Raw genomic sequence first — 72,089 nt, forward strand, 5'->3', positions numbered from 1 at the left:
CAAATTTTTTTGCCATGTGAAATGGGACAGATTTGCTCATCACTATTAGCTGATAGTTATGTGTGAGTTGCCAAAAATTCGACCTAACCCACCTGCTCCCAACCCCAACCTGGCCAGCACCTCCATTTATAGATCTGTGCCTGACCCTCCCATCTCTGATGTCATCAAAGGGGATGGGGCAGGTATTTGCCTATAAATAGTGGCTACCAGAGCCAAAAGCCATCAGAGACATGTGACGTGTGGGAGGGAGCATCAGAAGAACTCAACCCAAACCCAAAAGACACAAAAATAAATCCACAGGTCCCATAGGTAAATCCACGAGTCTCATAGGTAAATATGAGTTTTGGAAGTTTACAGCCAGTCCGCACATCATTGCTAAGTGATATCTGTGCGAATGCCTTTCAATACCTGTGTCAACACCTAACCATTACCAGTTACACCTAACCAAAACCAGTGATACCTAGCTTATACCTTGCCTGTATCAATGCCAAACTGATACCTGTAGTCAAATACAAGAGTCCTCTGCACTCAACCCATTATCAATATATTTAAGACATTTTGTGCATACTGCTACTAAAAAATGCCTTACCCTTTAAACAAAACAGGGATTGTTTGTCCATATATTGCAATATATTTAAGATGGCCAACTACGTCAAAGTCATCCCATATCTGGCCAGTCCTATGCTCAATTTTATCTGATTCATTAAGAATTCTATTGCTTCATTATACATTTTACAAAGGGAATAGGTTTTACCTGCAACTTACTAGCTGCTTTCAAAGCAAACTGATACCTGTACCAGTCATACCAAAGGGATAAACAAACTGCAACATATGATACTGTATGTATGCATTGATATCGGCTTGGGTATCGGTTAATCGGCATTGGTATTGGTTAATCGGTTATACAGTTATCAGCTCAGACATTCATATCAGCTTAGGTATCGGCACATATATTGGTTAATGTATTTATATTTGTTCAGCTATTAGCACAGTGTTGATATTGGTTACTTTTAGTACTACAACCCGTATGACATTTCACTTAATAGACAAATTACAAGAGTCCTCTGCACTCAACCCATTATCAATATATTTAAGACAGAGACATTTTGTGCATACTGCTACTGAAAAATGCAGTATCCAGTAAAATGTATAATGAAGCAATAGAATTCTTAATGAATCAGATGAAAATTAAGCATAAGACTGGCCAGGTATGGGATGACTTTGAAGTAGTTGGCCAGCTTAAATATATTGCAATATATGGACAAACAATCCCTGTTTTGTTTAAAGGGTAAGGCATTTTTCAGTAGCAGTATGCACAAAATGTCTCTGTCTTAAATATATTGATAATGGGTTGAGTGCAGAGGACTCTTGTTTTGTCTATATGTATTTTGTGGTCACAGCCTCATTGCATCCCGGCCTAATGGTTTTAAAAAATAGTGGGGAGCACAACTTTCCCTTGTTTGTTATAGTTATACAGGAGCAGTGACCAGCTCCATGTTGTAGCTCCCACCCTTCCCAACTATAGTCAGGTGATCCCACTGGTGTCTAATAAAAGGGCAGCCAAGTTTGGGAGTTTTACTTTGAAAGCAGCTAGTGAGTTGCATGTAAAACTTAGTCCCTTTGTAAAATGTATAATGAAGCAATAGAATTCTTAATGAATCGAATGAAAATTGAGCATAGGACTGGCCAGATATGGGATGACTTTGACGTCGTTGGCCAGCTTAAATATATTGCAATATATTTACAAACAATCCCTATTTTGTTTAAAGAGTAAGGCATTTTTCAGTAGCAGTATGCAAAAAATGTCTCTGTCTTAAATATATTAATAATGGGTTGAGTGCAGAGGACTCTTGTATTTGTCTATATGTATTTTGTGGTCACAGCCTCATTGCACCCCCGCCTAATGGTTTTAAAAGATAGTGGTGAGCACAACTTTCCCTTGTTTGTTATATTTCACTTAATATCCACATCAATTATATTTAGGGATGCACCAGGGATGCTGTCTTTTTCAGCAGGATTTGGATTCGGCCGAATCCATGTGTATGGCCGAACCGAATCCTAATTTGCATATGTAAATTAGGTGTGGGAAGGAAAATCACATGACTTTTTGTCACAAAACAAGGAAGTAAAAACCTTTTTCCCACCTTTCCTTTCCCGCCCCTAATTTGCATATTCAAATTAGGATTCGGATTCGGTTTGGTATTCGGCCGAATCCCAAAAAGTGGATTCAGTGCATCCCTGATTATATTACAAATTAATTTTATGGATATATAAATATAATTCCTTAAATTTCATTAACAATTTAATGTCCTTATAACCACGGTTATAATATTAATAAGTAAACCCACAAAAACTTCATAATTCCAAATTTTTGTGGGCTTACTTATTAATTACTATACACACACATTTTCCAACACTAAAGTTTAAAAGCAAATCATATGTTAAAGTGTTTAACTTGAATATTATTGCACCATCATTTGGCCACTGGATAGCATCCATTATTGAATAAGTATCGGAACATATATTGGTACAGTTATCAGTTAGGTATCACAGGTATTGGACAGGTATCGTCACAGGTATCAGCACAGGATAATCATCCTCACTGGTATTGGTTAAGTATCACAGGTATCGGGTACCGTAAGGTACCAGTATAAGTATCAAATTATCTGTTAGGTACCGGTACAGGTATCGGTTAGGTACTGGCAGAGGTATTGGATAGATATTGCACAGGAATCCCAATGGTATTGCATAGGTGTTGCAGGTTATTGGATAATTATTGCACAGGTATTTATTATTGTTTTTTATTAACATGTATTTATATAGCGCTTACATATCAGATATATGGCACAGATATCAGATATGTATATCAAATATGTATCGGCACAGACATCATATAGGTATTGCGCAATTATCGGATAGATATTGGCAGAGCTATAGGTATTGGATAGATGTCAAACAGTAATCAGCATAGGCATTGACACAGGTATTGTATAGGCATCGGTAAGGTATGGGCACTGGTATTGGCACTAGTATCGGTATAGGTTTCAGTTAGGTATTTAAAATAATATCGGTTAGGTATCGCACAGGTATCGTTTCGATATCAGCATAGGTATCGGCACATGTATCGCATAGATATAAGCACAGGTATCGGATAGGCATTGCAATATATCAAAGCACAGGTATTAGAAAGGTATCATTAATTATTGCACAGGTATTGGATAGCTGGCACAGGTATTGAATAGGTATTGGAAGATATATTGGTATCGGTTAGGTATCACAGGTATCAGATAGGTATCTGCACAGGTATTCGATGATTATTAGCACAGGTATTGGATGGGTATCAGTTAGGTATAGCACACATATCAGATATGTATTGGTGCATGTATTGGATACATATCAGCACAGGTATCAGATTGGTATTAACACAGGTATGGAATAGGTATGAGCAGATGCATAAATTAGGTATTGGGCAAGTATTGGACAGGTATCAGATACCCTATATTGTTGCACACCTGAGACTGTAAGTGCTTGCATTGTTCACCAGTTCACACTTTATACAGACTGTAGGAGCGGCATTGGCTCACTGTACATAGTACTATTTATTATAAGGTGGCCATGATCTGCCTGTGTGTACCATATTTTGCTTGCCCTATGCTGCCTGTATGTGTCATACTCTGCCTGCACCATGCTGCCTGTGTGCTCCATACTCTGCCTGTCCTATGCTGCCTGTGCGTGTGGTATTCTGCTTGCTCTGCCTGTGTGTGCCTTACCTTGCCTGCCCTACGCTGCCTGTGTGTGCCATGCTGGAGTGGAAATGGACCTTGGAGTCCTTGTAGATAATAAAATTGGTTGTAACAAGCAATGCCAGTCAAGGGCAAACAAGGTCTTGAGCTGTATTAAAGGGGGCATAGATTAGCTGGAGGAGGGGGTTATTCTTCCACTATAAAGAGTGTTTGTAAGGTCCCATCTAGAATATGCCCTGCAGTTTTGGTCTCTAGTGCTCAAACAGGACATTATGGAATTAGAGATGGTCCAGAGAAGTCCAACTAAGATGGTAAAAGGTATGGAAAATCTAAGCTATGAGGAAAGACTGACCAAGATTGTACAATAACCTCTCTAATGCTTTATTTACCAGTAGGCCCTTACAGCTGACAAGGGGGCACCCATTTTGTTTAGAAGAAAGGAGTTTCTGTCTAAATATTTGTAAGGGGTTTTACAGTGAGATCTGTGAAAATGTGGAATTCTCTCAGTGAATCTGTTGTACTGGCTGATACATTAGATAGCTTTAAGAAGGGGATGTATTACTTTTTAGCAAGTAAGGAAATACAGGGTTATGAAAGATAGATCTTAGTACAAGGGACTGGTCTGATTGCCATTTTGGAGTCCGGAAGGTATTGATACAGGCATCAGCTTGGTACCGCACAGGTATCTGCTATTAAGTATTTCAGTATTTGTTGTTGCACAGCGTGACCATGAACCAGCTGGTTCCACACCCAGCAGTCTCACTAGATAATTGAATGGAACATTTAGCATTTTTAGGTCTGGGGGTCAGGGACTGGATTGTTTTTGGGAGACACATTTGTGTTTGTTTTAAATAGTTTTATTCAAGTCCTTAAATATTGATTCTTGAATATAAAAAATATGGAGTTTCTACTATATATAAATTGTAATGTGCATGTGTCCAGGGTCTTTACATCATCTGCATAATCTCAGTGCGGGTTGCTAGTAATTTAATATAAATAAAAATTGAATTGGTATTTATTTTTCTATTATTATTTTTATATTTGTATTTTTTTTATAATTGTAATTTTTATAATGGCTCCATAAGGAATGGCTCTTTCCTACTGGCTGAGCAGCAATATGCAGGGTCAACAGCACTTTAACTCTCTATACCTGTGCTGTCCAACTTAAATGGTACCGAGGGACAGAATTTTTCTGGCCTACATGGTGAAAGGTTGATAATGAAAGCCAGTATTGACCACTCCCATTTCTTAAATCACACCTACTTTAAAACCACATCCATGTATCTCAAGCACTTTTAAAGGAACAGTATGGTGTAAAAATAAAAACTGGGTAAATAGATAGCCTGTGCAAAATAAAAAAATATTTCTAATATTTTAAGTTAGCCGTAACGTATAAAGATTGGAGTGACTGGATGTCTAACATAATAGCCAGAACATTACTTCCTGCTTTGCAGCTCTCTCTTTATTTGCACAAATTTCCATCATTGGGACTGGAGAAATGGAGATTGGTGCATGGAAAATTAAAAAAATTATTTTACCTCTTGTGCATCCCTAGTGTTTCTTAACCAATTTGGGTGTGGTTGGGCTTCATGCCGCCCCCTAAAATCCTAGGCCTGGGTGGCCTCTCCACAAATCTGGGCCTGGACATCATGCTGTTAGGTCTGGCACTAGACCTAAATGCAGCATTTCATGGGTGCAGTTTAACCCTGTTCTCCCCAGGGAAAATTTTCACTTGTTAGAATCCAGAGAAGCCCAGAGCACTGTACAGGTCCGGACTGGCAATCTGTATATTCTGCCAAATAGCAAAAGGGTTGCTGTAAGTCACCATTTATTGAGCCTCTGCGTACCTGTAAGGCCAGGTCCTATTTTGAATCTAGTGCTACAAACTGATGGTATGAGGGGAGACTGTGGTGGGATAGTAGCTCCTCAGACCTCATGTAAATTAATGTTTGCCTTTGGCCAGTCTATAAGAATTTAATCTCAGCAGCATTGATGCAATCATGCAAATGTACACTATATGAGGAATTCATGGCTTTTATTTCATTTATTACTTTGGTATTTTTGTCCATGGCTTTATTCCTCTCTTAAATAAATTAGTATAGCGATAATCTAGAGCAATGGTAAGAGTAACCAGCGTGTACGTCCATCTGTTGCCGCTGCGTTTTTAAACATAACGCTTCCCACCCCAAACTTGTTGTTTTCACGGGTGCCATAGCGGATAGAGGCGCGGTCACATGTCATTCTCCTTCAGTCTCATTGGCTTATAATTTTGACGTTTCACCTACCCAGCTGTGCATAGGCAGCCGCGGATGCTCCGTTATTTTACGCTTCGAACGTAACATCTGTGCATTCACGCTTTCTACGTAGCTTGTAAAGCCGTGTTCGATTACGACAGAGGTTACGTAGCAATACAGAGGTAGCGGAGCAACAGTAGGTGACAGGCTCTATTACGCAGTCCGCTGCTTCGGCACAGCAACGTTACATAGTTACGCTTCTAGCGCAGCTGACAGGAGATGGTGGACATGGCGGCCCCGGTGTGAAGCGGATGGGCCGGAGTACAGTCTGGCAGCGGAGAGTCAGGTAATTTACTGTAAATATGATCGCTGAAAACACCTCCTGATCGCATTACGTGTGATTATTATTTTACATGCTGGCCCTGTTCTGTCTACCTTTTATTGTATGACGGCGCTGAAGATGGTTCATGTTGCTGAGCCTGTGGCCTAACATTTGTGTCATTAAAACTGCCTTTTGTCACATTCCTTGTTGGCTGAATACACTTCTCAGTGCTTGCCCTCTCTCTTAATGTCTCCTGGCAGGCCTGTTAATTGTACCTGCCTCAAAGCCAGGGTGTGTTTCTTCTGCAAAAAAACAATTCTTTAGTTAATATTTCAGGATTCATTGAGGTCTGGTTTTGTGCTGAAAAATTGGCAATAGCTAATGTGGTGCTGCCAAAAAAGGATCCCGTTCTAAGACTGTAAATTATAGGTCCGTTAGTCTGACATCAGTGGAAGCTTTTGGAAGGAGTAGTTTAAAGGATAAGATACTTGACTACATTACTAATCACAATATGTTTTTGCTTGCATGGTTTTATTTGTAACAGATCTTGCCAGGCTAATGTAATCAGGCCAGGGCTGGCAATCTGTGGGTTCTGGTAAATGCCATAGGGGCTGCTATAAGGTGCCATAGAAAGTCAGTATTTAGTGGGCTGGCGGGGGTGTTTGGGTCTCTGTGTACCTGAAATTACAGGGCCTATTTTGACTCTCAGTCCAGACCTGATTTTAATTGCCTTTTATGAGGAGGTGAGCAAGAACCTCAACTCTGGGATGGCAGTGGGCAGGATCTTAAACTTTTCTAAAGAATTTACAGTAACAGTTACACCAAAAATGAAGGTGTTTTTAAGTAAATACGTTTCTGAGGGATATGCAGGATATTGCCACAAGCGATTTGACTAAGTTGGAAAACTGGGCAGCTTCCTGGAAAATGAGATTCAATGTTGATAAATGCAAGGTTATGCACTTTCGTAGTTGTAAACGAAACGGTAGGGTGTTGGGGGTATTCTTAATTGGGAAGGATCTGTCTAATTTATTACGCTTTTGATGGACTGTGACTAGACAAATATTTAAATTAGTCCAGTATGGAATACAGATCTATACCTTATTTCATGCAAATTAAGTTCTTTAATAATAGATTGCTTCTAAGGCCTCCACTTTCCAGGCCGTCTGGACTGGGATTCAAAATAGGCCCTGGTATATCAAGTACACAGAGGTCCAAACAGTTCCCCACCAGCCCAATAACGAATGATTGTGTATGACATCTTACAGCAGCCTCTCTGGCATTTCTAGCAGGTGCTGCTCCTGCCATAAGGCTAGGGGGGAACCTTGCCTCAGGCAGCAGCGAGCAGCCAGTTACAAGGGGCGGCAAAAAGCTGCATCTTGTAACTTTAAGAGCCGAATTTCCGGGGTTTAACCCGGAAATCAAGCTCCGCTAGTGCATAGAGCTGCTGCGCTTATTGCACTAGAGATGCTGTCCCCCTTTGACCCGCTCCAACACGTATTTTTAAGTACAGAGGGGGGGGGGGGGTCATCTGGGCTGCTGCCTCAGGCAACAGCAGCCCCAGAATAGCCGCTGGTTCCCAGGAACACATAGCCTTTACTCTGGTTCCCTAGCATAATGCTTGATTCTCCTCAAAAATATATATATCAGTACCCACTGTGCTGACTAGATCAAATCTTAAGCTAGGACTTTGATTAAAGGAAGGCTGGAACCCACAACCACAGCAGCATTATAACAGAAAAATGTAGCCAATCAAGTGCCATTTAACTTATTGCCCTGAATTTTCATTGGTTGCTGATTGGTCACCTGCAGCAACATACTGAAATCTGAATACCCAACATCATAATTGCTATAAAATGTGCCAATACATTCCCACAGACGTTTGCTATATACAGTCATATAAAAAAGTGCGGGAACCCTTCTTAATTCTTCTGACTTTTGTTTATCATTGGCTCAGCTTTCAAAGTAGCAACTTCCTTTTAATATATAACCTGCCTTATGAAAACAGCAGTATTTCACGGTGACATAAAGTTTATTGGATTAACAGAAAATATGCAATTAGACAGGTGCATAAATTTGGGCACCCCAATATAGATATTACATCAATACTTAGTTGAGCCTCCTTTTGCAAATGTAACAGACTCTAGATGCCTCCTATAGCCTTTGATGAGTGTCTGGATTCTGGATGGCGTTATTTATGACCATTCGTCCATACAAAATATCTCCAGTTCAGTTAAATTTGATGGCTGCCGAGCATGGACAGCCTGCTTCAAATCATCCCATAGATTTGAAATGATATTTAAATCGGGAGACTGTGACGGCCATTCCAGAATATTGTACTTCTTAGCGATGTGCGGGTTGGGTAAAATTCGACCCACACCCGACTCTAACCTGCCCTCCCTCTGCTTGCACCCACTCACGCCCGAATTCTGAGTTCCTTTTATAGACATGCCCGGCCGATGACGTCACAAAAGGTGGGGGGGTGTGAACAGGCGCGCATCTATAAAAAAGGAAGCCGAAAGTCAAAAGCCACCCCCGCAAATGGGGGTGCGAAGTCAGTCCGAACCCGTCCGACCTGCGGGTATCGGGCCGGCCCGCACATCACTAGTTCTACTCCCTCTGCATAAATGTCTTTGTAGATTTCAAAGTGTGTTTAGGGTTATTGTCTTGTTGGAATATCCAACCCCTGCCTAACTTCAACTTTGTGACTGATGCTTGAACATTATGCTGAAAAATTTGTTGATATTGGGTCGAATTCATCCGACCCTTGACTGTGGCTTGTCTAAATGAGCTTTTGCATACAACAAGCAACTCTGTGGCGTGAGTGCAGAAAGGGCTTCTTTCTCATCACCCTGCCATACAGATGTTCTTTGTGCAAATTGCGCTGAATTGTAGAATGATGTACAGATACACCATCTGCAGTAAGGTATTCTTGCAGGTCTTTGGAGATGATCTTTGATGTCTGTAACCATTCTCACAATCCTCCGCATATGCTCCTCCTGTATTTATCTTGGCCTGCCAGACCTGGGGTTTACAGCAACTGTGCCTGTGGCCTTCCATTTTCTGATTACATTCCTTACAGTTGAAACTGACCGTTTAAAACTCTGAGATAGCTTTTTGTAGCCTTCCCCTAAACCACGATACTGAACAATCTTTGTTTTCAGATATTTTGAGAGTCGCATTGAGGATCCCATTCTGTCACTCTTCAGAGGAGAGTCAAACAGAAGCACAACTTGCAATTGGCCACCTTAAATACCTTTTCTCATGATTGGACACACCTGCCTATGAAGTTCAAGGCTTAACAAGCTAATCCAACCAATTTGGTGTTGCCAGTAATCAATATTGAGCAGTTACATGCATTCAAATCAGCAAAATTACATGGGTACCCACATTTTTGCGCAGCCAGTCTTTCAAATTTGATTTAATTTCATACTGAATACTGCTTCACTAAAAATCTTTGTTCAGAAAACATCCCAGTACTCCAATGTTCCTGGGAAATGAAAGTCATACCACTGTTTTTTGTTGAAAGTGGAGTAAATTATTATGCAGGCTGAAAGGGGTTCCCAAATGTATTCATATGACTGTATGCTTGCATATCTGTAAATGGTTATTTCATTGAAACATCTTCTTGAGAGTACCCATATAACATTTAATACAAGTGTTTTTATTGGCTGTTTTCTTTATGAGATTTATGGTGCAGGCAGTGCATTTGAAAGAATGAACCATCTATATTTCAGTGCATATACCTATGGAGATATTTGCTGTTATCTTGACAGCTGATTATTTTGGTAATTATATGTCCAAAATAATCAGTTGCTAATCTATATCTGGTTAGTCAGGGCAGATATAGATAGGGTCAGTAAAATGCTAACAGCTCCTAACAAAATCCTTTCATTATATCAAAAGGTGAATGTTTTGAATGTTCCATACTTGGCCCACCTTTAAGGTGAAGCAGATCTTTCTATGTATGGCCAGCTTAAAATGTATTATATGCTCATAACTTTACACTGGCCAATCCCATACGGTATTTGACTGATCAGTTTGTGGACCAAACATACAGATGCCATATGAAGGGCCATACAGCAGAATTGTGATGGACTGGAACAACAGGAAGTGTAGAAGAGCTGCATTTCCTCTTAACTTCCTCATCTGTCAATGCACAATGAATTGGGCAACATCAGCAGATGAAAAATAAAAGCATCCTTAAAGGAGAAGGAAAGGTTAAAACTAAGTAAGCCTTATCAGAAAGGTCCATCTAAATATACCAGTAAACCCCCAAAGTACTGTTGCTCTGAGTCCCCTGTCAAAAGAAATACTACATTTCTTTCCTTCTATTGTGTACACATGGGCTTCTGTATTAGACTTCCTGCCTTCAGCTTAAACCTCATTGCCCTTGGCAAGAGCATGCTCAGTTTGCTCCTCTCCCCCCACCCCTCCCTTCTCTACTGTAATCTGAGCCCAGAGCAGGGAGAGACTCAGGCAGGAAGTGATGTCACACCACATTAATACTGCAGCTCCTATTCTAAACAAAGAGAGTTTCTAGAGCTTTTTACTCAGGTATGGTAAAACATTCTACAGAATAAATATAGCATTCTAGCTTGCACTATTGCAGCTAATCTATTGGCAATAAAATGCTTCCGAAGCTTTCCTTCTCCTTTAACTATTTTTTTTATTACTTTTTGTTAGACTCACCATGGCTGTTATATACAATCCTTAAGGAGGAAGGCACTCTGGGTTGCCATGACTACAGGAGACTGTTGCCACCTTCCAGGTTCCTTGTGTGATTGTACTGGCAGTGCCACCTTCCTGAAGTCTTTGGAGGAGTCAGATTTAGGGAGGCCACAGTATGTCACCCAAGTAACTGCCAAAGATGGTCAGCTGCTGTCTACAGTGATCAAGGCTCTGGGCACACAAAGGTATGCAGAACTGTGTACTAATTATTTATAATTGTATTGTATTAATTCCTAGGCCTGCAAAAAAGAAAACTATAGGGAAAGTTAATAGCAGGGCATTATAAAAAGTGGTATAGGTATTAGGAGTAAAAAATATATGCAGAAATCAAAGTAAGACATTTAAAGGGATAAAAAAAATTCCTTTAGTTGATACTATTACTAGTAATGGAGCATTGCAATCCTGATCCTGTCATTTTAACAATATTTGCATTTTTATTTAATTAAAAAAAATGGAGAGTTTTCAATAAATTTACCAGGAAAGGTAGAAATGCAGAAATCCTTCCTTCCTTTGCTAGTCATTGATCCCATTGTCTAAATTGCATCAGCTATTCAGAACAGGGAAATGCAAATGAACTTCCTTCCGCCTCTCTGCTGGTGTCCGTGATCCCCTGACTTGCACAGAGAGAAGATCCCTAATGAACTATGCATTGCTACCTTTCCAGGTAGATGTATAGAAAATGCTCCATTTTTTTTAATTAAACCCAATTGCAAATATTATTAATATGACAAGATTTGTTTATTCCCCCCCCCCCAAAAAAAAGTTACAGTATGACATATATATATGTTTATAAATAATATCTAAATTGTTATTTTGTCACCCAGTGATAGGGGGCACAGAACAATATCAGATTAGTTTGTCTGCTCCTAGTAAAGAGTGTTCTGTTCCTTCATGATAGATACATTGCAAACTGTAGCAGAGGTCATAATCCTGATAAGAATGTGCTTGGACTTGCAGTATCAAGCATGCTTTCCTACATCAGCAACTTGTAACTTTTTTTTTTGGTTAAATTTTATCTTTCCATGCATTACTGACCTCTTTGTGTAATGGTTTGGTGTAGGATCTGTCCCATAAACATTTAGTTACAGTAGGCAAAGAGCCCTCTAATCAGAATAGGTTAGCAAGTACTGCCGGCAATACACTTTATATTATATATTAGAGAAATGTATATTATGTCAATGTGTTGATCTCATGTGTTAAAATTATTGTGTGCTGATTATTTCTTTTTTTGTTTTGATTTTTATTGAGCTGTAACAAGAACTGAAAGAAGAAAGGAGGGGACAGGGGGGTGGTGGAATCAGCTGAAGATAGCATTCATTAGCTGGTAGAGGTGGCAGGTGATTCAAACCATGGGTTCCATATGTTATTGAATATACTTGGGCATACTATAGCGTGCACTGATTATGTTATTGCTTGTGCCTCCTGCTTCAATAGAAATCAATCAGGCATGCACAGCAGGCACTTTTTTGACCATCTTCAGTCAAAGAGAGAAGGAGAGCTCTGAAAAGCACAGGAGACAGAGCTATATGCTATACGATAAATAGCTGAAATTATGATTTAATGACATGACACTGAATGTAGGGAGAAAGATATGTTATTCCGGGGGCTTAGAGTCTTTTTAGGGGTTTAAAAAAAAAAAAGTCTTACATATTTTTTAAAGGGGAACTATTGCGAAAATGAAAATTTACTAAAAGCTTCCTCATACTGAGGTATGAAACTTTTTAAATACAATCAGTTAAAAAAATCTACATTGTTTCTGAAATAATCAATTTTATCTTCATTATTCGTCTCTCATCATCAGTTTCTCTCCATTCTGTCTTCACGCAGCAGTTGGGTGTCAGATGAATCATCATATATATCTTATGGGAGGGTGCGGCTCCCTTTCCTAGCAGATGTATTCAAGCTCACTCAAATAACTGATTCCACAAACAAAATAACTACCTTTTGCACAAATTCTGCATGTAGAGATACAGGATTTCTGGTGATCTTAATATAGTGAGCTCTTAATACATCTTCTAGGCAAAAGGAGCCCCCCTATAAGATATACTGGATCATTCATCTGACACCCAACTCCTGAATGAAGAAAGAATAAGGAAAAACAGATGGTGAGAGAGGAATAGTGAAGATAAACGGTACAGAATTTTTAATTCATTGTATTTAGAAAATATATTTATAATTCAAATCTGCCAAATAGTAACAGTTAAAAAAATGCTTGTCCCTGGGATATCTCTACTGAGGAAGAGGTACTATAGGCTCTGCCAAGAAGAGACGTAAAGGGAACTATTGGAATGATAATCACGATTGGTCAAAACAAGAAAATAGCTCAGGGCTTGTGTAAAAGCTAATGGCTACCTAAAATAAAGGAGGCAGATGGATGAAGGAGAATTCAAAGTGAACATTATACATTCAATTTTACAGTACTGTTAGAAGCATAAATTAAAACTAGTCAGTGGAATTATGTCTGAAGTTACGAAAATTGGTACATAGAGTTAGAGGTAAGATGCTTTATCAGATTAGGCATGTATTGCTATTAGGTGTTCTGAAGCAAAGGGAAGGGTTCAGACTGGGAGATAACTTTAAAGGGAGGAAAGATCAAGCCATATATTATTTACAATAGATGTAATCAATGCATACTTGTTTTTAGTGATGGTCCCATCTGTCGAATATGCCATGAAGGTGGAAATGGAGAGAGACTGTTGTCCCCATGTGATTGCACAGGGACCTTGGGGACAGTTCATAAAACTTGCCTGGAAAAATGGCTGTCCTCTTCTAATACAAGCTATTGTGAACTGTGTCACACGGAGTTTGCTGTTGAAAGAAGACCAAGGCCTGTCACAGAAGTAAAGTACCATCATGTTACATATCTCAACAACATCTATATCCTAGCTGCAAACCTTATCATTGTAAAAACTGCCATTATTATTTTGAGAGAAACAGGTGGTCAGCTAATTTTTATAATGAAATTATTATATATGATACAATTGTATTGTTTCTTTTTGGTAGTGGCTTAAGGACCCAGGACCACGGAATGAAAAGAGGACCCTTTTCTGTGACATGGTATGTTTCCTATTCATCACTCCATTAGCTGCCATTTCTGGCTGGTTGTGTCTTCGTGGAGCACAAGATCACTTGCAGTTCAACAGTCGACTGGAAGCTGTCGGTCTCATTGCTCTCACTATAGCACTTTTTACTATCTATGTTCTTTGGACATTGGTAAGTGTAATACCCAGGGAAATATTCCACAATTTGAATTTAATTATTATTATTATTATTATTATTATTATTATATAGAATTTTGCCCTGATCTTCTAAAAACCCATAGTTCAAAATCCATTTTATTGTTGCTGTAAGAATGCATGCAAAAAAAAGTTGCAATTGCCAAAAAGAGCATATTGCACACAATACTATTACATTGACACTAAGTAGATGCATTTTAAGTCAAATTCAGCATCTTTTTTAAATATGTGAACAATTGTTTACTTTTGTGTGACATTGTACTACTTGCATTTTCATCTCAGTTTGGGAGTTGCTAGAATATAATATGGCATTGAGCTAAAAGATCAGTGGACCCATTAATTAGGGACTGTAAAGGGCATAAACATGTTAGCTGAATTATTGAATGCCTCCTACAAGAATATGAAAAGTAAAGATAGAAAATCTTGTATCAGGACAGTGTCGGACTGGCCCACCGGGATACCAGAAAAACTCCCAGTGGGCCCAGGTGTCAGTGCTGCTAAACTTTTGGCCTATTTCATGGCCATTCCCTATTTCTATGAAAACAAAGAGGCTAAATAGATGGAATAATTGATTATAGTATGTAATTGTAGTATGTGATTATAGTATTACTGAGAGTGGGCTCCCCTGGTCTAAGTTTTTTGGGAGGGCCCCTGGTGTCCCAGTCCGACACTGTATCGGGATATGTACTTAGGGGTTCTTTATAAAGAACAGAGCTGCATACATGTGTAGTATACATGTAAGACCGAAAAATACCTTATAACATCACCTTCAGTATTTTCCACATCAATATTCTAAACCTTTTAATTGAAAGTATTTAAAATATGTGAATAGATCAAGATGCATAAGCAGCTGCATATTCCACAGAAAAAGTAATAAGACAGAATCCTGTTTTATGTGTTTTCCAGCTATAATACATTTAGGTCTTAAGTTTTAACTAAAAAAAAAAAAAATCAAAATCCAGCTGGTTCTATGACCATTGATTTCTGTCTACATAAAATAAAGCAGGGATGTGATAACTTGTGTGACTGGTCAAATCAGACTGTGTAACTCCTACTGTCACAATGTCAGACAGTGCAGGATTCAAAGAGCCGTGTAGTTTCAGTAGTAAAGAACTGACTGGCAAAGACAGTCTTGCTAATAGCATGTACAGATAAGTGTCCAAAACCAAATGACTATAACAAATGATATGGATATTGGTCGGTTTGAAAATGTAATCTGCCAATACATCATATCTATAAGTGTATGGTGCATTTATGGTTACTTACTAAAACTCAAATCTATCTTACCTTTTTATCAAACCAACCTCGACCAAACTCCCATCCACAATTTTATCTGGTTTATCATTAAAAATAACTAAAAAAAGTAGGGTCTGGAAAAGACTAAAAACCCTGAATTTTTCGGGTTATTGGACAGCACAGATATCTTCAAATTGTAATGTGGACATCTGCCAATGACTTTTCCATGACCTCAGCAGGTTTGAGATGGCAGATTTTCGGATGCCGACTTTTAGCAGCTTTGGGTTCTAATAAAATGTTTGTTTCTCTCACAGGTCTCATTTCGTTACCACTGTCAGCTATATTCTGAATGGAGACGGACCAATCAAAAAGTACTATTGCTGATTCCAGACTCCAAAACAGCTCCTACCATTCATCATTCCCTTTTATCCTCCAAACTTTTAAAGTCTGCATCAGATGAGACCACTGTATGAGTTCTCACAAATGGACCAACATGAAATGAGTAGGAGCTGGGAAAGCAATATTGTCTCCCTCATCTATGGTCCAACATATAATTGGTCTTTGAGATTGGGGAACCTGTTTTGTTTTAGAACTTTTTTTTATTTTTTTTGTTCTGTTGTGTTTTTTTTAATTTCAACTCTACCTGCTAGGTGAAGCCACTAGAATGGACTTTGCTGTTTCAAAGTTAAAAAAGCAGGTAATGCAGAAGATTTTTAAATCAGTTTGGAATCATATGTGGAGTTTTTTTTTAAATGGATTGTTTTGTCTGCAAATTTTCAATATGCCTATTTCCACTCATCTAGGGATGGTTATTTTGTATACTTTTTTTCATAGTGTCTGTGTTGCCCACAAGCTTCTGCTATATCTAAAATTCTTGTCAGAGCAAACTTTTCTGGAGTAGATGGGGTTAAATAGTATCCCCACCTATTAAAGATAAATGCAAGATGAGGTCTAGGCACATCAACAAATTTCTAGCATTGAATGCACTACACGATTTAGCCCACATATAACCTGTACTTTATATACAGTTATGGAAAAAAAATAAAGCACTAAAAAAGTTGGCATTCATATTATTTATGGAGTTCTACTTGTATTTAAACTCTGCTACAAGGGGATATCAAGAAAAGGTATAACACATTTTTGGGGCAATTATTTTGTCCTTTTTTATTACATGGGTTGTCCGATTAGTTAGAGAAATGATTACTTATGGATTAAGACCCATTTTAGTTTACATTTGGATTGCAAATAAAGCACCAGCCCTTTATGGTGGCTCCATTGCTCATGCAGGTTGCTATTTATTGTAACAGAATCTAATGTTTATATTCTGTATATTTTTCACAACACATTCAAGAAATAACTTACAGTAGTTTTTCAGAGATGTCACCTTGGGAATGTTGCATTTTACCTGCATCCGGTGGAACTGCATAGCCTGGGCTGCATTTCTCTGTGCATTCCCCTGGAGAGGAAAGCATGAAAGATTCACCACAGGTAAAACCACCTTTCATTAATGGAGTCCAGGGTGCTCCATTCACTTTGTTCTGGCACAGGATATATATTTAATCCCCAATGCAAATTTTTATGGTATCCCAGAGTACTGCTTTCCTCCATTGTGACTGGGGCATTTGTATAGTGCTAGAGGTACAGTATAAGTGGAGGAGTTCTTAGAAGAAACTACACCACCTCCTTACAAGGATGTTACAAGAAGCAAAGGGATGCTTGGTATTACTGGATGTTTCCGTACATTCTTTCATTAGAATATTCCTTGATTTTGACACTTTTTTTTTTTTTAAGACTCTGCTTGACATTTTTACACGTAGGTGTTAGACTTACCTGCCGTGACAAAACATGGAGGAGATTCAATCCTCATCCGTCCTAAATAAGCTCCCTAAATGAACATCTTACTCCAGTTAATTATATAAATTTCTCCTCCACTCTTATTCTGAACTGCACTGATACTGATGGAGCTTTGCTCTTATGTGGCAAATGCTATTGGAGGAAAGCAGTGTAGCTCAAGCAGCAGCCCCCAATAGTGTTTCATAAACTCCTAGCAGTGAAAACAGAGGGGACTCTTTTGCTACAAAATACTTATTTTGATATTAAAAACATAAATAATGTGGCTAATATTGTTCTTTCAAATGAGAGCTGGTTTCTGCATTAATTTTCACCAAATTGCAAGGATAAGCCCTTGAAAAAACATTGCTGTTTTGATGAAAGCAGATTTCTTTATAAATATGACTGCTGGGATGTTTATTGCAGGAATTTCTCATATATTAAAGTTGTAGTATTTGTGATGTGATGAACCTCAGAAATGCATTACACCAAAGTTGCTCTTTCCTAAATAACTGATATCAGTGACGAACAGCAATGTTAACCGACTGAAAATTTCCATTTGTATCACGTGTGAGTAGTCCTTCAAGTTCAACCTTATACCCAACATATACACACCACACTCCCTCATGCTAAAAAGAAAAGGTCTAGTATAATTCTTTATAGCCATAACATTTGTATCACTAAGTTCAATACATAGATCAACATGGATTTCAAACGAGAACTACCATTGTATTTTTATTGGTTTGTCTGCAGCCATTGTAGTTACAAACTCAAAAATGGTGCTTGGTTTGCACCAATACAAAATTTTTTTTATATATATGTATACATATGCTCTTTTCAATACTATGCCTTCAACCGTGATATAACGTCTACATCCTGAGGCCCAGTAGATCAGGATGTAGCAGCCATAACATTGCAATTGCCACTGATTAGTGGCGAGACAGGAAGGTGAGCACCACATAACTCCTGGATATGACATCTTTTGCCCTGCATCTTCCACCAATGCTGCCTATCTTAACATCAGTTCATGAAATCTTCTACACAATACCAAATTATTCACAATTCATCACAGATTCTGACAGCACTGGAGTTTAACGGATCTCTGTCCATCCATGGTGGGTGTGACACTGATATCAACCACATTGTTCCCAGGAGAATCTTCATGGGCTGCCCTGTCCGCCATCTGTTTCTGTGACACTATGCGATAGATCTCTGCAGAAGACAATTTAGATATATGAGAGAAAACAATATTAGGCACAAAATATTTTGTAGCTAAACCCACAGATGGAGACAAACTGGTGCACGTTTACTGAAGGGGTAAAGTATGTTGTTTTTCTTGCAAGTCACAAAATGTTGCTGTTGGCTCTAGGAACATGTTATGCAGCTACAAAGGCTTTAGCCTGCGCCTGTTTGTATATGGTGTGCAAGTTGCACTAGTGTCATTTTGGGCATTCCTTGATTAGGCCATGGGTGTGCAATACCCTTTTGGATGTGGCCTGTAACTTTACAACCAGATTATCATTGAGAAAAAAACTCAAAAATGGGTCAGAACACAAAACTTATTCTCCAAGCCAATTACCATTGCCCAATTAACCCCCTGCATTGTTCTTATCTGTGCTTTGGAAATCTAATTGTCTGCCTTGCAATTACCAAACATGGAGTAGCTTTAATTTTCCCTGTTTAGCCCAATCAATAACAAATAGGCAAGTTCTGATCCATGTGTCTGCCAACTGTAGTAGATGGGTATGGGCTCAAAACTTAAAGGAAATACTGATCACTTTCCACTATAATCGTAGGAACTGTCGATGAGTGTGGTATATGGATGAAACCACGGGCAAGTATCCTTTGTCCTATTTTGTAAGACTTTGTGATTTCATTTTAAACGTGATTACCCCTTCATACACACTAGTCATTAAAACTGGCTGAGATTAAAAACAGTAGAATTATTGTGCGTGGCATTTCCAGTGTTGGACTGGGCCGCAGGGACCCCAGCAAAAAACCTGGTGGGCTACTCTGATCCAGCCTAGACCTGATAGTTGCAAATTAAAGAAATGACCATGAGAGTAGTATGTGGGGGAAGGGGGACTAGGTTGCACCCTGGGTGCCGGGATGAGGGCCCTTTATTTCACATAGAGGGCCCTTAAAGTTGCAGTCTCTGTGGGCCCTGAATAATTTAAAATGTTTTTGTGACATTACTATTCACTACTATTCACAGCCAGCAGTACTGTTACTCAACCATTCAAGCCTTTTTAACAGGACTTAGGTTTCCTTTAACAGTTATCAGCCATGTGTTTATCACACTGGAAAATCTGCCTGGTCAGTTTTCCTGCATGATAATTCCTGCTCCTCAGCAAAGTGATTGTCCTCTAATGTAATGTTTACAAGGAGGAGGACACAAGACATATTTATAACATACTAAAAATATTAAGGGGGTTATTTATCAAAGGTCAAATGTTAGAGTTAGAAATGGAAACGGAAAAAAACCCCTGCCATTGTTTCCTACATGACTTCGACAGGTCTTAGATGGTGTATTTTTGGATTTGAGCTATTTCCAGGGTCGGGGTATAATAAATCTAGAAAAATTTGAGTTTATAAAAAAAAACAAATGTGAGTTTTGACCAAAATAATCAATTTTAACTAAAAATTTCTTGGGAAAACACAACTCAGTCCTTAATAAATAACCCCCTTAATGTGAGCTTCCATGAATTTGCAATATGCAACATGTAAATCAATTTAGCAATTTATATGGAGTATAACTAAAGGGATGGTTCACCTTTGAATGAACTTTTAGCATGATGTACACATTCATATTATAAGGCTATTTCCAATTGTTTTTCAGGTTTTTTTGTGGTTTGTGATTTTTTTTCAGCAGTTATCTTGTTGCCAGGGTACAGTTCAGTTTACCGTTGCAGGCAGACAAGTAATAAAGAAATGACAATAACAACAAAATTGTAGTTTTCACAGAACAATAGATTTTTGGCTGCTGGGGTCAGTGACCCCAACTGACAGCTGGAACGAAGGAGTAAGTAATTAAAAAGACTGATTGGAAAGCTGCTAAAACAGGACATTATATAACATACTAAAACTTAAAAGTGCACAAACCCTTTAAGTTATGACAGGTCCCTATGAAAACACCTTGCATCCAGATAAAAACCAGATTGCATTTAAGGGTATCTACGGTTGCCTTGTCACACCATATTGCCTTGTTTAAATAATGTACAGATTCTAAAATAGAAATTAAAGTACATAACTCATCCTTCAAAATAACTTTCAAAATGTACTGTGATTTACTACAAACAAAAATATATCTGACCTTACCTGTCAGGATGTTCTTGAAGGACTCCTCCACATTGGTTGAATCCAAAGCTGAAGTTTCGATGAACGATAAGTTATTCTTTTCTGTCAAAGAGAAATACGTAGGGTGCTTAATTACGAGTTGCAGAAAAAATTGTTTTTCCAGTGAAAATGAATTGCCCATCAACATGAAGGTTAGTGTTTTTTTCCCTGAAGTTTAAAACAGGGAATAAGGACGTTTGATAAAAGCCATAGTTATCATGGGGTTTGGAATGTACCAAGGTCAAATTGCAGATCCCTACTGTGACCTCTGTGTGGCAAAAACTGTTTTGCTGTATGTGATATTTTTTTTTATTTTTACGAAAGACAAAAATGAGCTTGAGCAAATTATTAAAAAACTCTGCTGTCTTTCCTAATAAAGTATGATAGTGTTACTAGGCTTGGAGACCAGCTTATTCCCCATTTATCATGCACTATAGTCACACTGATTTTCGGCACTCACAATTTTGTACCATGAGGGGACATGTACTTAAAGGAAAACTATACCCCAGAACAATGTAGGTCTCTATAAAAATATATTGAATAAAATAAAAAAATATATTGAATAAAACAGCTTATGTTTAAAACCCTGCATCATGTAAATAAACCATTTTCATAAAAATATACTTTTTTAAGTTGTATGTGCCATTGGGTAATCATAAATAGAAAACTGGCATTTTAAAAAATAAGGGCCGGCCCCTGGGATCGTAAGATTCATGGTGCACACAAACAAACAAACAGAGACCATCACAAAATGGTGGTTCAAGTCAAGAGATGTAAAAGAGCAATATTTACTCAAATATATATATATATATATATATATATATATATATATATATATATATATATATATATATATATATGGATAAGATTCTTTAATATGCCACTTAATTTGATATAAACTATCTGCTGCTTAAGTATTTATTTTGGGGCTATAGTTTTCCTTTAAAAAGTGCATGGTTAAAAAAATTATATATATATCACTTTTGTTGAATATCTGCACTCATGAAAAGTAGAAAAACAAATGCCTGGGTGCAGTCCTCAAAATATCAATAGTCATGTAGTCCATAGAAGTCGCACTCACAGGTCTTAAAGTAAATTAGAAAGGTCTTTAATGTGGGCACAGGAAACAAAAGTTTCAGTTGGAACGACAGCCTTTTTCAAAGTGAAACAGCAATACAGTGCAGGGTAATATACAGGGACTGGCGGGAAGGTGCGTGACATGCAGAGGTTATGTGACGTGTAGCCTTTTCACGGGGCTACTTAAAAAAGCATTATTCAAATCAACCACTAAAAAAACACTAAAAGAGAAAAAAACGGGTAACCGATGTTTTACCGTACGTGCATCCTGGAAAAATCCAAGTTAATAATCCTCACCCTGTGTCACACAAGCTAAATGCAGAAATGTGGATATACATGTGAAGTGAAAAAATTCCTTTCTCAGTGCCGATGTGATCATAGTGTTATTTGATAAAAGTGTTAATATGTATCAAAAAGAGGAAACACAGCATAATCAATATGCCCCTTAGTAGAAATTGTAGGGTTTTTCGCCTAAAGCTGTGAAACATGGAAACATGAAAAGTTCCATGTCCAGCTATTTCTGACTGCCCTTGCCTGAATTATATCAGACCACCATACTCTGCTATGCTACTAGCTTCTTTCAAAGGAATTATAACACAACAGGGATCCTACAGGAGGCAATAAGGAAGGCTGGGGATGACCAGCCTCAGATTCTCTCAGGAATCTTGGGATGCTCCTTGTAAGACACTATTTAGCTGTACCATTAGTATCTACTAGAAACTCATGTAAAGTCTTACTTCTGCAAATAGCTTTAAAACAAACAAAGGTTTTAGCACCTGTGCCATTTTCCTGTTTTCAGGTGCACCCTGGTGATATTGTTAGATATAACTGGGATTATGCAGACTACACATTTCATCATAATTAAGATTTACCCTGAAAGCTTTGCTGCCGACTAGAAGTGAAGTTAAAACGCACCTGCAAATGCGCGTGCCTCATCTGTGGGGACGGCTCGAAGATGACGCAGGTCACTTTTGTTCCCCACCAGCATTATGACAATGTTGTTGTCTGCATGGTCCCTCAGCTCTTTGAGCCAACGCTCTACATTTTCATAGGTCAGATGTTTGGCAATGTCATAAACTAAAAGTGCTCCCACTGCACCCCTGTAATAACTGAAAGAGAAATTAACTGATTAACAACAATTCTCTCAGTAAGTGCTTCTCATTTACTTCTAGCCACCAATCATTGTACCAGTAATGCAGGCATTCCAAGGGTCACATAAGCCTATGTGTGTGCACTGATTTTATGTAAATACTGGAATGGAGTCTCATTCATCTATTAAAACATGTTCCTGTAAAAACCAGGACCACATCAGTACACTTAGAGGCACATTTATCAAAGATCGAATTATGAGTTCATATGAGTTTTTAAAAACTTACATAAACTCCCATGAACTCGAAATTCAAAATTTATTAAAAAATCTAATTTTCCGAACTCGGGTGAATAGTATCGACCAAATCAAATTCGATTTGAGTTTTAATTTTTTTTCTGAAAAAAAAACATGTCAGGAAGGCTGCAAACAACTCCAAATTAATCACAGGGCATCTTCCATGGTCTAAAACAGTAATTTGGCAGTTTTTATGTGGTGAATAGTCAATTTGAGTTCTTAAATAGCCAGTGTATGATAAATATCAACAATCTAAATTTTTTTTAAAAAAAACTCGAATTTTAACAATTCCCTAGTCAAATTTGACAGTTTTGGCCATAAAAAAACTCAAATATTTGAATTTTCACTTCGACCCTTGATAAATCTGCCCCATAAACACCCTATAGTTGTGAACCTCTTGGAACTTACGCAGATGTGATGGCTCTGTATCTCTCCTGTCCAGCTGTGTCCCAGATCTGAGCCTTTATAGTCTTTCCATCAACCTGGATGCTCCTGGTGGCAAATTCAACTCCAATGGTACTTTTACTCTCTAAGTTAAATTCATTACGAGTAAAACGAGACAACAGGTTACTTTTGCCTACTCCGGAGTCTCCGATCAGAACAACTGTAGGGAGTAAAAGGGAAAAGGTCATTTGCAAGATGGGCGGTGCACATATTTTGTGGCCAAAAAATATTAGGCTGAGAACATTATTAGTCAAACACAGCCAAAAAGCTCTTGCTCAAAATATGTAGTGTATCAATAAAAGCACAAACTTTTGCAGTAATTATCTGCGTTTGACTGATTCTGCTAGATTGCAAGGCTTCATTGGGTGAAAGTGGAGGTATTGGTCTTAATTAAAGTACCAAGTCCTCATTCTTACATGACTATTAGCCTGGACACACTGACTGTGATCTAATAGAATTACAAGATGTTACAGCAACTGTTCTCTAAAGGTACTATACACACATTTACGTTAGGAATTACGGGTTAATTTAACTGCCTGACCCGATCTGTAGCAACAGTGTTACGGAAGATACATCGCTCACATGGAATTGATAAAACATTTGAAGAAACTAGCACACCTTAACAATGACAGCTTTTTCTTAATGGCATGTAAGTATGAAACCTTGGTTTCTAAAAGCTTCATGTTGGAAAATCCATCTTAGCACACCCATACATCAGGAATTCTTATAGGCTATGAAACCACCTCATCGAAGTCTGCTACAGTATCAAAACAAATATACAACAGGATATATTCTCAACATGCTGCTGGGGAATAACATTTAGCATAATTTTCAACTTTACCACAATAAACTACTCATCAAAAAAATGGAAACCTAAATAGATCAGAAGTGTTGTTAATCTTTCTATTTCTACGCCAAAAAAACTGCAATATCAGTATTATTTTGAGGACTGTAAATCAGTTCTGCAAAGTCTATTGAGAAATTCAGACAAAGGAGGTGCAGGAATCATCAGGGATACAGATACAGTGGTATAAGAAACCTTCCATCCAAGTGGGTAATCCAGGAAGGCCTGAAGGTGATGGAAAATCCCCTTGTCAAAAATATACCCATTTAGTCCAAAACAAACTTGCTGCCTTAGATTCTATATTGGAGGAAGGCATCTTGGTCACAATGAATCTTATGGTCAAACATCCCCCATAATAATGAAATTCAAGTCTTTAAATGCACCTGCAAAAAAGAAGGGTTACCCAAAGGCTTGTACAGGTGCTGCACTTCTCCCTTGAGTCAGCAGTGTAGTCTTGGGTTCCAGTCCTTATGAAGGATATTAATGAGCTAAAGAGATGTGAAACTATAAATAGCTAAAAATGGAACAATTAAAATATGAATACATTTTCATATTATTTATTATTATTTAAATTATAAGCAGATATTGGAGTATCTTTTTCACACAGAAAAATGTAAACTTTGATTTGAAGCAGCGTAGGCGGTTCTTCACGGTGAGGGTTATTAAAGGGTTTGTTCACCTTTCAGTTAACGTTTAGTATGATGTAGAGAGTAATATTCTCAGACAATTTGTTTTGGTTTTTTTATTATTTGTTTTTTGAGTTAACTTTTTATTCAGCAGCTCTCCAGTTTGCAATTTCAGCAGTCTGGTTGCTAGGGTCCTAATGACAGTAGCAACCATGCATTGATTTGAATCAATGGAATATGAATAGGAGAGGACCTGAATCGAATGATAAGTAGGTATGGAACTCTGAGTTCTTTTAATATCCTCATATTTTGCAACTGGGGGTACTTTCGAAGGTCGACGTGAAAATTTGAATTAAAAAAAAAACCTTGAATTTCGAGCCAATTTTTGTGTACTTCGATAAGGAATAGTCCAAATTCGATTTGATTTTGAAAAAAAATCGATAATTCGAATATCGAAATTTATCATATAGTGGGGCTCATTTATCAACACTGGGCAACTTTGCCCATGGGCAGTTACCTATAGCAACCAATCAATGATTAGCTTTTTGAAGCCAGCTGCAAGTAGAACAATGAATGCAGCAATTTGATTGGTTACCATGGGTTACTGCCCATGGGCAAATTTGCCCAGTGTTGATAAATGACCCCCACTGTCTTTTTAAAAATTCAACTTCAACCATGCGCCATCTAAAACCTGCCAAAATTGGTGTTTTAGCCTATGGGGGACCTCCTAGAACCTATTTGAAGTCAACTGGTGAACTGTAAAAAATGTATTTATTTCTTTTGGAAAAATTCGATACATGAATTTGATCAAAAACTGACATATTCGGCCAAAAAAAAAAACTTTTTCCAACATTTCAATTGGTCCTTTTTAATTAGAATTTCGAAGTTATTGGAGTTCAAAAAAACTCCCATTACTTCGAAATTCAACCCTTGATAAATCTGCCCCTAAGTGATGTATCAACCACTAAGCCTTGTACCTGTGCCAAACAAAGGCTTTGAAAGAGTCAGAATTGTTCCTCATTTAACAGTGGTGTGAGCAATATATAAACATTGGAAAATAAAAAAGAGCAAGCCAGCTAAGTTGTGTTTCTGTCCAGGAAGGAAAACTGCTGACTGTGCAGGGAAGTGCGGTAGAAATTGGGAGTGGAGGACCTGACACACACAGATAAGAGTAACCTCTGGAGGGATCAGCTAATACTAAGCAAAATACTTCCCTCAAACTGCAGCACCGGTCACACAAATGGATCACAATGTGGAAAATGCACTTTTGAAAGCCAATATGGTTTAGATGTCAGTGTCACTGAAAATTCTGAAATAATTGTCATGTTTGCTTTTTATTCTGCTGGAACTTGTAATATAGCAACACTCTATCAATAAATTACTACTTTATAATAAACTGTGTTTTTTATTGATAGGTGATCTTAATTATATACATATGAATACCTACTTCCTTAAAGGGAAAATATGTAGCATTGTTGATAAAAGGTTTATCTTCAATCTATAGATACCCCTACATTAAAAACAAGTTGAAAAGTATGTTTGGGACAAGCCTTTTATTCATTGAACTCATGTTTAATCACAAGAAATCTATGTTTTGCTAGTTCTTGAGCTAAATAGGGAAACTGAAGCTACTTCGTGTTTGGTCTTGCAAGATAGATCATTAGACTACCTGTAAACAGTCCAAATACAATTTTTCTTCAGCACACCACTTACTTCTTTCTGGGTGCATCCAGGGGCGATCCTGGCCCGTCCGCCGCCTGAGGCAGCAGCAGTTGCTGGTGCCCCCCCTCCCCCGGAAATTCGCTCTTAAAGTACCAGGAGCAGCATTTTTGCTGCCCCTGGTACCTAGTGGGCCGTTGCTGCCTGAGGCGACAGCCTCAACTCGCCTCATTGGCGAAGCACCCCTGGGTGCATCCACTCCCAAGCTGCCTCCAAGTCAGCCAAATTCCTTATCTTGAATAACAGGATATGAAGCACACCATCCTCACGCTTTGCCTTTAAAAAATTTTATTCCAGTGGGAAATTCACACACAAGCTTTCGGGGGAAACCCCTTCCTCAGGTGCATTACACACAAAGTGAACCTCATGCTTTGACCTTACATCACCTTCCCCCTTTGTTGTGACTGTTTTGTTAGCAATAATCCATTGTGCTGGGGATTATCTATTACTGGTAAACGAATTATCTACTGCACAATGACTAAATATGAAACAACTTCATTCACTATTTTTTGCCCTGTTTAGTTCAGGAAATAAAATCCATAGATTATTCATGACTAAAGCAAAAGGCAAAAAGTATGTTTAGCTATGAAGGCAATTGAGACTGTAAGAAATTGACTGCAGCAAGATAACACCCTCAGCAGCAGATCAAAGCCCAGTCTTAACAAAGTATGTTTGTTGTTAACACCACATACTTCAAATACAATGACCATTTTTATAGACAGAAACATGGCTGTGGGTTCTTCAGTATCTCCCATTGTAGCTAACTTGTACATGGAGGACGTGGAAAGGAGGGCCTTACTTACATTCCAGGGAACTACACCAAGTCACTGGTTCAGATATGTGGATGACACTTGTGTTAAAATCAGATCCAATCAAGTTGTGGCCTTTACAGAACACAATAACTCAGTGGACAATAACATCAATTTCACAAGGGAAGATGTCCATGAAAAAATCTTGCCTTTTTGGACTGTTTGATATGCATCCAAGAGGGGGGTAACTTGAAAACTGAAGAATAAAGGAAACCCACTCATATGGATCAATATCTGTTGTTTGATTCCCACCATCCGCTGGAACACAAACTGGGTGTCATTAGAACTCTGCACCACAGGGCGGAATGTGTGGCAACGGATACAGAGTCCAAGGACAAGGAGCATAAACATCTCAGAGGAGCTTTGAAAGCGTGTGGCTACCCAGACTGGGCATTTATCAAAACAGCAGCAACCAAGCCCAACAGGAACACCAATAGAAATAACTGCCCAGAGACACATAGTAGGCGAAACATAGTCATCCCATATGTAGCTGGAGTGTCGGAGAAACTCAGGAGGATTTTCAGGAGGATTTTCAACAAACACCACGTCCCTGTGTTTTTTAAACCTAGCGACACACTCAGACAAAAACTGGTACACCCAAAGGATCCAATGCCTAAAGAAAAACAAAGCAATGTGGTATACGCAGTCCAGTGTAGCGAGGAGTGCACTGACCTATACATTGGGGAGACAATTGCTCACCAAGCGAATGGCTCAGCATAGGAGGGCGAACTCTACAGGGCAAGACTCGGCTGTCATTCGTGCAACTCTCACAAGTTAAGCTGGCCATAGACGCAAAGATCCGATCGTACGAATCGTGGATTCGTACAATTTTGGGACCGTGTGTGGAGAGTCCCGACATTTTTCGTCCGTCGGAGATCGGTCGTTTGGTCAATCGGACAGGTTAGAAAATTTCTGTCGCCTGCCGATAATATCTCTGCGTGTATTGCCAATCGTACGATTTTCAGAGGGAGACTGTCACTAGTGTTGTCAGACATAAGTATCGTACGATTGCTGTCAAGGGCAGAACATTGGGTGATCTGTTCTTATTTGATCGGAATGGTAAGGACTTTGATCTGAATGGTTAGTGGAGGGTCGGGAGATGGGAAAGTCCGATCGTACGTTGATTCGTACGATCGGATCTTTGCGTCTATGGCCATCTTAACACTTATTTCTAGGAGTTGCATGATACCTTGGTAATCCTTTCACAGTAACAACACAGAATAACAGCTTTGTGGGTTTCAGATGTCACCTCACTGAAGAGTTACAATGCCATTGTGATTGGATTAGTAGAAGAGTTTATATGCCAAGGATTTCCCACACCAGTCATTTGAACTGAAGAAGCTGCTTGGATGAGTAGTGAAACGTCTTCAATGATTACTCAGCAAATCCAGTTGTTTTAGAATTACCTAAACTAGATAAAACCAGTGAGAGCTTTCTAGAAGTCGTAAATACATGGTATTGATATTGTAAGAGCAGGGGCACACGGGCAGATTCGGGGAGATTTAGTCGCCTGGCAACTAATCACCTCTTCTGCGGGGCGACAATCTCTCCGAATGGCTTTTCTGCCTGCTATAATGAGAAAACGCCGGCGCCAATGCACTCGCAGTGATTCGATTTCCGAGTCGATCGAAGTTTCCACGTAAGGCAACTTCGTAAATTGAAGAGCCGCGAGTGCATTGGCGCAGGCATTTTCTCATTATAGCAGGCAGAAGGCAGTTCGGAGAGATTCTCGCCCCGCAGAAGAGGCGATTAGTCGCCAGGCGACTAAATCTCCCCGAATCGGCTTGTGTGCCCCTGCCCTAAGAGGAAAATGCTTCTGCACAAGGGCTTGGAAGCCTGATTAATCCTTTCTGTGGCTTCTAGCACCCCACCCATAATGTTTTCATTAAGAAAAGTATTTACGCTGTCTTAAACACAGAGCTGCAACTAGTTAGGACTTATCAAAGAGATTTGCCTAAATGGGGCTTGAATGCACATATACTCTATGGCCATATGGTATTATTAAAATCATATTTTTATTAACAAAGTGCAGATACTTTTGCAGCAATTAAATATATTCAAGGAATGTTAGGTAATATTCTGAGTTATAGTGTGCAGTAGGTTCATCATATATAAGCCCTCAAACCAGACACATATAAAAACACGGATCCCAAATAACCACCAGATCAAAGCGCCTCAGAACAAAGGCTCTGTTCCAAGCACATGTGTATTCATTCTATTTTATTATGTGGATTTGAATGTGGCCAAATGCAGGATTCAGAACCTGATCATTTCACATGGGCCCATGATGACATGTTATAAACTCTGGTGGAATGGTATGAGTCAGGCTTTGGGGAACCTTTGTACTGTAGAAAGTTGACTACATCAGGAACAGCAGCTATAAAGGGCTGTGACTAACCAGCTGAATGTCTGGGATAGCATAAAGCCAGGATCGCACTGGGCAGGCAGGACACTGGGGAAAAAACCCGGTGGGCCCCGGCCACCCAGACCCGCTTCCCCGGCTGACCAACTGTTGTGCCACAACGCTGCATTTTTCGCACATCTGTGCAGTGTTTTTCGCGTGCGGCAGGAGTTTCGAGGTTGGGAGGGTGGCCCCGGGGACTGCCAGGAGGGCCTTTTGTTTTGCAGCCCCGGTGGGCCTCGATGGCTCCAGTCTGACCCTGCATAAAGCTGAGATAGGAGGGAACTCTTGTTTGTAATGCTGATGTTTTTAAATGGAGTATATTATTGTACAGGTATGTGATCCATTATCTGGAAACCTATCATCCAGAAAGCTCAGAATTACGGAAATGCCATCTCCCATCATCCCTTTTAAGCAAATAATTCTATTTTTTTTCTTTTTCTCTCTAATTATAAAAAAGTACCTTTTACTTGATAAAGGTAAGATATAATTAATCCTCATTAGAGGCAAAACAATCCGATTGAGTTTAATGAATGTTTAAATGTTTTTTTTATGGAGATCCAAATTACAGAAAGACCTCCTTATATGGAAAACCCCAGGTCCTGAGCATTCTGGATAACAGGTCCACTGTCCCATTGCAGTGCAGTTAGAAATGAGAATTCTATACACACAATATCATATAATAACAGCTATTACACCAATACAAATGTTGCGAATGACATGAGGTTAGTCGACAACTCTTGCTTGAATGCTTGTTCACTTTCTCAAGTTCACTTTCCCCATAAGGGGAACTTACCCCAGGAGCTGCCAAAAGCAACGATCTGAATGGCCCTTGTCTAATTACCAAGACGCCTACACAGCACAATAATGTTATTGCAGAATTGCCACAAGATGACATAATCACACAATGGTTTCCTCCTTTTACAAAATACACATCATCATCAACAAGCTCATAGTCTATTATGTATGTATGTATCCGTGGGACAGACTGCTTGAAACTGTATGATATTAAGTTATGCTGTAAATAATTTCAATTCATGCTAATCAATGGTATAACAGTGTTCAACTAAGTGCCTGCAGCGTGTCGTATGACATTGAACACTGCTTACTCTATTTTAGTGCAGCTGATGGGCTGTTTTAAATAGGATCTATGGCTATTTGTAGTCATTTTTAATTGCCAATTCATATTTAAATATTTAAGATTCATTTCTATATCTGCTAGCAGCAGTGCTTGAACTGTTTCTTAAAGTGCACACCTAATGATGCCTATGCAAACGTATTTGAAAACACGCCACCGTTGCATATGACTGCAGTAACGCATGTTTGTTAATGCATCAGAACTCCAGTGCATTTGGTTACGCAGAAACAAATTGTTCTATTGCATTGAAATCTTTGCTCCATCTGTGGCACAGCAAGAACACTTACCTCTGATGGGTAGATGCCCTGAAGCATAATATAACCCAGGATTCAGTCTGAACTACAACTCCCATCATAAGGCTAGGATTTGTAGTTCCACAATGGTTGGAATGCATTAGTGTTGATGGGGGGGGGGTGGACTAGAAAGGTCTAACGGCAGATAAACAACTTCTACCTTCTGCAGCCTTGTCATTAGCTATAGAGATGTTAGGGAATGCAGGCCCTTATGGGTGGCTCAAGGAGGGACAGCTGACATACTAAGGTACCAGTAATATGAACTGAAATGGAAAAGAAGCTGCATGATAGGAATTTTATTAGAAAGGTAGGATGAGACATTATTCATATCATATCACGTAATATCAAGTAATGCATTCTTATTGTTTGCTGGGTCTCAACAAGTGACTATGCTGCGGATGTAAATTTCAAAGCTGCCTTGTATGTAGTGCATGGGATGCACTGGTGCTTAGTTGAGCAAGGGTTAAGCCATTGCAGAGAACTGAGCTCAAAGAAAAATGTGACATTTCCTTCCTGAGTTTGGCTGGATCAGGATATAAAAGGGAATCATGTTTGTACAGAAGAGATGCAACACAAAGATAACATTGTATGGCCCTGGGCCCCCAGCACAACAGGCCTACTGACAGCATACAATACACAGTGCAGCAACTACTGCACACACACAGCTGCAATACAGAATGGACCACTACTCACACAAACACATCTCATGCTCATACACATTTTATATACCCACGCATTCCATACACATAGATCTCATATGTATGTATATATATATATATATATATATATATATATATATATATATATATATATATATATATATATATATATATAGGCACCTCATACACATCTCATACATGTCCCATATACACAGATCTCATAGACATACACATAACACTGACACTATTTAGACACATACCTGTTACCAGCCCAGGAGAGTGTCCATTTAATGCTAGAGCTGCTATATGTCACACCCTATCGACTGATTAGTGAACGATAAAAAAGCTATGAATGCTTATAGTGTTTATTCCCAGTAAGGTTTATATTCAGCTACAATGCGAATGTCAGATGGACACACCTTTCCCCCTGTGTGTATAGATGGCTCTGCATTGCTGCACAGTGTATCCCAGGCGCCCCTACTTTAGAGCCATTTACAAGCTGTACATTAGCAGGATTCTGTTCCACTCTTCAGTAGGACACTTACCTTTAAATAAATAATCGTACTCATCATCACGGGTCCCCATGTCGCGATGTCCCGAGGCTTGTCTAAATTGTGACAATAGAAAGCGACCAAGAATCAGCCGAATATGCAGGGAACAGACAACAGCGCCACCTACTGCGAAACGCGCGTCTAACATCTGCCGTGACTTTGCAGGAGGCATTATCAACTCTCCCCTTCAGCGCCATCTCATGGCCAAAAGTATGAATAGCCACTATGTGACAGCTTCTTATTGCAGCGAAATGTTTCAGTGAATGAGCAAAGAACGTGCAAGTCGATTGTTTTTATAGCACAAGAAGAATAAATTATATTGAAACCACCAGATATACATTTCAGCAGTTAGAACTTCGCTGTCACGTTTCCTCGCTGCTCTGTAAGCCAAGCAAACTAAAAGGGAAGAGAAGCGGTAATTGTATCATCAGTTAAATTAGTTAGAGCACTTCTGTGTCGTAGTGGGTGTTTGCAGCAATGCCCTGGCCTTCTGTGGAAAAAGCCAAAAGAAGATGCAGTGCTACTGGCAGCTAGGGTTGCCACCTGGCCAGTATTTTACTGCCTGGCCGGTAAAAATGATGCTTGAGCCCAATATTATTAATAGGGGATAAAGATAAATATATAGGAAGGCCGGTATTTTTTCCCAGAAAAGGTGGCAACCCTACTGGCAAGCAGTGCTGGGCAATGCCAACCGGGCAGGTCGCACTATGCCCCTCCCCTCGCAGCCTTGCACAAACAAGTTCGGGCCCTGACTGCAGGCTTGGATTTGTGGAAAGGCCACCAAGGCCTGGGCCTAGGGCAGCAGGATTTTAGGGGGTGGCGTGCTGCTCAACCACAACCACATTGATACAGAAACACTGGGGATGCGCAGGAGATAAATCGTTTTTTAAATTTCCCGTGCACTAATTGCCATTGTTCTGGTCCCGATGATGAAAATTTGTGCGAATACAAGGGAGGGGACAGGGGGGAGACAAACATCAGCGGCCTAGGGGTGCTGGCAGATTATTTATCAGATTGCTCACCTCAGCTCCTTCAAAAGTCAAGCCATGTTATGGAAAAGCCCCGCCCAATACCCATTTTCTGTCCGGTGTATATCCAAAGCATTAGGTTGGTTTAATTTTTTATTCTTCTTTCATCTCATGGTGTGGAATTTAATGAAGCGATTTTATAGAGGTTGTTCATCTTTAAATTAACCTTTGGTATGATGTAGAGCAGGGATCCCCAACCTTTAGAACCCATGAGCAACATTCAGAAGTAAAAGGAGTTGGGGAGCAACACTAGCATTAAAAAAAATGTTCCTGGGGTGCCAAATAAGGGTTCTGATTGGCAATTTAGTAGCCCCTATGAGGATTGTCAGCCTATATTGAGGCTCTGTTTGGCAGTACACCTGGTTTTTATACAACAAAAACTTGTCTCCAAGCCTGGAATTTAAAAATAAGCTCCTGTTTTGAGGCCACTGGAAGCAACATCCAAGGAGTTGTAGAGCAACATGTTGCTCGCGAGCTCTCTGATGTAGAGAGTGATATTCTGAGACAATTTGCAATTGGTTTTCCTTTTTTTATTATTTGTGGTTTTTGCGGCATTAAGCTTTTTATTCAGCAATTCTCCAGTTTACAATTTCCATTGCTAGAGTCAAAATAACTCTAGCAATTATGCATTGATTACATAAGACACTGGAATATGAACAGGAGGGGCCTGAATAGAAAGATGAGTAATAAAAAGTAACAATAACAATACCTACAGTTAGGCCCATAAATATTTGGACAGAGACAACTTTTTTTTTTCTAACTTTGGTTCTGTACATTACGACATTGAATTTTAAATGAAACAACTCAGATGCAGTTGAACTGCAGACTTTCAGCTTTAACTCAGTGGGTTGAATAAAAAGATTGCATAAAAATGTGAGGAACTAAAGCCTTTTTTTAACACAATCACTTCATTTCATTGACTCAAAGGCTATTTCATGGGCAAGTGTGGGCAATTCCTTCGTTATGTCATTATCAATGAAGTAGATTTAAAATTCATTTGGTAATGTACAGAACCAAAATTGTCCAAATATTTATGGACCTAACTGTATGTAGTCTTACAGAGCATTTGCTTTTTAGATGGGGTCAGTGACCCCAATTTTGAAAGCTGGAGTTAGAAGAAGGTGAAAATTAAAAATTGAGGCAACCATCTCAGGTCATTTTGCCTGGTCATGTGCTTTCAAAAAGAGCCAGCACTTTAGGATGGATCTGCTTTCTGGCAGGCTGTTGTTTCTCCAACTCAATGTAACTGGAGGAGTTGCAGTGGGACTTGGATTTTTACTATTGAATGCTATTCTTAAATCTACCAGGAAGCTGTTATCTTGTGTTAGGGAGCTGTTATCTGGTTACCTTCCAATTTTTATGTTGTAAGGCTGCTGGGGGAAAAAGGAGGAGGTCAGGGTCGGACTGGAAGGCGTGGGGCCCACAGGGGCTACTGCCCCAGTGCCCCCCTCCGGCCGCCGTTGCTCCGGAGTGCTTCAGGGGACTAGTGAGCATGCGTGCAGTGCTGCACTAGTGCGCATGCGTGCAGTGCTGCGTTTGTATTTAGATATTCTAAGTGGGGTCGCGCCGCCCCACTAAGTAGCGGATCTGGGCCGGCAGGCCCACAAGAGCTCGGGGCCCACCGGGGTTTTTCCCGGTGTCCCGCCGGCCCAGTCCAACACTGAAGGAGGTGATGTCACACACAAGTCACATGACTGGGGGCAGCTGGGAAACTGACATGTCTAGCCCCATGTCAGATTTCAAATTAAAATATAAAAAAAAATCTGTTTGCTCTTTTGAAAAATGGATTTCAGTACAGAAGTCTGCTGGAGTAGCACTATTAACTCACGTGTTTTGAAAAAAACAAGTTTTCCGAAGACAGTATCCCTTTCATCCAAGCTGTCATAACCCTCGGTGATTTTTCCCAGTTGTAGATAAGATCTGAGTCCCTAGGCAGTAGTTGCAATAATCCCAGAGTCTGGAGAATGATGGAAGGCTAATTAGTATCTGTCCAAGATAATGGGATGGAGATTCATACACTTTTTGTGTTGTAGTCACCTCAAGTTAAAGGTTTTTCACCTTTAATTTAACTTTTAGCATGACGCAGAGACTGATATTCAGGGACAATTTGCAATTGGTTTTCATCTTTTATTATTTTTTTTTGAGTTATTTAGCTTTTTATTTAGAAACTCTCCAGTTTGCAATTTCAGCAATCTGGTTGCTGGGGTGCGAATTACCTTAGCAACAATCGATTTGAATAAGAGAGTGAAATATGAATAGAAGAGGGCCTGAATAGAACGTTGGAACAATCAAAAATAGCAATATGAATAAATTGATAGCGTGACAGAGCATTTGTTTTTTTAGATGTGAGTCAGAAAAAGAAGACAAATAATTAAACTATTAAAAAAATGAATAAAGACCAATTGAAAAGTTACTTAGAATTAGCCATTCTATAACATGCTAAAAGTTAATGACACACACTATCTAAGAATACAACGCAACAAGATAAAATTTTGTTTTAATAATTACATTACTAAACAGGTACCATATACAAAGGCAAATACTGAATTAAGCCATAATGAATGAGACTGGGCTGCGCAGCAGCAAAATTGAGAATGCTATTTCAGTGGCGGACACCAAAATTGATGATCCTCCTTGGTGACAGAAGAAAAAAAAAAAGTGTGTCAGTTTGTTGGAAACACAATATCATAAATCTCTTTATAGTGCTCAACAAAATGCACTTCCAGACCCTCTGAGATAAACGGGGCCAAATCAAAATAATCCTTCTTGTTCTCCACCGGAAGGATGATACAAGTAACTCCAGCTCTCTTAGCCTGTATAGAAAAAAACAAGTGGTTTAAACAAGTCAGGAAATTAGGAGGGTTTCACCTAACAAATCACTTTTGGTATGAGAAAGGCAAAAACATTATACCACCTTTTTCAACTATTTTTTTTAAATAAATGTTTTTTGGTCTGCAGCTATCCAGTTTGGAAAGTAAGTTACTCTCTTACTCTGTGAAAATGGCAACCAGTTAGTGTCAGAATGAAGGAGGACTATGACAGGGCCTTAGTAGTCAAAGTAATACATAACAATAAAATCAAACCTTTAAATCTGCTTTTAGATCCCAGGGTCTCTTGGCCCTAGTCAATATTGCAATGTCATTTTAAATGTCGTTTTTGAAAGGCAAAAGTTTCTTTGGTTCCTAAAGCCCAACATTAATATTGAAATTCTGTAATTTAGGTTTGAGGCTTGCCAAACCAGGAAACATATTTAAGGGCCTGCATAATGCAGAGCTGCAAAGGGTGCTTACAGGTTGTAGTAAAATAATACATGAAGGGCCCTTATCTGAATTAGATTAATTTTATTGTGCCACAATAGGTATAAGACTGGCATGAAATGAAGTAAGCCAGGGTGTGGAGTACAAATTGGGAAAAAAGGCAATCACATACTAATATTAACAATAAAAAGCTGAATATGTACAGTACGCAAGCCACATGCTTGGCTATGAGATCCGTTATCCGGAAAACCTAGTCCAGAAAGATCCGAATTACAGAAAGGCTGCCTCCCATAGACTCCATTATAATCAAATAATCCAAATCTTTAAAAATGATTTCCTTTTTCTCTGTAATAATAAAACAGTACGCTCTACTTGCCCCAAACTATATTATATATATAATATATATATATATATCTATATATATCTATTCCTTATTGGAAGCAAAACCAGCCTATTGGGGTTATTTAATGTTTAAATTATTTTATAGCAGACCTAAGGTATGCAGATCCAAATTATGAAACGACCTGTTATCCGGAAAACCCCAGGTCCCAGGCATTCTGGATAACAGGTTCCATACCTGTATACGAAAATATATTTTTAATGGTTTGCATAAAGGATTCATTTGAAATCCTATGAAGTTATAGAATGTCAGATGAAACTGGTACTTACAGCAATTGTCTTCTCCTTGATACCCCCTACAGGAAGGATTTTGCCTGTTAGGGACACCTCACCAGTCATTGCCACATTCTGGCGTAAAGGGCGATCCATTGCGAGGGACAGCAGTGCTGTAACAATGGTGCAACCCGCACTTGGACCATCCTTTGGAGTTGCACCCTAAACAGAATTCACATTAAACACACCGCTGTTATATATAAGCTAAAATCAAACAAGACATCAACCCCTTTCATTAAGAAGTAATTTTCCCATAACTGCTTACAGGGGTTGTTCACCGTGCAACACTTTTTTTCAGAAAGTTCCATTTCCATTTTTTTGTTAACATTTTTTCTAATATTGAAGTTTAAAGTTTCATTTCTTACAGTATTATGATTTTCTAAAGCAGCTCTGGGGGGTGACCAAATCTGTTAAATGTTCTTAAAGGGGAACTCCGGTTTCCAACCAAAATTTGATAAAGAGGCCTACATAACACAGAAACCCCTAATATATCCATCAGAGTTACCTGTTTCTTCAAAAAGTATGAATAAATGCCATTTTCTATGCTGAAATCCAGCTGTTTAACATTTCTTCTCTTTCTGCATCATTTGAAACCCTGGCAGGGAAGGAGGGGCTACACACTGATGTTACAAATTGTAACAACTTCTCCACAGCTTACAGACAGCATGCAGGAACTACATAACCCACAATGCATTGCACTGTGATGTTTCTTTGCTTATTGAAATCATGTGTGCAGGGAATTGTGGGGTTTGGAGGATCCAGGCTGAGGAAAGATGGTGGTTGATACAAAGTAACAGTAGTCAGACAGCTCAGCAAAGTAGTCAGATCAGAAAGAGAGCAGGGGGCTAGGCTTAGGGAAACTGTTGAAAACCATTAAAAATCATGAAAAGTCTGCATATTTTTTAACTGATGTATATTGCAAAGTTGCTTGAAATTAGGTTTACAGAAAGCTCAAGTTATGTTTGTGTGGAGTTCGCCTTTTAATTATATATTAATTGATACATTTCTTAACTTTGGCCCTGCTGAGCAGAATCCTTCAGTTACATTAAAGGCCGTTATAACGATACAATAATTGCCAAGATACCACCGATTTTGCAGGGAAAATGTATCAACTAATGTAGCAAATTGTAACAGTTCAGAATCTGCACCTGGATTACTGAGCTGTCAGACTAAAACACTAGAGACAGGAACGTTAAACTTAAAACTCAAATTTTGGGAAAATAATAAAGAATGGAAAGCAATTGAGAAAAAGTCTTTATTTCTGGTGAATGATTTGAAAACAACTGAAGTGGGAAAAAAGTGTTTGGAAGGTGAACAATTCCTATTTGATGACTAATGCAATCTTTTAAAATATTTCTAACCATGTTGTGATCTTGACTAGATACCAGTAAGCCTAGAAGAGGAGGAACTATATTCCTGTGGGCCTGAAGGACTTTTTAAAGCAAACTACAGCACACTTTGGTAATGGGGTGGAGTTTCTTACCTCGGGAACGTGCAGATGAATGTGCGAGGTTACAAGAAATCCATTGTCAGGTTGTTTCTTCATTAGGAAGGCACGAGCAAAGGTGTAAGCAATCTTTGCACTCTCTTTCATAACATCCCCAAGCTGACCTGTAACCTCCAAGGAGCCATCTTTACTTTCCTTATCCAGGGGACGCCGCAGTGATGTCTCAATAAATAGAGTTGAGCCACCTATAAATTAGAGATTTTTCACGATTAATTACTGCGTGACTCTCTAACTGGTAAAAGTGACTACAAATGATCCTGGGATTATGTAAAATATCTCCTTGCATATCTTCTTTTAAAGGGGCAGTATATACCTGTGCTCTATGTTTCCATACAGATGGCTAAATATTTAATACAACAATTGTTTGAAGGGGAGATTATCCAATATAAAAAAAGTCTATGAAACGCTTGGGCTGGTTAAGGGTCATAAACAATTCTATGGAATGCTGCATCTGTCCTGTCGTCCAGTTATTGTTCTCCCCACTCCACAGAGTTTGTATACATCTCACCCATTGCTGTCCATGCTAGTCCCATTACCACGCCAGGTGGAGTGACAGTGTACATTCTGTCCACAGTAAATATTGGTTTTCCAACGAAGTCCTGCAGGTTATGAGGTGTCACCTCCACAAATTGAGCTTCCCCGTTCACAATCCTGTATGCAGATTTCCTTAGGACCTAAGTAACAGAGACATTCACAATTGGTTTTTGCCGTCTGTCCATCTAAAGTGTATCCCTTCCAACTTTAAGATCATGCAAAAAGCATTGTTGCTTAAGAGGGGACTGGAGGAAACATGTTAATTTGTTAGGGATAACTCCTTGTCTCATATCATCTCTATGTCTCACCTTTTCGACTTGTTTTTGAAGGTTTCTGACACCGCTCTCCCTGCAGTACTGTTTAATAAGTATTGTCAGTGCCTCTGATGTGATCAGAGTCTTCTCTTTGTCCAACCCACACATAGTAAGTGCCTGTGGTACCAGGTATCTCTGCAAGTACAATCATGTATTCATTTCATAAAACCATTGTTGAGTTGATGGCACCCCCCACTACCTAAAATGTTACACAGCAATATACTGTGCACCAAGTAGCCAAATCAAATTAAGATAACCTTTCAAGTCAACCAGTGTTTCAGGTTTATATTTTCGTGCTGGATTGCTAAACGTTTGATTATGGTACAGCGCTTCTTTTGCCAGATAATTTGGCAATGGAGAAATAAAATGTAACTTTATTAATTTGGACTCTCATGCATTGCATCCTGGATTCTACTACAGCTTTTACAGCTTTTGCTCACAAGTACACTCAGCCACTTTTGCCCAAATGATAAATGCTTGTTTGAAATGCTGAGACAAAAAGGTTCCAGTCTATTACCACACTACTGGTACATAGTTTTAATACAGAATGTGGAGAGTGCTCTACTACATCAGGCATACATGGATTAATAAACAGTGACAGAAATGATCAAAGATGTGCCTAAAATTTCAAGGTCCTTGTTTGCATGCACGAACCTCACAGGGATTTACAGGCAACAATCCCCAAGTTGAAGACACAAATAAATGGACAGCTCTCAATGTACCCATTCACTAATGATATAGTAGAGAGATGAATAATGTAAAATACCTTTGCCCCTTTGCAAAGCTGAGCTCTACACCACCAGCAATGCATGCAACATATATCTGTACAGTTTTTCAATTGAGTGCCCTGCTCTCATACCTCTGCTATTGCGAGTTTCTCCTGGGCAACATACCCAGAGATATTAATCATCTCCATACGATCTCGAAGAGGTTCGGGAATGGTCTCTGTGACATTTGCAGTGCAAATAAAGAGAACCTAAGGAAGAAGAGCAGAGTTGAAGCTTTGCATGCTTTTTTTTTTTGAGTGCCTGTGCTTCCTTCATTCAGAAGTTCTATTGTTATATATGTGTTATAAGTCTAGTTAAAATTTAAACATCTGTACTACTTTTCTAACATGATATAACACTTGTCATGCACAGCCTATGTTGTCATTATATTACACATGTTGTCATCCCACAGGAGCAAGAAAAATTAAAATATGTACTTTTTGTTCCCAGGGTCGGAAAATTAAACATTGTGGAGTTCCACTGATACATTAATCACATACTATTTTAAAAAAAAAAAGTTAATTTGTCTTACATAAAAGGTGAAGATATTTACCTTTGATAAGTCAACAGGCACGTCCAAATAATGATCCAAAAAGTTGGAGTTCTGCTCTGGATCGAGCAGCTCCAAAAGAGCGGAAGATGGATCCCCTTGATAACCACGCCCAAGTTTATCCACCTGTTAAAAGGGTTATAAAGGAGAACTGTACCATTGCATGTTATGCCTTCCTTTGCTTTGTCTCTGGCCAAAAAAAATTACCATTTCACAAGAAATTCCCATGTTTGTTTGCAGCTCTAACAATATATATATATATATATATATATATATATATATATATATATATATATATATATATATATAATATATATATATATATATATATATATATATATATATATATATATATATATATATATATATATATATATATATATATATATATATAACGATTTGTAAGTGAGGATCCGCACACCAAAGTTTTCATTTAATCAAAGTGTTTTATTTCGTACATAGCTCCGACCTTTCGGCCCACATTAGGGCCTCTCTTCCTAATGTGGGCAGATATATATATATATATATATATAAGCACTGAATGATAGATATAGATATATATATATATATATATATATAAAAAATTTCTGTGGCTTTGCCATTTTAAATATATGAATAAAGTGCAGATTTTTTTAGGCACAGACTTACCTCATCAATTAGAATCAATGGGTTCTCAGTTTTTGTCTTCTTTAAGCACTGAATGATTTTCCCAGGCATGGCCCCAACATATGTTCTCCTGCAAAAAAGAAATGGAACAAGCAACATTTAAGGCAGTCAGTATTTTAAAAATCCCACTAAAAAACAATACAGAACAAAAATAGTCTTTGGGAGTAAACAAGAACCATAAAGTAAAATAATATGGTGTGAGGAAATCAAATGTTCCAACTAACAATACTGAAACAGCACGGAACAAGAAGTATGGCACAGCACCTATTTTACTATATAGACTTGCATGTCGCTTACTGTTAAAAGCAATACTAAATGCACTAATTAGAACAATGTTTTTAGACTTTTTTTTTTATTTTTTATTGAAATGAATATCAACTCACCTGTGTCCCTTAATCTCAGCAACATCAGTCATCCCGCCGACACTAAAGCGAAAGTACTCCCGATTCAGTGCACGGGCAATAGAACGGGCGATGCTGGTCTTCCCCACTCCAGGTGGGCCATAAAAACATAGAATCTTACCCTGAGTGCTGCCTCTTAGCTGGCTTACTGCTATGAATTCCTATAAAAAGAGATGAGATTCAGTCCTATCTTAACTAAAGATAGTTAATACAGGCAATTGCATAATTAGGTAATCAAAAAAAATTAAAGCATCATTCATCTCTATCTTATTTTAAAAGACTTTGCCTAGGTAAAGTAAACTTACCAGAATTCTCTTTTTGACATCCTCCATTCCATAATGATCCTCCTCCAGAACCTCTTCTGCTCTGCGCAAATCCAAATTTTCCTGACTATACTTGCCCCAGGGAATGGAAGTCAGCCAGTCCAGATAGTTACGGGTAACACTGTCCAAGAAAAAAAAGAAGCAATGCTCACAGAACACAATCATAAGGTCATAGTTTTACTGGTATCATTATGCCAATTCTTTCCCTAGCTAGCAAAAAACACTGCTAGACTGTCAATCTGGCAACTGATAGAGAATATGGTGCACAAAAACCATTAATTTCAAAAGCTGTGTCTGTGACAAATTATTAAATCACCACTGCAGGAGGCCTCTACAGACAAATTCAGCAGAATACTGGGTTAGCCTTAATCTGAAGTAGACTGGATTTTCTTACCCACATCACCTCATCTATGTAAATTACAGTACAGGTATGGGACCTGTTATCCAGAATGCTCGGGACCTGGGGTTTTCCGGAATAACGGATCTTTCCATAATTTGGGTCTTCATGCCTTAGGTCTACTAGAAATTTATTTAAACATTAAATAAACCCAATAGGCTGGTTTTGCTTTAAATAAGGATTAATTATATTTTAGTTGGGATCAAGTACAAGTTACTGTTTTATTATTACAGAGAAAAAGGAAATCATTTTTAAAAATTTGGATTATTTGGATAAAATGGAGTCTATGGGAGACAGCCATTCCATAATTTGGAGCTTTCTGGATATCGGTTTTCCGGATAAGGGATCCTATACCTGTATAGATTTATTAGGAGTTTTAACAATAGAAATTCCCATAGAGACCAAGGGATTCTCACTTGAACTCTGAGGAGTGATTATCAAGAAGTCCCAATTTCCCGAGTTCCTCATCAATGACCTCCATGACATGTTTAGGAACAGTGAGATCCTTCAGTCGTTCTCGAAATTTCTCCTCAATAGCATCTTTATCTTCCTTCTCCAGACCTAGTTCCTTCTTGATAATTTTCAGCTGCTCTTGAAGAAGGTACTTTCGGTGGGTTTGCTTGATCTTCTCTTCCACCTGAGTGGGTGTTGCAAAACAGCTGGCTGATTAACTGGTACCAATTTTAAGCTTCACAGGAGTAGTTCACCTTTAAGTTAACTTTTAGTATGTTATAGAATGACAAATTCTAAGCAACTTTTCAATGGGGCTTCATTTTTTTTTTTAATATATATATATATATAATTTTTTATTATTTGCCTTCTTCTTCTGACTCTTTCCAGCTTTCAAATGGGGGTCAATCACCCCACCTAAATTGATTTGTTCCAGTTGATATTTTGCCAGGTCTTAATTGTATTGATGTAGAAGGCTACTAAGTGTACATTTTACTTAAAAGACAAGCTTGATAAGTATACCATCACATTTTATATGTATTCATGTATATACTGTAAATATATATTATATATAAATATATAAAATTCTCACCTCTCTCCCAAGACGCTGCTGAAGTTTACTCAGCTCATATTCTTTTTTCAAAAGTGAAAGAGATTTGTACAGTCGTTTTGGTATCTGTAACAGGAGAATAAATCAGTTGTGTGTAGCAGCTATGTGCCATCTTATCGGTTTCATGTAAGTAGGACATATAGGCATGTGTTTTCAATTAATAAATCTGCTCTGCACTATGATGAAGTGAATAGTGTTTTGAAATTTGAGTTAATCTTGTGAATATCCTATCTAGTCTGTTACACTGAAAACTCATGACTAATTATCTTATTCTCAAGGTTGTGGAAATCTTTCCACTTCCTTCTAGACATTCTTTGTACATCAGCATAGCTACACTTAACTAAGGCAGAACACAGATCTCCAATTCAAGTTATAATTGTAGTACATTATAACTCGTACATAATTTTAAGGCAGAGTCACCATTCAAGAAAATGCCAATTTTCTAAATTGCTCACTAGTTGTGCAAGAATAGGCCTCAGGGTAGGAATTAGGGATGCACCGAATCCAGGATTCGGTTCGGCCTTTTTCAGCAGGATTCGGCCGAATTCTTCTGCACGGCTGAACCGAATCCTAATTTGCATATGCAAATTAGGGGTGGGGTGGGAAATCGCGTGACTTTTTGTCACAAAACAAGGAAATAATAAATGTTTTCCCCTTCCCACCCCTATTTTGTATATTCAAATTAGGATTAGGATTCGGATTCGGTATGGTATTTGGCCAAATCTTTCACAAAGGATTCAGGGGTTCGGCCGAATCCAAAATAGTGGATTCGGTGCATCCCTAGTAGGAATCTAGTATCTGTGGCTCTCCAGCTAAAATATAACTACTCTCGCAACCAATTAATTTTATTTCAGCAAAATCTTGCCCCCGGAAAAAAACGCAGGTAATTTATGATGAAGCAAACTCTACATATTCCATTCCATAACATGGAGTGTCACACTTCTGTAAATGTAGGACTACATGTTTTATTCCATCCTGTGGTATAAAAAACAATCTATAATACATGGATCTTCGTTTCTTTTGTAAAGCAATAACTCTTTCATATAGCAGACTGGTATATATCAACTGTAGTTTTATATGTATTCATTTTATTTCCAAAGTCTGTATCTGGCTATAGAGCTACACCTGGAAAATACTTGCTAGAAGCAGGGTCGAACTAGGCCGGCGAGAAAAAACCCAGCGGGCCCAGCCTTGCTGCCCCTCCAGCCAAGACCCAATAGCCACGTTGCACTTAAGCTACTAGCTGACCACCCCCCCCCCGATTGTGGTCACAAAATGAACTAAGTTTTTACGCACTGTGCGAGTGAGTGCAGCTGGGGTGGGGGGAACTGTGGGTGGTAGAGGGCCCAAGGGAAGGGTTGCGGGTCCCTAATGTGGCAGGTCTGGTAGGTCTACATAGTTGATATGATGATGTAATCAATGAAGTCTATGGAGCATTTGAGCAGACTGGAGTCCCTAAAAATATTTGGCGGGCCACATCCAGGTTGTAGGCCGCTAGTTGGGCAGCCATATCACAATCCATTAAACTCTTGCCTAATGGAACTCTCTATTGGTGCACCACATGCGTACAATAAACACATGGCTTGGCATAGAGTAACTCAGGAACATATATTTTATAGCATCAGCAGTTAAGCACCCTAAGCTAAAAAAAGGAACATTATCCAGTATTAAGGGACAACTATTTTTTGATAAATGGTACAGCTTCTCAGAAAATAGTAATGCCTGTGGTTATACATACATTAGTTTCTTCCAGCACATCCTGAAGTTCATTAGACTCTGCCCCAGTCAATGCTGCACCCATGTCACTCAGATATATAGGGTTGTCCACAACTCTCTGGCCTGCTTGCATCATCTGCATTACAGACTCCCTTATAGTACAAAAGAAAAAAAAATTATATAGAACATGCAGAGCAATATGTAAAGGGGCTAACTTGCATAAAAAGTACAGAATGAAGATTTGAACAGTAGTGATATGTGGGTCAACAAAAAGTCTACCAGCACCCAACACCAGCTTGTCCACTTCCAACCCGTCCCAACCTGACCATTCACATCTATTTACAGACCTGCCCCACCCCATCTCTGATGTCACGAAAAGGGCAGGGTGGAGTAGGCACGTGCCTAAACCTGCCCAACACACACATCACTATTGCACAGCACCGCTTATACTAGTACCACTATATAAATAAAGTTATACATACATACCTATATCTTGGGTTGCCTATCTTTGTTGATAAAAAAAAAAAACATTATAAATCCTGGCCTCTACACAGAGGCAAAACAAATAAAAATGGTTTTGGATATGCAGCACTCTACTTCAATATTTTAATCTTACCTGTACAGAGGATTCAGGGCAATGATATCACGGATGGTTTTCACTATTTCAGCAGTGAGTGCCTAGAGGAAAAAATAAAATCATGGTGTTCTCTCAAGTTCAAACCTTGGTGTGTACCACGTCAAATGGTTTTTTTTTTTTTTTTAGACCTAGTTTTTTTACTGTTTTTTAAGGCTGTAACGAAAATAAGTTGGAGGGGCAGCAGGATGATGTTTAACATAGACCAGACAAATATGAACATGCTCTTACTTTAACCTCCTCTGTGTTCTGGAAATCCTCATGAGTCACATTGTCTACTTCCACCATGAGGACCCCAGGAGGGCTGCTTGGATCAATCAGCACTTGTTCTCGTTTCTCCATCTCCTTAGTCAGCTTGGATACTACATTTCGTCTTTTTTTCTTCCCCTCTACTTTCTCTTCAATTTGTGCCCCCTCAGCTTCCACATCAAGTTCTTTGTTAATATGTATCCTAAAAATGTGCAGACAGTTCAGCACAGGATAAGCACATTATTTACCAAAACAGCGAATGGCACTGTAACCCTATATTCTATCTCACATGGAAATCTGCCTGTAGGGTAAAAACTGAATATTATTTTCATATATTTCTATAAAATTTCCTAATTCTGCATGTGTGCCTTGAGAAATCTTCCCTTGAGAAGACTGCAAAAGATCTGACTGATTCATGTTTATGTCGTCACAGCATCAGAATACCAACCTCCTGTGGCCCATGACAATCATACGCAGCTTGTCTTCCATGTCATGCATCTCATGGATCTGAACAAACGTTCCGGTATTATAAATTTCATCCAGACTGTTGACAACATCAGATTCATTGCTGGAAAAAAGAATAAAGTTTAGACTTGCCGCTGAGCCTTGGTGTACTTGTAGGCACACTAAATGTTTGCTCTTTTTTAAGCATCCAAAAGTATAGTCTCAAAACATGCTGTGCAACATTCCCCAATAAAGGGTTCTGCAGTTAAAAAGTAATGCTGGGTATTGTCCACTTCCTTTATAATTACAATATTACACCCACAGGAGGGTGATAAGGACTATTTCTTCCCTGACAACAGATAAAGGACCAGACCCAATTGTTTTGTTTGGCACAATGTCTTTCAAAACCACATGGATTAGAAAAGTACAGAATAGAAGCAGCTTGCAGCAGTGTATTTTCACTTACCTGTCATCCTTCTTAAGAAACACTCCAGCATAAGGCTGAGCAAGTCGAACCTTTCTTCTCAACAGGGCCATTAGATTTGGGTTCTTCACCTTGGATTGGTAAAGGACAACAAAGATTACACATGCAAGCATTAATGCTGTGCTCAAAGCAAGAAATGAACATGTCAACTACAATATTTCAATGTTAACTTTTTTTTTATATGTACAGGTACTGGATCTCTTAACCAGAATGCTAGGGAGTTGGACTTTTTCCGTATTTTTGATTATGCTAGGGAGTTGGAGTTTTCCGTACTTTTGATTTCCATACCTTAGGTAAAATATAATGTGAATAAACCAAAAAGATTAGTTTTGCCACCAATAAGGATTAATTATATCTAAATTGGGATCAAGCACAAGGAACTGTTTTATTATTAGAGAAAAAGAAAATAATTTTTAAAAATTTTAATAATTTGGTTAAAATGGAGTCTATAGGAGAAAGCTTTTGAGTCTGTCTAAACTGTCTGTTTATGGTGTGTGTGTGTGTGTCTGTTTATGGTGTGTGTGTGTGTGTGTGTGTCTGTTTATGGTGTGTGTGTGTGTGTGTCTGTTTATGGTGTGTGTGTGTCTGTTTATGGTGTGTGTGTGTCTGTTTATGGTGTGTGTGTGTGTGTGTGTCTGTTTATGGTGTGTGTGTGTCTGTTTATGGTGTGTGTGTGTGTGTGTTTATGGTGTGTGTGTGTGTGTGTTTATGGTGTGTGTGTGTGTGTCTGTTTATGGTGTGTGTGTGTCTGTTTATGGTGTGTGTGTGTCTGTTTATGGTGTGTGTGTGTCTGTTTATGGTGTGTCTGTTTATGGTGTGTGTGTGTGTGTGTGTGTCTGTCTGTTTATGGTGTGTGTGCGTGTCTGTTTATGGTGTGTGTGCGTGTCTGTTTATGGTGTGTGTGTGTGTGTGTGTCTGTTTATGGTGTGTGTGTGTGTGTGTGTCTGTTTATGGTGTGTGTGTGTGTGTGTGTGTCTGTTTATGGTGTGTGTGTGTGTGTGTCTGTTTATGGTGTGTGTGTGTGTGTGTGTCTGTTTATGGTGTGTGTGTGTGTGTGTGTCTGTTTATGGTGTGTGTGTGTGTGTGTGTGTCTGTTTATGGTGTGTGTGTGTGTGGATGTGTGTGTGTGTGTGTGTGTCTGTTTATGGTGTGTGTGTGTGTGTGTGTGTCTGTTTATGTTGTGTGTGTGTGTGTGTCTGTTTATGGTGTGTGTGTGTGTGTGTGTCTGTTTATGGTGTGTGTGTGTGTGTCTGTTTATGGTGTGTGTGTCTGTTTATGGTGTGTGTGTGTGTGTGTGTCTGTTTATGGTGTGTGTGTGTGTGTCTGTTTATGGTGTGTGTGTAAAAGTACAACAAGAGGCTCATAGGGATCCAGCATGGATAATGCATTATAGGGATGATTTGTTCAAAGAAAAAAAATGTATGCTGTAGGAATGCAAGGTTTTCTCCAAGGATATAAAATTCCAAAGAATGTTGTGCTGCAGGCATTTACTGGCCTACTAAAGTAAGAATATTCAACGCATACATCTGATTGATATCTATAGGTTACTAGACCTCATGTGAACAAGAAACACCAGATCCTACACTGCAAAAACACTTACAAAGCATGCAGAGCTTGTGTTATGAAAGCACCGACAATAAACCATTATTCACTGGATTACTTTAAGCACATTTCCAATCCACCACATGACTGAAGTGACCAAAGGAATAATAAACTAAGCCAGAGGTCTTAATTAACAGTTCTGCCAAACTTTTCCTGTCTAGCAGTCCAGTTATACAATAGATATGTCATTGTTAAATTACATAAATGGCTTAATATGTTGGGGGAACAGACCTGCAACCACGGTGTGGGCTGTTAGGAACTGGCAGAGTTTTGTTTGCTGCTCTAGGCATGTGTGCTGAGTAGAGGAAGCCTGAATTTTTTATTTTTGCTTGGGGGTGCAGGGGAATTAAATTACCCCTTGTATAGGTCAGCAAGGAGCACATGATAACATCATGGAACTCTGAAGTTAGGGTTAATTACAAGCTGATGTAAGTGAAGTTAGTTATTATTAGTCTTTTTTTTACACTGTTAACAAATGCTTACAGTAAACTAGTTTTGTTGAATTAAGAGGCATCACTAAGCACCACTAGAACTAATGACATCTGAATATAGAGTAACAGAATACTTTGCAGGATGAATCACAGACTACATACAAGGCTATAAATATGGATATATATGGACCAATCTTAAGCAAAATAATAATTAGCACTTGTTTTTACAAACTGGGTGGTTGTGCTGACTCAACTTTGACGTAGGGTGCATTTATTTGCCATATTTATGTTCACTTGCCATTTTAAAGGACAAGGTAATTGCCAGAAAATATTAAATTTGGAATAATCACTTTCATCCTATGTGGGAGCGCAGTCCTGATACACAAGTGACTGCTGAACAGTCTAATAAGCATGAGAGCAATATAAACCCAGCCATGCCCATCACATTGATTGTAACACTTCTGGACATTTATAAGCAACTCAGGGAGCAGTTTGAGACAGTGCTTTGCATTACCACGACAAAAGGCACCTTACAGTTCCAGACACTCACAGAACCTATGCCAAGGAACATACAAGCTGTTTAGGTGACTTGTTACCATAAGGCTCAATTACTATTTTGCCAGTCATCCAATTGGCTTTCTGAATCCAGAATGACTTGTAAATAAGATCTGTCTGGAATAAATACCCTGGAATGTTGCTCCAATCAGCATTATCTGTTTATCATAATCAGCAAGAATCTCATGAAGTTAGGATTAGTATTATTGGAGTTTTGAGGTGTTATTAAACCTTTCAGGGAGAGGTGCCATAAGATCATTGCATGTGGCAGACAATAGATGTCACACCCCTCACACCTCTATTCAAACGTGGAAAGTTTTTCAGTTTTTACATATATGGCTTCTTTAATACCCCTTTTGAACCAGTCGTTCCAGGGGCATAACAACAGTATAGGCACTCCAGCGTGGACCCTGACCCCCCTCCCCCCGCTCTGAGGCACGAGCAAGTTAATTTAAAGAAGCAGAAAGCGGTGGAGAGTGGTATTTCAACACTATCGAGGACACAGACTTTCCTCTATAGTTACACCAGTGAGTCATTCTCTTGGTCTAGAATCTGGACTTGGCAGTCTTGAAACGTGTGTCCTTTTTATTTTAGATGTAGGTTCATGGCTGAGTCCTCACCAGGGGAACTGGCTCTTCTGTGCTGCTGTTTGACTCCCACCATCCACTAGATCACAAACTGAAGTTTATCAAAACCCTACATCACAGAGGAGACAAGATCCTCACCAGCACAGATGCTAAGTTGAAAGAGATGGAACATCTTAGAGGGGCCCTGAAGATGTATGGGTATCCAGATTGGGCCTTTGTTAAAACCGGTAGAAAGAGTAACAATAACACCAAGACTACTGATAAAGGTGGAAAACAGGACAGGCAAAATAACTTGACCTTTCCATATGCAGCTGAGGTGTTGGAAAAACTTAAAAGGATTTATAATAAAAACCATATCCCTGTCTGCTTTTTGAGGCATAAACTGGTTCACCAAAAAGACCCAAACCCAAAGCACAAGAAGAGTAACATTGTGTATGCAGTGCAGTGAGGAGTGATCTAATTTGTATGTGGGAGAAACCAAACATCAGTTACACCAGCATATGGCGCAGCACAGAAGAGCCAGCTCCTCTGGTCAGAACTCAGCCGTGTACTTACAGCTAAAAGAAAAATGACGCATGTTTGAAGACTGCCAAGTCCAGATTCTGGGGGGTATATTTATCAAAGAGTGAAGCTAGAGATCGCCACAGTCCTCTGCAGTGAAATTCCGCCACTCTCCATTCATTTCTATGGGATTTTTAAAAGTATTTATCAATGGGTGAAAGTTCATCCTTTGATAAATATGCCTTTCAAAATCCCATAGAAATAAATGGAGAGTGGCAGAATTTCACTTTAGAGGACTATAGTGATCTCTAACTTCACTCTTTGATAAATATACCCCTAGACCGGGAGAATGACTGGTTCCAAAGAGGTGTTAAAGAAGCCATATATGTAAAAACTAAAAAAAACAAGTTTGTATAATGACACCTCAAGGCTCCAATCATGCTAATAGAATCAACACCTAACTTCATGACATCCTTGCAGATTATGATTAACAGATTGTGGTGATTTGAGCATTTCAGGGTATTTATTCCAGAAAGATCTTATTTACAAGTCATTCTGTATTGAGAAAGCCAGTTGGTTGACTGGTGAAACGCCTTCAAGAAAAACAAAGCAAGTCCAGTTGATTTGACTTATTTCTACAGATATACCATGACCTGGACAAATGAGAATCTTCACAAACATATCTAGAGTGATCTTTTTTTAAAGAAAAGTTCTGGTAACAATATTAGGTCTTGATCACACGAACCTCTGTTTGTTGGAACAGGTAATTCTGCCCATATTAGCCCAAGCTTCACTGCAGTTATCTTGATTTCATGAATTATTGTGATTTAATTGCAATTTATTTACAATAGCATAGCGATTGTTCCTGCTCATATTAGCTATCAAGAGTCCATCGGTCTGGTGCACGGTCTAGTGGCTACAAGGAACTCTAAATGGTTAAATATGTTCTTTGTCGTCAGGGCATAATACTGCTCATTTGACACTCATTGGAAGATACACAATTCCCAACATCCTCTGCCAGCCAAAACTTAGAGACATCCCTAAAAAGTACTGACTGAAAGAACGCTGCCACACATTACCTCTATGATCTTCACGAACCTCGGAAACACAGGATTTCTGGACACTGCAATGACAGGTACATTGGGGAAAACCTCTGGCACCATGAGAGGGGCGAGGGCTGTTACTATGGGCTGCGCATAACCAGCGCTATCCATACCGCCGCTCCCCCCTTCTTCCCCTCCGCTGCCTCCCTCCTCTTCTCCACTCCCCCCACTCTCAGCTCCATCACCTCCAGAAAAGGGACCGCTTCCCCTGTTTCCAAAGTCATGCAGGTATCGGCAGTGAATGGGTGAATAGTATGGGAAAGTGGCAACGGAGGAAGATGAACGTAGGTAGCGGTTTAGAGTAGTTCTGGTTGATGCAATCGCAGTGAAAGAACTTTGAGCAGAGCGCAGCACTCCGGCTGTGTACGATCTGCCCGATCCCTGGGAAAGCAGTCGTTTGCCGGCCTCCCTTGCAGAAGCGATATGCCATGAGCGACTTTGTCCCAGCCATTGGCAGCAACGAGAGAAGCGAACACAAGCTGTCATCTTACAGCAATCGATTTAGCCTCTTGGCTTCACCCCCCTGCACTAGGAGCACGCTGCTTCCGGCGCTGACCGATGACGTTACAGCCTCTTTGCCAGTACAGTGTTACTTAAAGCTCCAATAATTCAATGGAAATGACGCTAAGTGAAACCTGAGCGGCCATGTGGGATACTGGCAATGTGTAAGGCATCCAATGTCAAATAGTCTTATGCAATGCCTACAGCCGCATTTTGGGGGAAGATATTTGACCTTCGGCTAACTCCTTTCAGTTTTTGCTGAATATCCAGAATGTTACTATTTTTTATCATAATTATATTCAACAGGGGACGGGAAGACAAAGAAAGCAAGCATATAAGAAACATTTCCCCTTAGGTTACAAAGTCAAAACGACAAGTACTCTTTATTTGAAAGCCATTTTTACATAATGAAAAGGCAGTAACATAAGACAAATTCTAGATGTTTAATAAGGTGTTCAGATGAAAGGTCATTTGTATCATTCAGAGAAATATCTGTACAATCCCTTTTTATAGGGGAAAATTTACTAAAGGGCAACGTGACTAACGCTGGCGAAAATTTTCCAGAATGACGTAATTTCGGGACTTCGCCGATTTACGAAGGCGATGGCGTAATTTTTTTTTTTTTTTTACTGCAAACCCAAAAAATATATTAAAAATAGTTAAAATATTTATAAATATTTCCTGTATGACCAAAGTTTCTGGGATTTCCCCTTGTTTTCCGACCCAACAGTCCTCGTTTCTCCTCGAGTGAAAAAGCAGGAATCCAAAGTTCAAATAGGTCAGCGCTAATAAAAGCTCAGGGAAAAATAAGATGAAAAAAGAGAACAATAGATATAGTGTAGTATTTGCTTAGAGAGTTGTAGTTCCACAACCTCATATGGTCTCAGTTGACCTCTAGTGCAGCTAACCTTTTTATACTTCACCACGTGTGATTGATTAAGGTGGGTATTTACAGACGTTTAGGTTAATTTGTGCATATCAAAATTTGTAGAGTATGAAGCTTTAAGTTGATCTCTCTTGCTAGAGGAAATTAAAGAGCGCGATAGTGTAAAAACTTCTTTATTGTATAATAGTAAAAATCAATTGGTTACACTCACATTTAAGTGGTTAGAACAGGCATAACATCTCGCTCCGTTTGATCCCAGTTGTTAAAAGTGTCTTTGGCAGTTTTCGGTTCAGGTTCCAACCAGCGTTGCCTTTAAATGCCACTTCACTCGTTACTTCCTGGGCGCTCGGATATGATGTCAGCCAGCTATGCCTTACGCGTTTCGTTGCTTAGCGATGGCGTAAATTTGCTAGCAAAGGAGATAGATTGTAGCGCTACTTCACACTCTAATGCCAGAATTTTCGTTCTGGCGAATGGAAGTAACTACGCAAATTCACTAAGATGTGGATTTTACTGAACGTTACCTCTTGCGCCAGACTTGCCTTCACCACCTCAGACCAGGCGAAGTGCAATAGAGTAGATAGGAGTTCCTCAAAAAAAATGGAAAATTTTTCTAAGTCCCTAAAAACGCTGGCAACTTTTCAGTTTTTCAGGGTGATAGGCTGCAAAAGACCGTTTTTTTTTTTAGGGTACCCGGCTTCCCCCCCAACATTTCCTAACATATGGCACATAAACTATACACTGAGCACATGTGTAGGGCATTATAACAACTTTATTTTATTAAGGTTCCCTGGGCTTGTGTAGTGTAATGTATTTGCTGCAACATATACGTCCATTGAAATTTAACTTCACGCCATATGCAAATTAGCCAACACTAGCGCAACTTAACTTTGCTTGCCGAATTAACGCTAGCGAAACTTCGCCATCATTCCACGCCCTGGACGCAACTTCGCATTTTAGTAAAATTAGCTTTGTCCTGGCAATTTGAGCGAAGCCGTCGCTGGTGAATTTTCTGCAGGTTAGTGAATTTGCCCCATAGAGTTCAATTGTAAGCTTCGCTGGAGTAGGGCCTTATTTGAAGTATCTATAATCTCTAAAAAACACAGTGGAATACTTTGGTGCTCAACAAATGAAGCATAACATTAATAACATTCATTTCCAACTAGGGTAATATCTAATCTACATGGTATTCGCACGTTCTTTGCATGTATTTTCTTGCACACTCCAAATATTCATGGTAGGTTACTAGATCCTAATGGAATTGATCCTAGCATGGAAACGTCATAGGGATTTTAGATTATAACCTCCAGTAGCGCAGTAAATAATCTCTGTAATACACTGGGTAATGCTTGGTGCTATACTGTATAAATAAAGGATAATTAATTATAGCATATAAATTGAATCTTGTTTTGTTTGTACACTTGCTTTACTTCCACTCCCAACATTTGAAATCTGGAGATACATTAAAGATAGATTAAACAAAAAAAAAACAGTGCATAAAATGTCTCTTCCCTTAATAGTGGTCTGTGTTTCATCTTAAATACTGCAATAGCACTGTCTAGGAAAGTGACATAAAGAGAATTAGCTAGAACAAGCAGCCTGTGCTCCAACAAGGATTGATAGCAGGGAGTAGCTCTCCTCTAGGCTCTGACTTTACCCAAACTGAAGGGACTGCAGTTTGAAGAGGAATTCAGGAATAGTCTTCTCCCTGATCCATTTTGCTGTATAGGATCCAGATCACAAAGGGCATTTACAACCTAGAGGTGTACCTTAAACTTCCCTTACTGTTTCCACATCCACTCTGTGGATCTCTGAGTATTTAGCCTGTGAATCATTGTCTTTGACAATCAATTAGTACTGTTTGTTTGCTACAAAAATCTCCTGGAGTCTTTCATACCTTCCACCTAGCGAAGGCCCAGCCTTGTGTGTTAAGAGTCAAGTGTAACCCGCGCTCTATTGTTTAAGCTGGACATAGCCTATTATAACTTAATATAGCCCCAAATAGCATTACACCGTCATCACTTGATAATAAACTGTTATACCTTTTTCTTCATCCCCAACCTCCCTTGCTATTTATGTAACCTCATGCCCAGCCCTAACATCCCTTCTGTACTGTATAAATTCCACCACATCACAGAACTGCTTCTCTCCCCTTCATATATATGGACATATCAGTTTGTTCAGTAACATCTTGGAACTGTTGGCTGTATCAATGATGGGTGATCATTGGACATCTAGATGATGTAGAACTACAACTTCCACATAGATGGATGCAGGTTTTCTATCATGAACCTAAACAAAACCCTACCTAATACATTATGTTCAGTAATTTAACATAAATCTGTAATCAATGACAATACGCATAATAATATGCTTCATTATGGTTTCTTTCACAGCAGCTGAACTGGATCCTGTACTCATAGGGGCATATATTTGGAGACAAATACCACCAGTGACATTGCCCATAGTATCCAACTAGATCTTTGCATTTGTTTTCTAACTTGTAGGTGACTGTTAATAATATATTTACTGTAATTTTGTTATCTGTAAGAGTTATAAAGGTAAATAGAAATATCTGTAAAGAATATATTGGAGGACTGGGGTACTTTAATTTATTATAATATTGACTTTTTATGATTTTTTTGGATTATTACAGGGAAATGAATGGCGATAAGGGTCTGTGGGGAGAATGCAGAATTAGGGGAATGGAGAGGATTAAGATATTTCATTATATTAATTATTGAGATTTGGGATTTTTTAAGATTAGTAGAGGGAAATAGGTGGGAAAATGGTTGTGAGGGGGGAATAAAGGGGTATGGGGGGAATAAAGGGGTATGGGTGATCAGAATATGTTATTATATAAATTACTTATATTATTGTCTTTGTAGAGAGAAATGGAGGTATGGTTCTAAGGCATGTGAATGAAGGCGGATTAGGGGTAAGGGAGGATTAGGATATTTTATTATATTATTAATTTTTAGATTTTCAGAATTTGCAAATGTAATGGAAAGGGATTAGGATCTGTGCGAACCCGGCTAGGGGTAGGCAGAAGACAATTTTAGAGATAGCTGTCCTGCACCCCCTATGATTGCGCTCTAGGCAGTTGCCTCTTCTGCCTACCCCTAGTTCCAGCCATGAGTGGGTGCCAATCTCTGATGTCAAATTGTGCTGCCGCAGACCCGTCCATACCTGTTTGCACACAGCCTTGCACACACGTCCTCGTTTGCTCGCACAAGGCCTTATTTGGACTCTCGCTTCGCTTTTTGGCGGCATCGGAGTAGTGGAGGGGTTCTCCCACAGTGAAAGGCGGCTGTTATAGGTGGAAGCATGAGCTGTGACCAGAACCTTGGCATCTGTTTTGGGTTGGGATGCACCTAAACCACTATTTTGGATTCGGCCAAATGCCCGAATCTTTTGTCAAAGATTTGGCCGAATACAAAATCCTAATTTGCATATGCAAATTAGGGGAAGGGAAGGAAAAAGTAAGAACAATTTTTTACCTCCTTGTTTTGTGATCAAAAGTCACAATTTCCTTTCCTGCCCCTAATTTGCATATGCAAATTAAGATTCTGATTCTGTTCGGCCAGGCACAAGGATTCACAAAAACAGAGACATATTTTATGGACCGCCCATTAATCCATGACTGCTGATCTGGGTAAAAGAAAAAAGAGAGAGTTAAGACTAAAGTTGCCATAGATGTGCAGACATGATCGTATGAATCTTTGTTTCATACGATTTTTGGCTGTGTGTAGAGTGTCCTGATATTTTTCGTGCCATGTTGATCGGTCGTTCAATCAGAGAATAACTGTTGGCTACCGATAATATCTCTGCATGTATTGCCGATCTGCTGATATCAGAGGGAGACTGTCACCAGCTTTTGTCGGACATCTGTTCTTTTACTACATTTAATCTGAAAGGTTAGTGGCAGGTTGGGAGTTTGGGACATCCGATCATTCGTCCGATATTGCAGGTATATCTGCACATCTATGGTCAATTATTTTGTCTCTACATCCAGCCCTTTTACTGATTTTCCTCAGTGGAATAACTAGTTTTTACTGGGCCTTCTGATTGTACTTGATGAAAATATCCAGAACTAAAACCTCATGTTTTAGTTCCTTGTGGCCTTTGGCAACCCTCTTAGATCAAATTTCTAGATTTCTTAGCATTGGTCCCATCAGTTGGATGTCTATTTGCCTCAGTCACCAAACTCAGATTGTAAACTTCTAGGGGCTGGGCAATATATTTTAAAAACACCATATACAGCACCACTGCCCATTAATGTTTTTCAAGGATAACTTAGTGAATATTCCACTATGCTCTTATACAGTTGCAAGTGGGATTGACAGCGATCACAATGATGGTCATTTTCCAAGGTCCACTACTGGCATATATAAGAATTAAAAAGTTGCATAAAGGGTAAAAGAAAATACAGGATGTATTTGCACAAACTGAACAAGAAAAGAAAACCATGTTAAATGTTAATGTTAAAATTAATGTTAATGTTAAAATGTAACTTCCTTATTGCGCAAAATGAAATTATATTTCCTCTCGTTCTACAACTCCAGTGAGAAGAATGCTACTGGTATTACTATACAGTATAAGAAAATTAGCAAAAGATATGTTTATATTTGTTCCGTTCCACTTGGCGCAGTAATTCAAAACACCTGGCACTGTAACATGAGGATTCACATCTGCACTAGGCCTGTCTAGGTTAGAAGGCATTCCTGGTTGCAGCTTTATAGTTTTGCCATAAACAGTTCACGATTTGAAACTTTTTTGGTACCCCTAATTCCTAACAGTTTAAAGCAGAATACTTAAAAAAGTAAATCTGTACTGGATCTTAAACTATTAATAAGAGGAGGATGATGTTATTATACAGGATGTTTTTGTTAAAGGTTTATAAATGGGAAGATTGGTATGCAAACCTTAACCAGATGTCTAGCCTATCCTTTTTTTCATTTAATACAAGGTGAGAGGCTTGGGATGGGTATGGGTTAAAGAATGAAACAAATGTGTTAGTAATCCTTTGTTGAGGTGTTGCTCTGGGAAATGTTTTGCAGGTTGGAACCTTGGCTATGCAAAAATCCTGCTCAATACTCAAGTTATTTTAATAAGATGCAGAATGTTGTCTCTCACGCCAAGTTTTTAGTTACAACAAGCTGTTATATTTATTGCATGTTTCCTGTTACATTGAAGCAGCATGGCTATTGACAGCAGTTGAATACCTTTGGTCCATTCTTTGGTGAGTTTTGGTGTTTAGGAGATGTCCTATGTTGAGCAACTCCTATTAATAAGTCATTTTATTGTGTGCAATGATATGTATGGTCAACAGTAGAACTGCAGCTTCATACCTGTATATACATAGGGGCAGATTCACTAAAGGACGAAGTGGCTAATGCTAGTGACAATTTGCCAGCATTTCCATCTGCAGTAACATTACCTATTCACTAACAGGCATAGGTGTCAATTCGCTAGTAAAAGAGACCGTCGCTAGCGTTCGTTAACACTCTATCGCCAGGTGACTTTTCTATCTGGTGAAAGGTCGTTACTCTGCAAATTTAGTAAAGTGAGGATTTTACTGAACCTTACCTCTTCCTCCTGATTTGTTTTGCTTAAAATAAGCTAGATCTTCCTCAATCTTCTGTCCCTTACATCATATCCTGTGTGCAGAAAATGCATTCAAGTTTAAAAAACGCTGGGGACTTTTCCTTTTTTTAAGCGGGTTTGCCTGCAAAAATGCTGAATTAAACTTTTTTGGGGTAACCAGTTTTCTCCAGACATTTCATAATATATGGAACATTCATTTTACAGTGGGGTCATGTATAGGGCATTATATTAACTCTCTTGTCTTTATTAAGGTTCCCTGGACATTTTTAATAAAAAGTGGTAACTGCAAGCATTTGCATCAACATTTATAATCAAGACCTCCATGCAACTTTAAATTACCCGCCCTATGCAAACTGACCTAAGCGCAAGATCACAAGTGAATTTTTGCTAGGCACAAACGAATGCTAGCGCATCTTCGCTATGAAATGCTCGCAATGCCGAAGTAACACAAGCGAAAAGTCACCAGAGTTTGGCACCGAGGACGAAACTTCACATATTAGTGAATTGGCGTAGTCGTAGCAAATTTGCACCTGGCGAAGTGGTGCGAGGTGTGCAAAGCTGAGGCTGGTGAAAATTCACCTGTTAGTGAATCTACCCCATAGTGCCTCCACCTCCTGCAGTCTGGGCTGATAGAGTATAGGTGATCATATGCCAGACTCATAGTAACATAGCAATTTAGGTTAAAAAAAAGGCACACATCCATCAAGTTCAACATTTTAAGTCTACATTAAACCTCCCTAATTGCTAGTTGATCCAGAGGAAGGCAAAAAAAAAAAAACCTTTTTGAAAGCCTCTCTCTAACTTGCATCAGAAGGGGAAAAAATCCTTCCTGACTCCAAGATGGCAATAGGACCAGTCCCTGGATCAACTTGTACTAAGAGATATTTTCAATAACCCTTTATTTCCTCACTTTCTAAAAAGCCACCCAACCCTCACTGGAGACCAGAAGTGCATGGCATGTTCTAGATGGGGCCTTAACAGTGCTCTATAAAGTGGAATAATAACCCTCTCCTCCAGCAGATATATGCCCCTTTTAAAACAGCACAAGACCTTGTCTGCCCTGCTGATTTAAGCCACACCCGCTGTTAACCACACCCATGTTACCACAAGAACTTTTAAGATCATATCGACATTAATGGTGGTAGCACACAAAAAATAAATGGCTGGTGCTCACTGCAGGGATATCACTTATCACTCGTATGTGAAAAATGTCATTCATGTTAAAACATACCCTTAAATCCATATGTCGCCTCCTCCCCTGTGGATAACACAGCAACCCCCCAGCACATGATTAAACACCTTAGGGGCCCCTAATAACAATTTCCAAATGCAAACAAACCCCCAGAACAAACCCTACCAGGCTCACTTTTCACAGATAGTGTAGGGCAGGCAGAGTATGACACAAATTAAGAAATAGTAATAAAAATGAAGGCTGTATCCTTGTGCACTGGAATAAAACTACTTATGATTTGACAAGTCTGCCTGGAAGAATTGGTCTTTTACGGTGGTCTGCTCCCTAAGCTGAGGGCTCAGGGCGGTGCACCTGGACCTCTTCTCACAACTAGTGAGTTTTTACTGAAACCTGAGAATTTTCAACAAGTGTGTATTGTCTATATAACAAAAATGAATCTCAAACCCAGTGTAACCCTGGTCCAGCGATCTAAAATGCTCTCTTCTACCTCCAACCAACAGTTGTTGATGGGGAAAAAAAACAGAAAATGCAGTGATTAGGTGTAAATGAGAGGGACTTGGGTAAAATAATACCTACACTAGGAATCACGGTTAGTGATGGGCGAATCTATTCGTCAGGCGCAAATTTGCGTGATTCGCCAGTGGCGAATAAACCTCGAAAAACAGCCGTGAAAATTCGCTGGTGAAAATTCGGCAGCGTCAAAAAAATGAACACCGGTGTCCGTTTTTTTACGCCATCGAATTTTCTCCAGCGAATGTTCTCCGACATCCAAAACACAGATGCCGGCGTCAAAAACAAGACGCCGGCGCCATTTCGCGAATTTCGCTGGAAATTCACACATTTTTCAGCGAAGCAAAACACCGCATATCCGCCCATCACTAATCATGGTGGTTCTAGTAGTTGATTATACTCTCAAAAAACACAAATGGGAAATTGGCCTTTCACCACTTGCGATCTTCTTATATCCTTTTGTGGGTAATAAAAAGTGGCATGTGCAGAAGCGTTCCCAACTTTAATGAACAATTAAAATTGCACTCACAAAACATTTTCCATAAAACTGCATTTCAAATCAAAAGGCAGTCCCTATAGTAATGCTATAAATCTCTCATCATCTTTTAGGGTCCACTGCGCATGTCTCCGCTACTAAGTCTCGCGCTTCCGCAACTCTTTAGTCACGGCTGACGCGTTTCACCAATTCCTCCAAGAGCGATAACGCTTCTTCCGAGTAGTCACTTTTTATTATCCCACAAAATTTGAAATCCAAAACTTTATTCTTCCTAAACAGTTGTCCCTCAAAGCATTAAGTCAGTGAAAAAAAACAATGCAGTGTTGTACTTCCTTCTCTTTGAAATAGCTTTTCCTGGTCATCTCCTCCACCACCTCCGGCTTCAGTTTTCAGAGTATGGCCCACAGAGTTCAATGCCTTTTGCCATTTTTGTTTTTGTGGGTATAATCGACTACCAGTACCACCGTGATTCCTAGTGTGGGTATTCATTTTACCCAAGTCCCTCTCATTTACACCTAATCACTGCATGTTTGTTGTAACACTTTCACCATTCACTCTTTATATTTACTATATCAGTTGGTGTGCACTGACTTAAGCACTTTTGTACACTATGGTTGCCAATATAATTTGAAATACTACACAATATTATTTTCAGTTTTTTCTCCCCTCAACAATTGTTTGTTATTGAGGTGTACAGTGATCCTTATTGGAAAGGGTATGGCACACATAGGGAAGGCAGAGCATGGCACACAGGGCAGGCAGAGTATGACAAACACAAGGAGCACAGTGTAGGCAAAGTATGGCACACAGAGGGAGCATAGAGCAGGCAGAGTATGACACACATGGAGCATAGGGCAGGCAGAGTATGACACACATGGAGCATAGGGCAGGCAGAGTATGACACACATGGAGCATAGGGCAGGCAGAGTATGACACACATGGAGCATAGGGCAGGCAGATTATGGCACACATGGAGCATAGGGCAGGCACAGTATGGCACACAGAGGGAGCATAGACTAGGCAGAGCATGGCACACGGGGGGATAGGGCAGGCAGAGTATGACACACCCAAGGAGCACAGCACGGGGCAGGCAGAGTATGGCACACAGAATGAGCATAGGGCACACAAAGTATGGCACACACAGGGAGCATAGGGTAGGCAGAAAATGTCACACACAGGGAGCATAGGGCAGGCAGTGTATGGCACACACAGGGAGCATAAAGAAGGCAGAGTTTGACACACACATGGAGTATATGACAGGCAGAGTATGGCACACGCAAGGATCATAGGGAAGGCAGAATACAGCAGATGACATGGAAACTTAGGATCGCTCTAAGATAAAAAGTTCGTACTGTGCTACATACAGTGAATCAATGCTGGTGCCCCTTTGTATGAGGTGCCAAAGGTACAGGACCTCATAAAAAGGTAAATTTTGAGAATATTGGTAGCCAAGCCTGTAACCAAGGCAAAAACGATTTTCCATTTATATTGAGATAAGTAATTTGAAGGAAAAAATTAATACCTTTGGGGAGAATGTCAGGTTATCTAGATGTTGTGGCTGGATTGTTATAATTCTATGTCAAAGTGTCAAGGATTAGGTAGGGGGCGCTGTAGAGTCTGAAGGGAAAGGGCGAGTCCTTGAGGCAGGGGCTGTATGTGCCAAGGGGAAACTTGAAGGGAAGCAGGAACAGGTAGATGAGGGCGAAGAGTCAGACTGGAACAGGACAAGACAGGAAGAAGAGGGCGACGACTCAACAGGAAAGGACTGGACGTGGCAGGAGTGGAACGGCTTGGATGGGACAGGACGGTGCGGGCGTAGATCAAACTGGGGGATAGAGTGCAGAGGGAGACAGGAGCGGATAGCAAGAGAGGACTGGAGCAAGAGAGGGCTGGAGCAAGATAGCAAGAGAGGGAGACTGGAGCAAGATAGCAAGAGAGGACTGGAGCAAGAGAGGGAGACTGGAGCAGGATAGCAAGAGAGGGAGACTGGAGCAGGATAGCAAGAGAGGGGTACAAGGTAGGGTTGGAACAAGGTCGAGGCTAGAAAGGTACAAGATAGGAAAGGTAAGCAGGACAAGACAAGGCAGACTAACAAGGGAGAAGGGGCAAGAGCTAGAAACCTAGTTAGGGGCGATGCCGCAGTACTAGAAAACCATGCAATGCTCTGGCAAGGAGTGGTCTGAGAGCTGCCCTTAAATAGGGAAGAGGCAGCCCTGATTGGTTGATTAAGATAGGCAGCAGCTGAGCTGGGGCTGGAGAGGCCAATCAGGCGGCAGCTGGGCTGGGCCTGCAGAGGCCAGGTTACACACAGTGAGTAACCCTACAGGCTGCTCACCTGGCCAAATGGTTAGGGTATCGAGCCAGAAACCCAAAGGTCCCCGGCTCGACTCCCAGCAATACCTGACAGTATCCCCCCCCTCACAAGGCGACTCCCAGGCGCCACAGTGACCAACATTTTCGTGCACCTGGGGAACTGGCAATGCTATGGGCAGAACTAACCACATGGGTGCCCAACTAGAAGGTAATGCTATTGTATTAGCCACCCTGGAACTTGGCAGAGCCACCCTGGCGGGTGCCCTGATGCTCGGCAGAGCCACCCTGGCGGGTGCCCTGGGACTCGGAAGAGCCACCCTGGCGGGTGCCCTGGGACTCGGAAGAGCCACCCTGGCGGGTGCCCTGGGACTCGGAAGAGCCACCCTGGCGGGTGCCCTGGGACTCGGAAGAGCCACCCTGGCGGGTGCCCTGGGACTCGGAAGAGCCACCCTCACGGGTGCTCTGATACTTGGTAGAACCACCCTCACGGGTGCTCTGATACTAGGTAGAGCCACCCTGGCGGGTGCTCTAGGACCTGGAGGAGCCACCCTCACGGGTGCTCTGATACTTGGTAGAGCCACCCTGGTGGGTGCTCTGGGACTCGGAAGAGCCACCCTGGCGGGTGCTCTGGGACTCGGTAGAGCCACCCTGGCGGGTGCTCTGATACTCGGTTGAGCCACCCTGGCGGGTGCTCTGGGACTCAGAAGAGCCACCCTGGCGGGTGCCCAGGTGTTTGGCAGAGCCACCCATGCGGGTGCCCTGGGACTTGGCAACAGTATAGGCAACTCCACCCTCGCGGGTGCCCTCCACATGAGTGCCTGGGTTTTGAATGTTATTTTAAGGGTTGGTACAGTCACTGTGTTAAGACACTGCAGAAGCCCCACCTCTGAGGGCACAGGACAAGGCAGAAGCCCCCCCATCTCGGGGCACAGGATCAGGCAGAAGCCCCACTTCTGGGGGCACAAGATCAGGCAGAAGCCCCACTTCTGGGGGCACAGGATCAGGCAGAAGCCCCACTTCTGGGGGCACAGGATCAGGCAGAAGCCCCACTTCTGGGGGCACAGGATCAGGCAGAAGCCCCACTTCTGGGGGCACAGGATCAGGCAGAAGCCCCACTTCTGGGGGCACAGGATCAGGCAGAAGCCCCACTTCTGGGGGCACAGGATCAGGCAGAAGCCCCACTTCTGGGGGCACAGGATCAGGCAGAAGCCCCACTTCTGGGGGCACAGGATCAGGCAGAAGCCCCACTTCTGGGGGCACAGGATCAGGCATGGGTACAGGAGGCAGCTGCTGTTGAGCCGGCACAAGTGCAGGAGGCAGCCAGTGGGGAGCCAGTCGCCGGGGAAGCCTAGCTGAAGCCATGGGCAGCGGAGGCTGCTGGGGAACCGGCTCTGGAGCTGAAGGCAATGGCGGTTGCAGGGAAGGCCCCACTGGAACTGTAGGCAGACGATGCTGCTGGGTAGGCCCCTCTGGAGCTGTGGCCAGCCGATGCTGCTGGGTAGGCCCCTCTGGAGCTGTGGCCAGCCGATGCTGCTGGGTAGGCCCCTCTGGAGCTGTGGCCAGCCGATGCTGCTGGGTAGGCCCCTCTGGAGCTGTGGCCAGCCGATGCTGCTGGGTAGGCCCCTCTGGAGCTGTGGCCAGCCGATGCTGCTGGGTAGGCCCCTCTGGAGCTGTGGCCAGCCGATGCTGCTGGGTAGGCCCCTCTGGAGCTGTGGCCAGCCGATGCTGCTGGGTAGGCCCCTCTGGAGCTGTGGCCAGCCGATGCTGCTGGGTAGGCCCCTCTGGAGCTGTGGCCAGCCGATGCTGCTGGGTAGGCCCCTCTGGAGCTGTGGCCAGCCGATGCTGCTGGGTAGGCCCCTCTGGAGCTGTGGCCAGCCGATGCTGCTGGGTAGGCCCCTCTGGAGCTGTGGCCAGCCGATGCTGCTGGGTAGGCCCCTCTGGAGCTGTGGCCAGCCGATGCTGCTGGGTAGGCCCCTCTGGAGCTGTGGCCAGCCGATGCTGCTGGGTAGGCCCCTCTGGAGCTGTGGCCAGCCGATGCTGCTGGGGTAGGCCCCTCTGGAGCTGTGGCCAGCCGATGCTGCTGGGTAGGCCCTCTGGAGCTGTGGCCAGCCGATGCTGCTGGGTAGGCCCCTCTGGAGCTGTGGGCAGCCGATGCTGCTGGGTAGGCCCCTCTGGAGCTGTGGGCAGCCGATGCTGCTGGGTAGGCCCCTCTGGAGCTGTGGGCAGCCGATGCTGTTGGTAGGCCCCTCTGGAGCTGTGGGCAGCCGATGCTGCTGGGTAGGCCCCTCTGGAGCTGTGGGCAGCCGATGCTGCTGGGTAGGCCCCTCTGGAGCTGTGGGCAGCCGATGCTGCTGGGTAGGCCCCTCTGGAGCTGTGGGCAGCCGAGGCTGCAGGGGAAGCAGTTGCTGAGGGGTGGCAGGCCCGGGAACCGAAGCAGACTGCGGAGGGATAGCCGGCCCTGGAACTGGAGCAGACTGCGGAGGGATAGCCGGCCCTGGAACAGGAGCAGACTGCGGAGGGATAGCCGGCCCTGGAACTGGAGCAGACTGCGGAGGGATAGCCGGCCCTGGAACTGGAGCAGACTGCGGAGGGATAGCCGGCCCTGGAACTGGAGCAGACTGCGGAGGGATAGCCGGCCCTGGAACTGAGGCAAATTTATCTAGGAATGCCAACAGAAACTGAGCAGTATCGTAGATTATAGGGGATTTACTGCACAGTAAGTTCTCGGCCCAGTAACGAGCTTCACCTTCTAGCAGGAAGAAAATGATTTCCGAAACTTGCTCGACTGGAGGAGCACTTAGAAAGTGTTTTTTCTCTGAAAGGAGCAGGACTTCCTCTAGAAAGATAGGAATTTTACTTGGGGAGCCATCACAGTATCTGCGGGTCAAAATAGAATATTCAGTCTTTTTGGGAATCCGGTCAGAAGGCACAGGAACAGCCCTTGCAGACTCTTTTGGCCAGAGCATTCTGTCAAGGATTAGGTAGGGGGCACTGTAGAGTCTGAAGGGAAAGGGCGAGTCCTTGAGGCAGGGGCTGTATGTGCCAAGGGGAAACTTGAAGGGAAGCAGGAACAGGTAGATGAGGGCGAAGAGTCAGACTGGAACAGGACAACGATCAGGACTGGACAAGACAGGAAGAAGAGGGCGACGACTCAACAGGAAAGGACTGGACGTGGCAGGAGTGGAACGGCTTGGATGGGACGGTGCGGGCATAGATCAAACTGGGGGATAGAGTGCAGAGGGAGACAGGAGCGGATAGCAAGAGAGGGAGACTGGAGCCGGATAGCAAGAGAGGGAGACTGGAGCCGGATAGCAAGAGAGGGAGACTGGAGCAGGATAGCAAGAGAGGGAGACTGGAGCCGGATAGCAAGAGAGGGAGACTGGAGCCGGATAGCAAGAGAGGGAGACTGGAGCAGGATAGCAAGAGAGGGAGACTGGAGCAGGATAGCAAGAGAGGGAGACTGGAGCAGGATAGCAAGAGAGGGAGACTGGAGCAGGATAGCAAGAGAGGGAGACTGGAGCAGGATAGCAAAGGCAAGAGAGGGAGACTGGAGCAGGATAGCAAGAGAGGGAGACTGGAGCAGGATAGCAAGAGAGGGAGACTGGAGCAGGATAGCAAGAGAGGGAGACTGGAGGCAGGATAGCAAGAGAGGGAGACTGGAGCAGGATAGCAAGAGAGGGAGACTGGAGCAGGATAGCAAGAGAGGGAGACTGGAGCAGGATAGCAAGAGAGGGAGACTGGAGCAGGATAGCAAGAGAGGGAGACTGGAGCAGGATAGCAAGAGAGGGAGACTGGAGCAGGATAGCAAGAGAGGGAGACTGGAGCAGGATAGCAAGAGAGGGAGACTGGAGCAGGATAGCAAGAGAGGAGACTGGAGCAGGATAGCAAGAGAGGGAGACTGGAGCAGGATAGCAAGAGAGGGAGACTGGAGCAGGAATAGCAAGAGAGGGAGACTGGAGGCAGGATAGCAAGAGAGGGAGACTGGAGCAGGATAGCAAGAGAGGGAGACTGGAGCAGGATAGCAAGAGAGGGAGACTGGAGCAGGATAGCAAGAGAGGGAGACTGGAGCAGGATAGCAAGAGAGGGGAGACTGGAGCAGGATAGCAAGAGAGGGAGACTGGAGCAGGATAGCAAGAGAGGGAGACTGGAGCAGGATAGCAAGAGAGGGAGACTGGAGCAGATAGCAAGAGGGAGACTGGAGCAGGATAGCAAGAGAGGGAGACTGGAGCAGGATAGCAAGAGAGGGAGACTGGAGCAGGATAGCAAGAGAGGGAGACTGGAGCAGGATAGCAAGAGAGGGAGACTGGAGCAGGATAGCAAGAGAGGGAGACTGGAGCAGGATAGCAAGAGAGGGAGACTGGAGCAGGATAGCAAGAGAGGGGAGACTGGAGCAGGATAGCAAGAGAGGGAGACTGGAGCAGGATAGCAAGAGAGGGAGACTGGAGCAGGATAGCAAGAGAGGGAGACTGGAGCAGGATAGCAAGAGAGGGAGACTGGAGCAGGATAGCAAGAGAGGGAGACTGGAGCAGGATAGCAAGAGAGGGAGACTGGAGCAGGATAGCAAGAGAGGGAGACTGGAGCAGGATAGCAAGAGAGGGAGACTGGAGCAGGATAGCAAGAGAGGGAGACTGGAGCAGGATAGCAAGAGAGGGAGACTGGAGCAGGATAGCAAGAGAGGGAGACTGGAGCAGGATAGCAAGAGAGGGAGACTGGAGCAGGATAGCAAGAGAGGGAGACTGGAGCAGGAAGCAAGAGGGAGACTGGAGCAGGATAGCAAGAGAGGGAGACTGGAGCAGGATAGCAAGAGAGGGAGACTGGAGCAGGATAGCAAGAGAGGGAGACTGGAGCAGGATAGCAAGAGAGGGAGACTGGAGCAGGATAGCAAGAGAGGGAGACTGGAGCAGGATAGCAAGAGAGGGAGACTGGAGCAGGATAGCAAGAGAGGGAGACTGGAGCAGGATAGCAAGAGAGGGAGACTGGAGCAGGATAGCAAGAGAGGGAGACTGGAGCAGGATAGCAAGAGAGGGAGACTGGAGCAGGATAGCAAGAGAGGGAGACTGGAGCAGGATAGCAAGAGAGGGAGACTGGAGCAGGATAGCAAGAGAGGGAGACTGGAGCAGGATAGCAAGAGAGGGAGACTGGAGCAGGATAGCAAGAGAGGGAGACTGGAGCAGGATAGCAAGAGAGGGAGACTGGAGCAGGATAGCAAGAGAGGGAGACTGGAGCAGGATAGCAAGAGAGGGAGACTGGAGCAGGATAGCAAGAGAGGGAGACTGGAGCAGGATAGCAAGAGAGGGAGACTGGAGCAGGATAGCAAGAGAGGGAGACTGGAGCAGGATAGCAAGAGAGGGAGACTGGAGCAGGATAGCAAGAGAGGGAGACTGGAGCAGGATAGCAAGAGAGGGAGACTGGAGCAGGATAGCAAGAGAGGGAGACTGGAGCAGGATAGCAAGAGAGGGAGACTGGAGCAGGATAGCAAGAGAGGGAGACTGGAGCAGGATAGCAAGAGAGGGAGACTGGAGCAGGATAGCAAGAGAGGAGACTGGAGCAGGATAGCAAGAGAGGGAGACTGGAGCAGGATAGCAAGAGAGGGAGACTGGAGCAGGATAGCAAGAGAGGGGGGAGGAGAGGGACTGGAGCAGGATAGCAAGAGAGGGAGACTGGAGCAGGATAGCAAGAGAGGGAGACTGGAGCAGGATAGCAAGAGAGGGAGACTGGAGCAGGATAGCAAGAGAGGGAGACTGGAGCAGGATAGCAAGAGAGGGAGACTGGAGCAGGATAGCAAGAGAGGGAGACTGGAGCAGGATAGCAAGAGAGGGACTGGAGCAGGATAGCAAGAGAGGGAGACTGGAGCAGGATAGCAAGAGAGGGAGACTGGAGCAGGATAGCAAGAGAGGGGAGACTGGAGCAGGATAGCAAGAGAGGGAGACTGGAGCAGGATAGCAAGAGAGGGAGACTGGAGCAGGATAGCAAGAGAGGGAGACTGGAGCAGGATAGCAAGAGAGGGAGACTGGAGCAGGATAGCAAGAGAGGGAGACTGGAGCAGGATAGCAAGAGAGGGAGACGGAGCAGGATAGCAAGAGAGGGAGACTGGAGCAGGATAGCAAGAGAGGGAGACTGGAGCAGGATAGCAAGAGAGGGAGACTGGAGCAGGATAGCAAGAGAGGGAGACTGGAGCAGGATAGCAAGAGAGGGAGACTGGAGCAGGATAGCAAGAGAGGGAGACTGGAGCAGGATAGCAAGAGAGGGAGACTGGAGCAGGATAGCAAGAGAGGGAGACTGGAGCAGGATAGCAAGAGAGGGAGACTGGAGCAGGATAGCAAGAGAGGGAGACTGGAGGCAGGATAGCAAGAGAGGGAGACTGGAGCAGGATAGCAAGAGAGGGAGACTGGAGCAGGATAGCAAGAGAGGGAGACTGGAGCAGGATAGCAAGAGAGGGAGACTGGAGCAGGATAGCAAGAGAGGGAGACTGGAGCAGGATAGCAAGAGAGGAGTACAAGGTAGGGTTGGAACAAGGTCGAGGCTAGAAAGGTACAAGGTAGGAAAGGTAAGCAGGACAAGACAAGGCAGACTAACAAGGGAGAAGGGGCAAGAGCTAGAAACCTAGTTAGGGGCGATGCCACAGTACTAGAAAACCATGCAATGCTCTGGCAAGGAGTGGTCTGAGAGCTGCCCTTAAATAGGGAAGAGGCAGCCCTGATTGGTTGATTAAGATAGGCAGCAGCTGAGCTGGGGCTGGAGAGGCCAATCAGGCGGCAGCTGGGCTGGGACTGCAGAGGCCAGGTTACACACAGTGAGTAACCCTACAGGCTGCTCACCTGGCCAAATGGTTAGGGTATCGAGCCAGAAACCCAAAGGTCCCCGGCTCGACTCCCAGCAATACCTGACACAAAGGATCTTGGCCCTAATGCAGCGTTACATTCTTTTAGGTCTTCACTGACTATGTATGTGTATAAATGTTAACAATAAGACATGAGCCATTAGTAGGACCAACTTGGCTAAAGACTGTTGTAGATAATTCCATTATGAATGAAAATGAATTTAATGAAAAAACTTGAATTGAAGAGCTTATCTGTAAAATAGGGCACCTGGTAGCCATTGATAATGACCATGATAAGCTCTGGAAATCAAGATATGGCGATTCAATGGTGTGATAGTTTTTTATATAGCACACTGACATTAACAGAGAACTCTGTTGCACCAGTTGTTACCTTGTTAATTAGCTTAAGCATCTGTAAAATTCCAATGCATTGATGCATGCTGTTGGTTAGGGAATAGCCTAAATATTCCTATGCAGGTACCCAGTGATGTACATTTGAAGTGATGTTACTTTTGAAACAACAATTGAAATGAGTAGGCAGTATATGCATTTAAAGGGGTTGTTCACCTTCCAACACGTTTTTCAGTTCACTTGGTCTCAGATAGTTCACCAGAAATTGAAACTTTTTACAATCACTTTCTATTTTCTTTGTGTGACTGTTTTTGCAATATTGAAATATTTCAAGGTTTAATTTTTCACTTTCTTAAGCAGCTCTGGAGGTTCTAAATTGATACATTTAGTTGATAAATCTTTGTCTCTGTTGAGCAGAATCCCCGGGTTTCATTAAAAGGCACCTGTTGGGTAAAAATGTTATCCCCAACCAAAGGTGCGGGCTGATAGAGCCTGCATTCCCTGCCAGCGCTAGGCTACCCGCACCAGGAGGGAACTCCTGGTGTGAGCAGCCATGTCCGGTCACTCGCATGCGCATAACACGCATGTGACGTCACGCGCATGCGCATAATGAGCAATTCGGGGCAGCTTTTCGTTATGCGCATTCTAGTGATAGGTAATGGCTGCTCGCGCTTTGGTTGGCGATAACATTTTTATCCAACAGGTGCCCTTTAAAGGCAGCTGTTGGAATTGATACAATAGTTGCTAACACTTTGCAGAGATGCTGCAAAATTGTAACAGTTTAGAATCTGCACCCGAATTACTGAGCTGCAAGATTGAAACACCAGAGACAGAAGCATTAAAGTTTGAAATTAGATTTTGGAAAAAAGGTAAAAAATTAAAAATGCAAAATAATTGGAAAAAGTATTTCTGGTGAACAATCTGAAATTATTGAACTGAAAAAAGTTTGGAAGGGAACAGCCCCTTTAAAAGAAGAAACTTGCCAGGAACCCCCACCCAACACACATACAAGAAAATACTT

General features: G+C 41.2%; 3 protein-coding genes across 5 annotated transcripts; 1 reads left to right on the top strand and 2 right to left on the bottom strand.

Annotated features, from left to right (window-relative positions):
- The first annotated feature begins 235 nt into the window (after positions 1–235).
- Positions 236–16,567, top strand: LOC108712686 (E3 ubiquitin-protein ligase MARCHF2). 2 transcript variants are annotated; one of them, XM_041562015.1, is made up of 5 exons: positions 236–330; positions 10,983–11,212; positions 13,672–13,867; positions 14,031–14,240; positions 15,814–16,567. In XM_041562015.1, the coding sequence occupies exons 2-5, from the start codon at positions 11,037–11,039 to the stop codon at positions 15,970–15,972; spliced, it is 741 nt and encodes a 246-aa protein (XP_041417949.1). In that variant the 5' UTR covers positions 236–330; positions 10,983–11,036; the 3' UTR covers positions 15,973–16,567. The 2 variants fall into 2 exon arrangements, with proteins under 2 accessions (XP_041417949.1, XP_041417947.1); XM_041562013.1 differs by lacking the exon at positions 236–330 and adding an exon at positions 6,050–6,323.
- Positions 16,568–18,037: 1,470 nt separating this feature from the next.
- rab11b.2.L (RAB11B, member RAS oncogene family, gene 2 L homeolog) lies at positions 18,038–35,485 on the bottom strand. Of its 2 annotated transcripts, XM_041582384.1 has the most exons (6): positions 35,467–35,485; positions 32,605–32,666; positions 23,535–23,730; positions 22,658–22,851; positions 20,648–20,728; positions 18,038–18,541 (listed from the first exon to the last, which is right to left on the bottom strand). In XM_041582384.1, the coding sequence occupies exons 2-6, from the start codon at positions 32,642–32,644 to the stop codon at positions 18,396–18,398; spliced, it is 657 nt and encodes a 218-aa protein (XP_041438318.1). In that variant the 5' UTR covers positions 32,645–32,666; positions 35,467–35,485; the 3' UTR covers positions 18,038–18,395.
- A 633-nt stretch (positions 35,486–36,118) lies between these two features.
- On the bottom strand, positions 36,119–52,966 carry lonp1.L (lon peptidase 1, mitochondrial L homeolog). Its single transcript, XM_018255042.2, has 18 exons — positions 52,369–52,966; positions 47,596–47,684; positions 47,134–47,253; positions 46,668–46,887; positions 46,419–46,480; positions 45,825–45,954; positions 44,069–44,152; positions 43,443–43,663; positions 42,612–42,750; positions 42,289–42,467; positions 41,888–41,975; positions 41,243–41,365; positions 40,782–40,898; positions 39,917–40,057; positions 39,583–39,748; positions 39,051–39,259; positions 37,565–37,729; positions 36,119–36,451 (listed from the first exon to the last, which is right to left on the bottom strand). Exons 1-18 carry the CDS (start codon positions 52,876–52,878, stop codon positions 36,302–36,304), a joined length of 2,913 nt encoding a protein of 970 aa, XP_018110531.1. The 5' UTR covers positions 52,879–52,966; the 3' UTR covers positions 36,119–36,301.
- Positions 52,967–72,089: the final 19,123 nt, after the last annotated feature.

The sequence above is a fragment of the Xenopus laevis genome, chromosome 1L, assembly GCF_017654675.1.
Source record: "Xenopus laevis strain J_2021 chromosome 1L, Xenopus_laevis_v10.1, whole genome shotgun sequence".
NCBI classification, from domain to species: Eukaryota; Metazoa; Chordata; class Amphibia; order Anura; family Pipidae; genus Xenopus; species Xenopus laevis.

Excerpts from the sequence above, each read along its gene's own strand:
- rab11b.2.L (XM_041582384.1), bottom strand. The coding sequence starts at position 32,644 with ATGGGGACCCGTGATGATGAGTACGATTATTTATTTAAAG. Across the intron at positions 23,731-32,604 it reads GTACGATTATTTATTTAAAG|TTGTTCTGATCGGAGACTCC; the intron begins GTAAGTGTCCTA and ends TACTCCCTACAG. Across the intron at positions 18,542-20,647 it reads CTTCAAGAACATCCTGACAG|AGATCTATCGCATAGTGTCA; the intron begins GTAAGGTCAGAT and ends TGTCTTCTGCAG.
- LOC108712686 (XM_041562015.1), top strand. The coding sequence starts at position 11,037 with ATGACTACAGGAGACTGTTGCCACCTTCCAGGTTCCTTGTGTGATTGT. Across the intron at positions 11,213-13,671 it reads AAGGCTCTGGGCACACAAAG|TGATGGTCCCATCTGTCGAA; the intron begins GTATGCAGAACT and ends ACTTGTTTTTAG. Across the intron at positions 14,241-15,813 it reads TCTATGTTCTTTGGACATTG|GTCTCATTTCGTTACCACTG; the intron begins GTAAGTGTAATA and ends TTTCTCTCACAG.
- lonp1.L (XM_018255042.2), bottom strand. The coding sequence starts at position 52,878 with ATGACAGCTTGTGTTCGCTTCTCTCGTTGCTGCCAATGGCTGGGACAA. Across the intron at positions 41,366-41,887 it reads CATTGATTCTAATTGATGAG|GTGGATAAACTTGGGCGTGG; the intron begins GTAAGTCTGTGC and ends CCCTTTTAACAG. Across the intron at positions 40,058-40,781 it reads AGAAACTCGCAATAGCAGAG|AGATACCTGGTACCACAGGC; the intron begins GTATGAGAGCAG and ends TTGTACTTGCAG.